This window comes from Hyla sarda, chromosome 6 (genome assembly GCF_029499605.1).
Source record: "Hyla sarda isolate aHylSar1 chromosome 6, aHylSar1.hap1, whole genome shotgun sequence".
NCBI classification, from domain to species: domain Eukaryota; kingdom Metazoa; phylum Chordata; class Amphibia; order Anura; family Hylidae; genus Hyla; species Hyla sarda.
In genome coordinates this window covers 210,945,948-211,018,036 of record NC_079194.1, presented here as the reverse complement: position 1 = coordinate 211,018,036, position 72,089 = coordinate 210,945,948, and the positions used below count along the sequence as shown (strand labels likewise).

General features: G+C 42.4%; 1 long non-coding RNA gene across 1 annotated transcript; it reads right to left on the bottom strand.

The window, feature by feature from the left end:
* Nucleotides 1-28,636: 28,636 nt before the first annotated feature.
* LOC130276680 (uncharacterized) lies at nucleotides 28,637-58,612 on the bottom strand. The gene is made up of 3 exons (XR_008845209.1): nucleotides 58,481-58,612; nucleotides 56,794-56,865; nucleotides 28,637-28,770 (listed from the first exon to the last, which is right to left on the bottom strand). It is a non-coding gene; the product is annotated as an uncharacterized LOC130276680 (long non-coding RNA).
* Between the last annotated feature and the right edge of the window lie 13,477 nt (nucleotides 58,613-72,089).

The window sequence follows — 72,089 nt, the reverse complement described above, 5'->3', positions numbered from 1 at the left end:
TTTTATTTGGCCTTGTGATGCTGGGCAGCACTCCTGATAGAATAACATGGGTGTCACTAATAAGTAATAAGCCAGCATGGTGCACTACACGTTATCATGTAACTGGCACCCTGCATATTGCCTTATTTGTGTGTAACTATAATATTAAGCAGCTACCCCCCTCATGAATGTGAGTGGTTGTCCATTTCAGTGGTGGTCGTATTTTTCACCTGTGTGATCTCCCCAATATAGCATTTTGGCTGATCTACATTTGGAATAGGTGTTTAATCTACCCTTGTACCAGTGACCAGTAGGTATGGTCTTTTTCTATGATTTTTGAGTCATTATAGACTTTATTTTCTGTAATTCAATTCAAACCATGTAACATCAGTCAACACAAGCAGCAATGTATCTTAATCCCTGTCAGGCAAAAGGGTTATATATGTATGGTTTCTGAAGTCCCCATTATTTGTATTGCGGCGATATCTCACACAAGGACCAGTAGATATAAGAAGACTTTTGTTGATACTTTGACATGTAGAATACATTACATAAATATGTTTCATAAAGCATTAATGCTATGCAAATGTAGCTGTGATTTACAGTATAGTTGAAAAGAAATGACATTGAGTATACTTTTGTGTAAAGCCAAAGTCATGTCATGAATAATACAATATAATAGTATATGATCTTTCAGATTCATGCACATGTTTAACATCTGCTACAAAGTTCATACTACAAGTGATAATTATATGTGTGGTGAGTTTGCATGCTTCTGCATTGCTCGGCTCCTTTAATAGGATGAAGAAATGAAACACATTTCTTGTGTAATTGCCTTTCATAATTTCTGACTTGCTTCAGTTATGTTAGTGAAAAACGGACCAAGGCCAATGTCCTCCTCCCTCAATTCCCAGATCCATTCCTAACCTCTTATTTATATTTTGCATAAAGATATTGTACCCAAAGAAGTTAATTTGTATACAGTGAAACCTTGTTGAGCCAACAAGTCAAATTAGCACAAAAAGTGGAGGTGGTCTTCTCAAAAAAAAGTATAAAGAATGCTGAAAAGTGTCTAATGTATTTTCATAATAGAAGTTTATTACATTTTGCAATAAAACATTACAAGAGTAGAGGAAAAAAACAATATCGTAACATTCTTGTCAGTATAAGTTGGTTATCACAATAGGGGAGTCCCCTATTGGGATATAAAAGGCAATGTAACAACAAAACTTAAGTAGTCAAAAAGGGTAATGCGGAACACATCTAGACACCCAGTATAGGGAATTCAACCTTCCATGTTGAAGAGGGGAGAAACATTATGTAGGTAGGATTGTCAAGTATTGCTTCTAATCCACAGTATGTGACAACCAGCTGGAAGGGGGGCAATGGGAAAAGCACATCAGTTGAGAGGGAAAGGATAGAAAAAAGAGAAAGAGGTAAAGAAGAGAAGAGTAGGGGGGAGTATAATGAAAGGGTACAGGAGAAGAAGTAGAAGAGGAAGTGCTTACATTGCGTGCGGGAACGGCCATGGACCTCCACGATCACAGGGCATGGCAGATCAGTGAAATCTAACAAGCCATATCAGGTTCCAAGGGGTGCCTGTAGGAATTAAGTGGTATGGGATGCGATAGGGGTAAGCAAGAGCAAGCAGTAGGCTCAATTTGTAAGGTGTAAACTAAGGTATTCAGGAGAAGAGAGAAAAGAGGTCCAAAGTGACCATGTCATGGTGTACTTAGTGAGTTGATGAGTAGTGTCAGCTGTTAGTTCTTCCATTCTGTGAATGTATGAAGCTTCCCTAAGCCAGGTAGAAATAGATGGCGGTGTAGTAGATTTCCAAAGACCGGGGATCCTAGCCACCAACAGTAAGAAGGAAATCAAGCGTGAGTTGCCTTTAGGTAGGAAATTTGGTAATAAAGAAAACAGCGCTATTTTTGGAGTAGGAGAAAGACTTATAGAAGTAATTTGCCTAATGGTATCAAATACATTATTCCAGAAGTTAGGGAGGGAGGGGCAGGAGAACCAGGTATGTAGCATGGTGCCTTTGTCAGAATTGCTACATCAGCACGTGTCTGGAATCCCAGGATAACAGGTAGCTAGTAGGGCTGGGACCCAATACCATCTCGTAGCTATCTTATAATTTATTTCTTGCACCCTACTAGAAATGGAGGATTTATGATAATGGGTTAATACACGCCACCATTCATTAGCTGATAACCAGCATCCCAGATACCCCTCCCATCCAGCTCTAAAGGGCAACGGACGTGTGGCAGTTACGTCCAATAAGAGAACATGCATATAGAACACTAATTGTACAGGTCGTAGGTTGGAATGTAATGCATAATTTCTCAAATTTAGTCAGCTGACGATGCAGGCGGAGACTAGGACCCATTGAAGCATAAAAGTGGCTCAATTGTGTATATTGGAAGAGCTGCATAGGAGAGGGGTTGGCACCCTGGAGTATATCCGGTAACGTTTTCAACAAAGAGGCAGATAGAAAAGAGCAGAAAGTCACACCGCTTTCCCGTTGGAAAGTGAGGAAGCTTCGACATGTGTTAGGAGGTGGAAAGAGTGAGTTGTCAAACAAAGGTATCAAGGGTCCATCTCGGGGGAAAAAGATTTAGGTGGGACATATAATGTCAAGATTGGTGTATAGAATGTAAAATAGGAGGCAATGGGTGGGTGGGAGAAAGGGAAGGAGATGATTGTGGGCGCCACAAAAAAGCCATGGGCTCGCTCTTTATCATGAGGCCTTCCAGAGTCACCCACTGTTTGTTGTAGTGGTGATGACAGCAGTCCAGTACTCTCGTCAGTACAGCAGCTAGATAGTACGATAAATAATCTGGAAGGGCTAAGCCGCCGCCCCACTTCATTCTAATCAAGATGTGCCTTGCTAGTCTAGAGCAGCCACGAGCCCAGACAAATCAAGACTGGAGCATTGTAAGTTCCCTGAATAATGTTCTAGGGAGATGGAGAGGTATACTGGAAAAGAGGTAGAGAAGGCACGGAAGCATATTCATTTTTAAGATATTCACTCTTCCCAGCCAAGAGAAGTCTTTACGCTCCCACCTGGACAAGTCTGTTCTCAGGGCACTCAAGAGAGGGGGGAAGTTCAGTCTGTAAGTGTCCAATAGGTTCATGGGAACCTGGATACCAAAATATTTTAAAGAGCAAGTCTGCCACTTAAACGAATGAGATGCACGTAGCTGAGTAATAATGGTAGAGGGGAGGGTGATGTTTAGGGCTTTGCATTTAGTAGGGTTCAATTTATAATTGCTGTGGGTTGATAATTGTTGCAAAGTCAGTAATAGTGAGGGAAGGGAGATAAGCGGGGAGGATAGGTAGAGATCATCGGCGAAAGCTGAGCATTTGTAATGGAACGGCAGAGCGAGGAGACCCCTAATATCTGGGTTTTGGCGGATGGCTACTGGTAGATGTTCCATACAGAGAACATAAAGGAGCGGAGATAGGGAGAATCCTTGCCGCGTTCCATTACAAATGTTAAAGGGTTCTGAAAGGCGGCCATTAATTCGGATCTGTGCCTGGGGCTGATACGAGATAGCATGACCTGACCAATGCCAACCTGAGTTAAAGAGGCCGACAAGAAATCCCGGTCAAAGGCTTTCTCTGTGTCTAGGGATAACAGAAAAAGCGGGATATTGCGTTTCTGAGCATAGTGTATGGCAGAGAAAGTACGCAGAGTATTGTCTCTAGCCTCTCTGCCGTGTACAAAGCCTACTTGATCCGGATGAATTAGAGATATCATGTGGGTCATTAGTCTGTTGGCTATCAGTTTAGCAAACAATTTCATAACGGTATTAATGAGGGAGATGGGACGATAGCTGTGGCATAACAGGGGGTCTTTACTTTCTTTGGGGATAACAGTAATAAAGGCTTGTATAAAAGAAGTGGATGGGGGAGGTTACTGAGATGTCGTTAAAAGTGTCAAGCAAAGGAGCAGAAAGTTCCCCGACGTAAGGATTTGTAAAATTTGGACGTGCAGCCATCGGGCCAGGGCTCTTACCAGCAGGCAGCTAGGAGATAGCTATCTCCAGTTCTTAAGCTGTGAACAGTCGTTCCAATGCTTGAAACGCGGACGCATCAAGACGGGGAAGGCCGTATCTGCAATGTATTGGGCAAAGGAAGGGTTGTCAGGGCCTGACTGTGTAGGGTAAGCAGGTTTGGGGAGATAATATAGATTCATATAATATTGTCGAAAAGCCTCCAGAATATCGGGAGTCAGGGAGCATATTGGGCCCGACTGTGGTTTGATCACAGAGATGAATAGGGAGAACTGTTTTTCTCTAAGGGCATGTGCTAGGAGCCTACACAGTTTGTTGCCCCATTCGTAGAAAAGACATCCAGTCAACTGCTTATAGTAACAGTGTTTTGAGGATATCAAGGCAAGTAAATCACTGCGGACTCGGATAAGTTCGCGAAACACACTGTCCTGTTGGGACCGTTTATGTTGTGTCTCTAAAGAATACAGTTGTCTACGGAGTGCCTCCATTTTTGCTGATGCCTCCCTCTTCAGCCGAGCCCCATGTTTCATAAGGACTCCCCTGAGGACGCACTTCAGGGCCTCCCTTTTAGTCATAGATGAGGAGACATCTGAGGTGTGATCGGAATGAAAATTGGATATTGAGACATTTAGATCCTGTATTTAGAGTGGGTCATGAAGGAGAGACTCATTCAGTTATCACATGGAGTTGGGCTTGGGCAAAGAGGGAAGCAGCAGCGAGCAGTAGACCGTAGCATGATCAGATAGTGTCTTTACACCTATGTCAGCAGAGGTGATAGAGGGCAGAAGGTGATGCGGGCAGAAAATATAGTCAATATGACTATACATTTGTCTCAGGTAGGAGTAGAACGTGTAGTCTCTGTCTTGAGGATGTATTGAACGTCAAATGTCACTAAGCTGCATTGAGTGTAACTTTCTTCTCAGGACTTAAAGTTTCTTATGGGACACTACGGAAGTACCGGTTGACATGTCCACTTGGGGGAAAAGAGGTAAGTTAAGGTCGCCACAAAGGATAATGTGTCCCGTAGCAAAGGTGGAAAGAGCATTCAAGGGCTTGAGAAGGAAGGGTACTTGATTATGATTAAGAGCGTAGATTGCTGCCACAGTGAACCTTCACAGTTTGCAAAGATATATTGTGCCTACGTGTCTATAAGAGATTATAAAATGTGGATTGGTAAAGATTTGTGGAAAGCTAGAGAGACCCCCTTCGATCTAGATTCAGGGTTAGTGCTATGTAACCAGGTTGGGTAGTATTTGGTGGGTATATGTGGTATATGTCCCTCTTTGAAACGTGTTTCCTGAAGCGATAATATATGAACCCTTCGTTTGTGAAATGCAAAAAGTGTTTAGGCATGTTTCTCTGATGTATTGAATCCTTTGACATTGAGAGTGGCTACTTTTATATCAGCTGCCATGATGGGGGGTGGGGGGTATCAGTGTCATCCACCCTTTGTCATCCATATTTGTAATGGATGAGAAATGGGCAGAGGAGACTGAAAAAAAAGGATAGACAATGCAGGAAAATACAGAACCATATTACAACACATTATTGGGCATGGCGTCTTGCGGGAGGCTAGATGTCGTCAGAATCATGCTAAGTGGATGTCATAGCAAGACTGGAACAGTCAGTAGAGACAGGTGGAAATAGGAAGGTAATCTGGAACAAGATCGTCAGTGGGCTACAGCAAGTAAATCAACAGCAAAAGTCCAACTTTAGTAAAGTAAGAGCAGGAAATATAAAGGACATCTCAGGCCTTGTGTTTCTGAGTAGAGAATGATGATGTTGAAGTTGTCTCTTCTTGTCGTCCATTTAGTATGGGACTATGGTAAGGTGTCGTCTGCGGAGGAGGTGAAGCTGGGCTGAACAAGCGGTCCCACTCTGGTAGTGGTATGCATGGGAGTTTGAAAATGTCCAGAAATTCAGGGAGATCCTCAGGGCGTCTAATTGTAGCAGTGATAGTGCCATATCTCGCCATGAGCGAGGAGGGGAATCCCCATCTCTAGGTGATCTGAGCATTTTGCAGAACTTGGAGGAGAGGCTTGAGTGTCACTCTCAGTTTCAACATGCGTAGAGAGAGATCAAGGTACAAGTGCACCAGGATTCCGTTGTAAGTAAGAGGTTTCAGAGTTCTCACCTTATGCAGAATTTCATCCTTCTGAAGGAAGTGATGGACTCTACAGATGACATCTCTTGGTTTGGCAGGGTCAGGGTTTTTAGCTTTGAGGACACAGTGCGCCCTATTCAGTTCCAAGGGAGAATCAGGTGGTTTCTGAAGAACTTCATTAAATAATCTTTGCAGGGTATTAGCAAGTTCCTGTGGGGGGGAGAGATTCAGGAAGACCTTTGACCCTAATGTTATTCCTCCTATTTCTGTTATCAAGGTCATCAAGGTGTTCCACTTCAGCCATTTTCTGTAGAGAGATATCCTTAGTGGTGTTTTGTAAGGTACGCAGTTGTGATGTCACAGAGGTGCGGAACACTTCTAGGTCCTGGACTCGATATTTCAGCTTTTCCTGGCTTGAGGTCTTGATTCCAGGCCTATCTGAGATCAGAGGCCAGGGTTTGCATCTCCGATTTGGTTGGCAGAAGGGCCAGCAGAGCTTGTAGTTCAGGGAAATTTTTCAGAGTTGTAGCCGCAGCTTCAGGGGTCGGCAAATTGGTTCCCTGATGAGAAGAGTTTGAGGTACGGGGATGGTCAGGAGAATGGAATCGGTGAGGAGGACATCTTGTTTCAGTTATGGTGTCATCAGACGAAGAGCAATCAGATCTCGAGGCATAGGATGGCGGTGTTTTAATCAGGCTTTGAAGAGAGTTTTTTTTAGCAGGAGGGCTGGCACCAGTAAAGTAATTTGGCTCTCAATCTGAGTTAGAGTCCATTGCTGTCGCCCAGTCAATAACATCTTGAGCTGGAGGGCTAGGCACTGGGTTCTGGAGAGTAGAATGGGTCCCATGGATAGAGGTAATCATTTGCTGGGGCTCGGTGGCAGGTGGGGGGCAAGTGCGGGAGGTTCGATCTCGCTGCCTTTTTTCCTGAGGGGGGAGAGAAGCGGTGCCTGCATAAATGGATGCCTTCGGTAGTGGAGAAGTACTGTCCAGAGAAATTGTATGTGAAGTAGGAGATTTAGGGGAGGTATGAGTTGTTGCGGACAATGGCTGCAATGCAGGTCTGGAGACAAGCTGACCTTGTATTGTCAGCTGAGAGGTCTGAGGAGATTGGCAGGGAACAGCCATGGTAGATGAGGGGTGCTGCAGGACTGGCTGCGAGAGAGGTAGGGGGTTATTAGGCTTGGGAGCAGAGGGGCCTCTACTCCCTGTCATAAATGATGAAGACAGGGAGGAGGCTGCACTCTTCTGTACCTGACTGTACCTTTCAATGTCCTCTGCTCGTTCCTAGTCTGCCATCTCTGAGGTCTGGGGTGATGGCAGGCTTCTCTGCATGGGAGTCCCTGCAGCAGGCAGGATGGATGGATGGAGCGGAGCTGAAAAGGCAGATGAGACACTCAGTGTGTTTCCCTTAGCCAGCACGAGGGGATCGGGGCACGGACCAGCCTTAACGCTTGCAGTAGCTGCAGACTGTAGTGGCGGCGGGAGCTGGGGAGGCCGCGCTTCAGGGCCAGAGGTTTGTTGTGGACGAAAATATGCGGCAATGGTGCCGGGAGGTGCTCCGGGTGCTGAGGGGGCCGATTTCTTATGTTTGCCCCTGTTCCTGCCTCCCATAGCAGGTTTTAGTGCACTGAAATCGGTGGCCCTGTTGAAGCTTCTACAATGTACTGCTCATCCTCAGCGCACCAAGCCACGCCCTTTATTTTATCATGTATGGAATTTGTCATCCCCAGCATGGTATGCTCCTATACTCCTTGTTCCCTGCATTGTTGCCCATCTAAATAATAGACTCCAGCAAACCTGTCTATCTTATCTTATCTTTGGTTTCAAACCTGGCTCCTCATCTTATTCCTAGTTCCAGCACTGCTTCCCATTTAATTTCTTATTCACAACATGGCTTTCCATCTCATCCCTAGTCCACAGCACAGCCCTTCATCTAAATCTTTTCCCTAGCATTGGGTTTCTCTTATCCCTGGCTCCCACCATGGCTTACTGTCTCATTCCTAGTCCACAGCATGTTTTCCCATGTTGTTACTCTTCTCCAGGGGTTGGGACCAAAGCTGTGCTGTTTGCCATTAGTAAATACATGGACTTCCTCTCCCTTACTTCTATTGCCAGTCAAAATACAGCAAAATGCATCCCTTACTCCTCACTGCTATGCCATTACATAGTGCTGGAGAAAGTGTACTGGACTGAAAAGGCTTGCACTGTGTTGTGAGATGATTTTCACAGCATAATACTATAGATAGCATGAGGAGGAAAAAGGGGTTACTCATGCATTGGGTTGCAGGGTGCTATGTGAGCAGAAAGAAAAGAATCATCAGCAAGATTACAGGAAGAAAAAGGGTTATACTAAGCTCTGAACTGTTACTGTTGCTCCTGTTAAGAGGCTAATGGGGGAGGGAGATTAAACTACAGCACTGTGGATATACAGAAGTAGGTACACTTTACACAAGGGACAGCTGCCCTATGCTTTGTAGGTACACAGCCCAGACTCTCTAAGGTTCTCTCTCTCCAGCACCTAGCACCTGCTAAGCTTTGCCTTTCTATTTGTCCTTCTCTAGCTGTTAGTAGAGACAGATCTTTCATGACAACAGGCAGTGGACAGCAGATTGCAGATTGCCAAGTGGACAAGGTTTTAGAAATTTTTTTGGGAGTAAGGTGTTATTTTTGGTGAGTAAGAAATAAGGAAATCACATTTGAAATGACAGTGACTACTTAAATTACCCAGCCTACAATTATAACAAAACATGGATATACTTTGTGGTAATTCTTATCACTGAGAGATATTTAGGAGCTGTCTTCTCAGATTGATGGGTACCACTTTTGGCACCCCTGTCAACCAGCTAAGTGAAAGGACTGAGCTGTTCTGAGCTTTAATACCAGCAGTAGAAGAAGTAGTAGAACACATTTCATGTCCAATTTTACCATAAAAAGTTACAAAAAATGCAGTGGAAGTGCTGTAACAACGCTACATGTTAATACACTCTTATTATGTCCTATTGTGTATGAAAAAGAGTAAATAAGTAGATATAAAAAAGAGAAATAGCCTTTTGGGATATAGTTGCCATATTTATAAAAAAAAAAAAAAAAAAGTGTAGGTAATGTGATGCACACCCATGGCTAAATTTATCCCATATTCTCTGATGTTTTTCACACATCAGGACCCTTGTGCTTGTATATTTATAATTGTTATTTTCATATATCATATACTGTAAGATAAATGTAGGAAATATTTTATTTATTTATGGACCAACTCCAAAACAACCTATAATACTATGAATAATATCCAACTCCAGAACAACCTATAAATTATGTATAGTATCAAACTCCAGAACAACCTATAATACTATGTATAATATCCAACTCCAGAACAACCTATAATACTATGTATAATATTCAACTCCAGAAAAACCTATAATACTATGTATAATATCCAACTCCAGAACAACCTATAATACTATGTATAATATCCAGCTCCAGAACAACCTATAATACTATGTATAATATCCAACTCCAGAACAACCTATAATACTATGTATAATATCCGAGTTTCTTTGTTTCTGTATATAACTGTATCCATATTGTAGCATAGTGCAGTTTCTGACAACTCTCCAAATAAGCAATGTTATCGCCTGCGGCAAAGCTTTATCTAACTCTGAACAGAAAATTTGATTTCTGCAGATTTACATAGATTTATCATTGGAGATATCTTAAAATCCTGAAGGGCATCTCAGTCCTCCCAGGTTCAGAAAGGTCAGGACATCAGAGTAAGTAAATGTTTGCTTACTCTAAAGACATGACCTTGTGCAGATAATGAGTTGAGTTGCAAGTTCCAGGCTTTGTTTATGATCCAAAAAGGAACAATAAAATACATCCTACACATAGTATTTTTCTTTATTAAAAAAATTTTTTTTAAATGTTTAATGAAGACAGCAAGTATACAAAATATAATGAAGGGATTTTTGACTATCATACTAGAACCAATATCATATAGCTTAGCAGTAGAACATAAAATTCAATCCACAATTCGTCCTGTAAACATTCGGTTCTTTAGAAAATAATAAGAAAGGTTCCAAACAGGAGAACATATTTAGTGTCTCAGATCATAAAAAGGTAAATAGTTAATGTTTATGATAATTCATTAGTATATTCTGTGATTTATTGTCAGCTAGGCACCTATAAGAAAATAAACTTCTAAACTCATTTTTGGTCATAAATAAATAAAACATAAATAAATAAAAATATATGTGATAGGTTGACTTGCTTATTACTCATTTTATGTATTAATAATCATTTTTACAGTTTCTAACTGCTTATTTTATTTAAAAGTAACTGTCATTTATTTTTCTAATTTGCTTATGAGCAATTTGAAAATGTTAAGATATTTCATTTCCTCCTACACCCAATTAAAACTACATTTCCTAGCACCCCTTACTGCCGAGACTGGTGAAAGGGGGCATGGCTCACCATTGTGTTGACAGAATGGGGTGCGGCTTGATGAGCTATGATAGAGAGGGAGTGGCTTGGATGCTAGGAAGAAAATAAGGCTTGTTTGTATGATGTCAGAAATGGTGTGGATTACAAGTGTCACATGATCTCCATATCTTATTCTAAGTATCGAGACTACTTTATTTAGAATGATAAGGCTACTGATATATATAGATATGTAAAAGATTTCTTTTTATATATACATGCTATATATATTTTTTTTATTTTTACTATGGTTCATTATTTATTATTATTATTATTATTATTATCTACTGTTCTAAAGACTATTTACATAGACCTATATGGTTTACTCAGTCCCCTATCAAATTCTGATGTGTTGCTGGACCACAGTGATGTGGAATCTGTATGGCTTCTATTGCTATGAGCCGCTCAATTCACTACCTTTGTCCATTGATTCTATCCTTGAGTTCCACCTCGATCACATGACTTGGGAACGTCAGGTGATCTGGACTGCATCATGTGACCGGATCAACATCACGTCCGGTCTTGGAGCAAACGGGATGCGGAGACGGCGGCAGCCACAACTACAGTCATTGTAAGTACTTATCCATGAAGTGGTCTTATGTTTTATGTTCTAAGAATTATTTAATGGTATAAAATAGGCAGAGCCTGGGAAGACAGAGGAGGCGAGCACCCATCCCCCATATCTATGTATTTAATGGTTTGTGAACATGATGTCAGTTGTAGTCCGTCTATCTAAAGAAGGGAATGGTCAGTTCCCGAAAGCGCTCATAATTGGACAATAAAGTTTTATAGTATACATCTATACACATTACTTTCAACATTGGAGTGCCTGCACAAATGGATGCCAAGTTTTTTGCTGTGTCCTTCTATTTTATCCTGGTTGGCTTGGGGCCTCTGCCAGTATTGTACATTTACACCTCTTGTGAATATTCTCCCTGGAGTGGGATATACCTGCCTTGCTTAGTGTTGTGGCTGTTTTCACAACATCCTCAGGTGAGCACTAGTGATGAGCGGCATTGGCCATATTCAAATTCACGATATTTTGTGAATATCCGGACGAATATTCGTCCTATATTCTCAAAATTTGCATATCATATATATTTGCGGTTATTTTCGCATGTGTGTGTGCGCATGTGGATAACTATCTACCCATCTATCTATATTATCTATATTATCTATCTATTTATCCATCTATCCATCTATCTATCTGTCATATTTGCGAAAATTCGCTCTCCAGTCTAATACAGTAAATAGTATAGGAGCCTTCTTTAGACAACAAGCTGGAAGCCGGGAGGGATGAGATCACTGTGATGTGTTCTGTGGGGGGGAAAAAATTATGAATATTCATAATTGCGAATATATAGTGCTATATTTTTCATATTCGCAAATATGCGAAATTCGCAATAAATATTAAAATTGTGAATATTCGCACTCAACACTAGTGAGCACCCCATTTGTATTTAATATTGGATTATATTCCTATTGTTGGATGATATCACCCTATGTGGCGCTCCATGCTTTTTTTCTTTTTCTTCTTTCACATCTGTTGGGGAGGGGGGGGGGAGGAGACAGTGGATAGAGGATGGCATGTTTTTCTTCACTTTCTGCCTGTCACAGCATATTCCAACAGGGAAAATGGCTCAGAACAGGTAATAAGTGTATATTATACTACAGTTGGTCTGGCCATGAGGAGACAATACAGTATATGAATAATTTTTGCAATCCGGAGCACCCCTAAAGGTCCTTTCCTCTCTTACATTGTAGTAGTAGTTACATTGATTGTAGTAGATGACAGTTGTCATTTAAAACTTGTATTCACTGAAACTGCTATCTAAAGATGGCTACTGGATGTAAATAATATCTCTTCTACGGTATGCCAATTCAATGCTCCATGTCCCAAGGGATCAGATATTTTTGTAAAGCATTGGACAGGTTGCACTGCTGCATTCACTCCTCCTGTGTTCTGATTGGTCTAGCAGCAAATGTGTGATCCCATTTCAGTCAATCTACATTGTCAAGAGTATGGAAGGGCTGTATGCTAATATAAAGCTTGCAGAAGTCACTAAAAGCAGGTTCTGCCCCTTATGCAGCATTCCTGCTCCAGTTGAATGGACTCTCCAATGCCGATCCTGCTGCTCAGAGCTTCCTGTTTTCTATCCTGACCTGCTTAGGTAATCACTGGCTGAGATAGGTTATAGCTGCAGCCAGCGATTGGCTCAAAAGACATTTCCTTTATAACAGAATGAAGAACAGAGAGTTTTGAGCAGTTGCACTGGCACCAATGGAAGGGAACTGGTATCGCCAGTGAATGTGACAGTTTTTTGTTTTCCCTTCAACTTGAGCACTGAAAGTTAAAATATTTCCCTGGATAACCATGTTAGAATTTTATTTGTATCATGCATTCTATATTATGTATTACTATATAAAAGTCCTAGTAACAACGCAGAAACCTTTTGCAGTTAATGAGAATTGATTTAACCTCTGTAACCTGTTTATGAAGAGCAAATATGGTTATATATATGGTTATATCTGTATATTAGAGCAGAAGCATGATGCCCTTTTAAATGGTTTTTAAACGTCCCTATCTTTAAAAAATAAAATAAATTATTCTGTAAAAAAAAAAAAAAAAGTTATGGCTCTTGTAATGCTAAGTGTCATCACACCCTTACTAATGAAATGTGCTATTAATCTGGAAAACAAAAACATTGGAGGAGATTCATCAAGACCTGTGGAGAAAAAAGACTTGACCAGTTGCCCATAGCAAAAAATAAAAAATAACTTGACCAGTTGCCCATAGCAACCAATAAGATTATGTTTCAGAGGCCTTTTCAATATTGAAAGAAGCGATCTGATTGGTTGCTATGGGGAACTGGCCAACTTTTTCTCTCTATATTTTTTAATGGCCAGAGTTAAAACAACCCACAGAATAAAGAGAAAATGTTATTTATGGAACAAAAATGCTAAAAGCAATAGAAAAATTGCTATTTTTTTATTGCCCAAAAAAGTTAATTAAAAAAAGATTGTGCCCTAGAACATAACTCATCCCGAAAAAAAGCAAACTCTCCTGTAAATACATAAACAGCAAAATAATTGCTGGTTCTTAAAGAGGTTTTCTTTCAAAAACAACATCACATCTGTCCTGAGGTTGTGTGTGGCTCCTGCAGTACCACACACAACCTAAGGAGAGGTGTGGCACTGCTTCTAGAAGAAATTAGCTCCGTTTCCTAATCCTGGATAACCCCTTTAAAGGAAATCTGTCCCCAGCGTCACCCACACTTACCTGTTGGTACAGGGGAATAGTGCGGGTGACACTGATTCCAATGCTGTTTACCTTTCATTGTCCAAAGTCGTCCTGAGCTATACAAATATTCAAATAAAGGGCTTTGGTGCACTGGGGGTTTTCCTAGCCTCTTCGTGCAATCTTGTGCCCAACCGGCGCTGCCCTGTCTTAATATTTGTAGCCCTGAGCTCAATTTTATACAGATAACATGTAACCACCATTTAATTCCCACTCCTATCACATGATCATGATCACAGGTCTGTCTCTTCTACGGGGCACTGTTGATCCCTGCCCAACATGTACTGCAATACAGAGCAGGTTGTGGTTGGGCAGAGCTGATGTCACAATCATGTGACCAGTTCAAGTAGGGGCAAAGCTCAGTAGTGCCAGGTACAGGAGAACGAGGCTGAACGACCTGTGATGATCATGTAAAAGAAACTGGACAGGCAGAACAGTACATCAAGATGCTAAAGACCCCCCCCCCACAGTACTTTATTTGCATATCTAGATTTTTGGGCAAAACTGAGGATCGGGGCCTTATAGAAAAAAAATGTGTTAAACATAGGTAAAGAGTGTTGGAATCTACATCTCCTGCACTACCACCCTGTACCGGCAGGTTAGTGTTGGGCAGAGATGATGTCACAATCATGTGACCAGTTCAAGTAGGGTGACGCTGATCATATATTCCTTTTAAGGGTAGGGTCACACGTGCCATATTTTTCTGCATATTTGCTGCTGCGTATTATGCTACTCATTAAAGTCAATAGGTAGCAAAATATACAGTTGATTTTGCTACCCATTGACTTCAATAAGTAGGAAACTATGCAGCAACAAATACACAGCAAACTACGGCACGTGTGACCCTACTCTATGGACTCTACACAGTAAGGGGGTAAGGTGAGTAATAGCAAGTATTAAATGATAATAAAATTAAAACAAAGCAGCACATAGCTAAGCAGTGATGTACATATTATATTAATATGATATGATACACATTGTTGATACACAATGGGAATAAACATTGTCTTATCATAGATAACTGTGTTACTTGTATACATGCAGAACTGCATTTGGAAAGTCTACAACAATATGCAGGAAGTTCCCAAAATGTCTTATGATTTTTGAGGAAAGGAAAACATTAGTAATCTTTGATGCAAAAGATCTAACAGATCTATGGACACCTGGTTTTAGTTTACAAAATATATTTATTTTACTGCTTAAAGTTAGTGACCTTAGCAGTTGTGAACACATAAATATGTTGTTGGCTTTAATAAATGGACGACCCTGATATTAAAGGCACGTGACATTCTGCATTTGCTGACTTAAGGGTAGCCAAGGAAGCCAAGGAAATGTAAATAAAAAGCAAACATGATCTTGTCTTGTTTCATCAGCTGCAAGAAATACACAGGCCTGGATGTTGTAGAAAAACAAAAGTAACGCATTTCTCCTGTGCCCTAATATGTAAAGAAGGAAAAAGTATTTCATAAAATATTTGCATTGTCAACAGTGCAGCAACTGGAGTGGCATATTTGGGCCATATTTGTTGTAAATGACAATAACTAAGCTGTTTACTAACCTAATTTATTGTGTTGTAGTGATAAATCTTCATGTGCCAACCACCTTACCCCAACGATGGTGATCCAATGTGCTAACTATGGCGCTGTATATATATAACTAGTAGTGACAGAGGATAGGAATTTAGGGTCTTTTATGTCGGAGGGAGGATAATAAGCGTCAATCTCTGTGATTGCCACTTATGCACTTATATACTGAGCCTTTAAATGGCTCCAACAATTTTGCGGCTGGGCTGCACCACTGATTGTTGGGTCATTTGTGCGGCACATCCCTTGTTTGCACAGGATCATGTGTGGCCAATAACAATTCATTTAGTGCCCCCCCCCCTCCAAGATCCAATCAGCTTAAAAACAAGAGTTTGCTAAACATAAGCCCTTCTACACACTTTATATATGTTTATATATGTTCATTAGTTATATGACTAGTTAAATAGAAAAAAAAATATGTATACATATATATATATATATATATATATATGTATATATATATATATATATATATATATATATATATTCGAGTATAAGCCAAAAACCCAGGAAAAGTTATTGACTCGACTATAAGCCTAGGGTGGGAAATACATCATCCCCCCCCCCACCATAGATGGCCCAGAGCAGCTCACCCTTCCTTCCCGCCGAGGGGAGGTGAGTACAAAACAAAAAGGGGGGGGACGACTGATGATGACGAAGGCCACAGTGGTCTTCAACCTGCGGACCTCCATAGGTTTCAAAACTACAACACCCAGCATGCCCGGACAGCCGATGGCTGTCCGGGCATGCTGGAAGTTGTAGTTTTGCAACATCTGGAAGTCCACAGGTTGAAGGCCACTGAAAAGTGATTGACAGGCGGAGAGTTCACTCCAGTATAAGCCGAGGAGGGCGTTTTCAGCACGAAAAACCGTGCTGAAAAACTCGGCTTATACTTGAGTATATACGAGAGATATATATATATATATATATATATATATATATATATATATATATATAAAGTTTTGAGAACTAAAAAAATAAAGACTTCATTTACATGAGGAGAAAATTTTAGAAATACCAGCCGTATTCATTTACTTTATAAATAACTCAATATTAAAAAACTGCTCAAAAAACACCTGAAATACTGTGTGTAAACAGGGCCTAATGTTTAATTTCTCCTAAAGGGGCACTGTAGGGAAATGTAACACTTACTGACCATTTTCTAAACAGATTACAGTCGAACACCCAGCAGAGGATCGATTTGCATTTATCTTATTGTCAAGGGACTCCCCCCCCCCCCCCCCCACCCCCACTAACAAGTTCCTATTAGTCAAAACTGAGATCCCCTTTAACAATCTGTTCGGATATGCATTGCCATCTATGGAGGCTGCATATGTCCCAGTGGTCCTAGCACTCACTATTCTGCTGAAATTCTTATTGACGGACATTCTATAGTATGAATGCACCCTGACTGTATCTTAAACAGTTTCATATACATGGAAAAATAGTTAATAACAAGAGTTCATAATTTTTGTCTTGTTATTTATGTGCTAAAATATATATAGGGATTTTAATATCTGTATGGGATTAAAAAAATTTAGTTAATGAACAGCTTGGGTTGCTTTGACATTTCTTCTGTCTCCAGATAAACTGATAACCAAACATCAATAAACAATGGAATGGCTGAGTTGGTTTCTTGCAATTAAAGTTAAAGGGCTGAATAGGGGCTGGGAATCTTTGAGCTTGATTCCGAAAGAACAAAGGAATTTGGGTTTTACAAGAAAAAGGAAAATTAGAAACACGGGCAATGAAAAATGTAAAATCTAAAAAAAAAATTTGCATTAGCAGTAAGGGTTCAACTTTCTAGCACTTACTATCGAAGCAATATTCAGGCAGATTTTGCAGAAAGAGTTCTAAAAGACCGAGATGTAAATGTTTAAATAATAAAGCAAAATATGAGTCACTTATCATAAATTAATGTTTGAAATGAGAGTTTCCAGTTTAATATTCCTTTTACATGTTTATATTTATTATGTTTAATATACAAATGATGCATTGGATTTGTTATATTTTTTTATCCAGTTCCTAAATTTATAAATATTTCTGTCTTTTTTTTTTTTTTTTCCTTAAACACCTGTTTTATTTTAATTAATTTTAAAGTCTTTGAACTTTCTTGGCTGGAAAGTTTTCCAAAGCAAAAGATTTTTTTTTCTTCACATGTTTTTCTATTATTATTCCAACATTACCAACTTGCTTGCCAATATCTGAGCTTTAAAGGTCTGACATTTGGTTTGACAAATCTTTTCATACACAATAAATATGCACAAACATATAAACCATTGCCAAAACAAATAATACATCAAACTTTAGTATATCAAACTTTACTTGCAGGTAAAAGACTGAATTACTCATGTGAGCGCTGTGCCCATCCGTTCTTGCTCCTCACCACTCAGCTCAACTTTGTTCCTGCTCCTCACCACTCAATTCAACTTTGTTCCTGCTCCTCACCACTCAGCTCAACTTTGTTCCTGCTCCTCACCACTCAGCTCAGCTTTGTTCCTGCTCCTCACCACTCACCTCTGCTTTTTTCCTGTTCCTCACCACTCAGCTCATCTTCAATCTTGCTCCTGACCCCTCAGCTCAGCTTTGTTCCTGCTCCTCACCACTCAGCTCTGCTTCATTCCTGCTCCTCACCATTCAGCTCTGCTTTGTTCCTGCTCCTCACCAGTCAGCTCAGCTTTCTTCCTGCTCCTCTCCACTCAGCTTATCTTCATTCTTGTTCCTCACCACTCAGCTCTGCTTTGTTCCTGCTCCTCACCATTCAGCGCTGCTTTGTTCCTGCTCCTCACCAGTCAGCTCTGCTTTGTTCTTGCTCCTCTCCACTCAGCTTATCTTCATTCTTGTTCCTCACCCCTCAGCTCAGCTTCGTTCTTGCTTCTCACCACTCTGGTCTGATTTGTTCCTGCTCCTCATCCCTCAGCTCAGCTTCATTACTGCTCCTCACCACTCAGCTCTGCTTCATTCCTGCTCCTCACCACTCAGCTCTGCTTTGTTCCTGCTCCTCACCATTCAGCTCTGCTTTGTTCCTGCTCCTCACCAGTCAGCTCTGCTTTGTTCTTGCTCCTCTCCACTCAGCTCATCTTCAATCTTGCTCCTGACCCCTCAGCTCAGCTTTGTTCCTGCTCCTCACCACTCAGCTCTGCTTCATTCCTGCTCCTCACCATTCAGCTCTGCTTTGTTCCTGCTCCTCACCAGTCAGCTCAGCTTTCTTCCTGCTCCTCTCCACTCAGCTTATCTTCATTCTTGTTCCTCACCACTCAGCTCTGCTTCATTCCTGCTCCTCACCACTCAGCTCTGCTTTGTTCCTGCTCCTCACCATTCAGCTCTGCTTTGTTCCTGCTCCTCACCAGTCAGCTCTGCTTTGTTCTTGCTCCTCTCCACTCAGCTTATCTTCATTCTTGTTCCTCACCCCTCAGCTCAGCTTCGTTCCTGCTTCTCACCACTCTGGTCTGATTTGTTCCTGCTCCTCATCCCTCAGCTCAGCTTCGTTGCTGCTCCTCACTACTCAGCTCGGCTTCATTCCTGCTCCTCGCCACTCAGCTCTGCTTTATTTCTGCTCCTCACCATTCATCTCAGCTTTGTTTCTGCTCCTCACCACTCATCTCTGCTTCATTTCTGCTCCTCACCTCTCAACTCGGATTTGTTCCTGCTCCTCACCACTTAGCTCTGCCTTATTTCTGTTCCTCACCTCTCAGCTCTGCTTCGTTTCTGCTCCTCACCACTCACCTCTGCTTCATTCCTGCTCCTCACCACTCAGCTCAGCTTCGTTCCAGCTCCTCAACACTCAGCTCTGCTTTGTTCCCGCTCCTCACCAATCAGCTCTGCTTCATTACTGCTCCTCACCACTCAGCTCTGCTTTGTTCCATGTCAATGTTTACTTTTAAAGAAATAAGTACCCTTTAAATAGGTAGGTTAGTTAGAAAAATCCTCTCAGTAATACACAGTTGTTGTTTTCTTCAAATGGCATGGAGTTGCAGTTTGTCGAATGATACCTTGATTGTACATTATTAGTAATGTCTACCAGGATAATCATTGTTTATTTTCTGTCCTATAACATCAGATAAATGCAAAAACTTTCCATTAAATTGAATTATAGGGCTGATACATAGTATGGTAGTTGATGGTCATTTTATGATATCATAATAAATTACCACAGTATGGTCCTGTACTTGTTTGCGCTGCAACCCTGGGGTGGACTAATACTACACAATCGTAATGATGATAGCTTTCTATTTTTTCTACCAATAAAGAAGATCATACCCTTTTTCATACATCAGTTCCCTCACTGGAATCTGCCCTCAGGCATTCTGTCATAAAAATAGACAAAAAGACAATCTAGTAGACGTTGTGAGATAAACATCTCAGCAGGTGATACTGCATCTAGTAAATGGCACTCCAAAAGAGCAGCAATTGTAGTCAGAAGAGCCTAGCATTATTTGGAATATCTGTAAAGCTGACCAACTGTCCTATAATACAATTTTTTTTCTGAAAAACTCAAACTGCAAAAAAAAAAAAAAAAAAAAAAGAGAGAGAGTTTGATGGCCATATTTGACGGGGCATACCGGTAGTGTGAAAGGGGCCTTATCTGCCTGGATCTGCATCTCATAGAGTTATACAAGTGGCAGTGACTTCCCATCTACAGCAAAAAAAAAGCTGTAGATTACAGAAAGTCAGGGATTAAGTCACATGGGCATTCACCAGGACGAAAATGGGATATAAGCGTGCAAACATGAGTTAGCCTGGCACCTTAGTACTAGGCATACAATGAAGAAACATGAATGTTTCTTTAAGGGGCATGGAGATTGAATCTAGCTCATCTGGTCCAATCCAGTTATGATAGAAAGGTGTCAAAACACACAGTGCATCGCAGCTTGGTAAGTATGGGACTGCATAGCTGCAGACTGGTCAGCGTGCTGATGCTAACCCCTTCCTATCGCCAAAAATGTCCACAATGAGCATCAGGACTGGACCATGACAAAATGCAAGAATTTGGTCTGATCTGATAAATCAGGTTTTATTTATAGTAGGGTGCATAAGTGTAAGTTACCTTAACATGAAACAGGATGTATCATGGGAGGAAGTCAAGTCTGATGTTCTGCCAATATTCTACTGAAAACCTTTATATCGTTCCACACTGAAAAAAAAAAACATTTTTAATATGGTTTGAAGAGCATGACAAAGAGTTCAAGATCATATAAAGATGTCAGCCTAGGGAGCATCTGTGAGGGGCATTCATCCGTGAAAGCCCCATCTCCAACCTATAGCACACGAGGGACCTGCTGCTCTTGTCTTGGTGCCAACTTGTAGAGATCATAGTGGCATGAAAGAGACCTACTTTCTCTGTGCATTTCATCATAAAGTTCTGTTCAAATATTAAAATTCTACAGAACCAGTGACACTTTATAAATAAATATAAGATGAAGATGAGACCATCACAATACTGTATGAAGCCAAGTATACTTAGTGCAATGAGGTTAACTATTTCAACGAGATGAGCAAAACTTAGTGTCTTCATGGCTGTGGCTGTGTTATGCAATATTTCCATCTTCTTTAATTGGTTAAGAGGACTCCAGGCGTCATGGACCGATGACTCATTGGCATAAAGTGTACTTTTTCTGAATATTTGGAAAAAGAAATGATAAGTATAAAATGTTTAGCCCTAATGGATGACATGTCCTGCGGTTAAGTGTGTTTGTGTTGTGTTGATTTTCTCTAACATTTTTATGTCATAAAAGGCCAATAGTAACACAAGTTCAGATGTTACAGTAAAAGAAATGCTGTACAGATGCTAGAATGTATCTGATATATCTATAATCATCTTCTCGTGTGTCTTTCCCTAGCTTCCTGCTGTGAGAGAACAGTCTAGAGAGGGGGTCATATGAGATGCAAAGAGCCAATAGAAGTGCCTGAGGCAAAGGCTTGTCTATAGTGTCCACCTGCCAGTTGTGACAAGCAGCGCTGTTTGTTATGCCACCTGTCTTAATATAGAACAGGTGCATAAGCAATTGGGTAGCCATGAACTCATCTTCCGCTAGGCAATCCCCCAATTTTTTTCTGCTATGATGAGCCACTGCCCAACTGAAATATCCCCCTCCGTTTAGTAAATGATAGCTATGCAAATTCAATGTCTTTTTTTTTTGTTTTTATTTCAAAAATAAATTTTGCTTTACACCAAATATGTTTTCATTCTACAACAAATTGTATGAGTGGATTCTTGGATTCTTCACTCATGCTCCATAACAAGATAGAGTTCTGAGTTGCCCATGTATTCCATAGTTGGAGGAAGAATAACCCTAGCCTTCTCTTAAAGGGGTACTCCTGTGGAAAACATTTGTTTATTTATTTCTTTATTTATTTTTTTTATCAACTGGTGCCAGAAAGTTAAACAGATTTTGTAAATTACTTTTATTAAAAAATCTTAATCCTTACGGTACTTATCAGCTGCTGTATGCTCCAGAGGAAGTTGTGGTGTTCTTTCCAGTTTAACTACAGTGCTCTCTGCTGACACCTCTGTCAGGAACTGTCCAGAGAAGGTGCAAATGCCCATAGCAAACCTCTCCTCCTCTGGACAGTTCCTGACATGGACAGAGGTGTCAGCAGAAAGCACTGTGGTCAGACATAAATGAAATTAAAAAAGAAAAGAATTTCCTGTGGAGCATACAGCAGCTGATAAGTACTGGAAGGATTATGATTTTTAAACAGAAGTAATTTACAAATCTGTAGTGTACGTGTTATAAATACAAAATATATTTATAGATACCAGTCCTCAAAAGTACTGCAGATATAGAGTGGAATATAGTATATAGTGAAGAATGAAGAGATAGGACAGATAGTATAAATGAATGCAAATTTATTTATAGCAATTGGTGTATGTTGTCACCTTTAGCAGGGCCCTTGCGTGGGGTGAACGGCAATACTAATTAATAACAAAAATAAGTATTAAAATATAATTAAATATAATTAAAAAGAAAAAAGTATTAATAAAATATCGCTTTGGATAGATATGCTTTATAAAGAAATTATTCTCACTCGCTAATTGCACTTAGTCCATTTGGTGTATTAGATCCATATGATATAGTTTGTGAAATTGTATACTTGTGTATACCTCCTATGTGTTAAGTGGATGCAGTTCAGTGGATACAGTTCATAGGTATAGTTCATTAGTGATATAGTGCCGATTATGACGGTAACTTGGAAGCGTACTAATCGTGTATCGCTTGTAATAATTAACGGTGCACAGCACCACTCACCCACTGCAGGATAGGTTACTGCTTCGGCTGGCACGGCTGGTACGGTTATCACGACTGCGTCCTGTGTGAGCCCGTCTGTGTGATGGGTGAGTGGTTCTCCGGTGGTTCGTGGGACCCGGGCTGGCACGGCAGGCGTCCGGCCTGTGGATGAGATGTCCGGGACTCACGTAGGTAAACCGGGGCTGTGAGGATGGATTGAAGAGAGCGTTCCACGTGTGTGAACGCTGCACTATGTGCGCGCGGGCTGCAGTGGTCTCCAAATAAAGGGCATCCAGCAGTTCAAAATGATGATGAATCAAATGATGGCAATAATGATAGTCTTTGTAGTTATTGTGCAATAGCGTTTATGCTGTGGCAAGCTAGACGCGTTTCGATGTCACGGACATTTTCTTCAGTAGCTATATGGTATACCATATAGCTACTGAAGAAAATGTCCGTGACATCGAAACCCCAGCACAGGACGCAGTCGTGATAACCGTACCAGCCGTGCCAGCCGAAGCAGTAACCTATCCTACAGTGGGTGAGTGGTGCTGTGCACCGTTAATTATTACAAGCGATACACAATTAGTACGCTTCCAAGTTACCGTCATAATCGGCACTATATCACTAATGAACTATACCTATGAACTGTATCCACTGAACTGCATCCACTTAACACATAGGAGGTATACACAAGTATACAATTTCACAAACTATATCATATGGATCTAATACACCAAATGGACTAAGTGCAATTAGCGAGTGAGAATAATTTCTTTATATAGCATATCTATCCAAAGCGATATTTTATTAATACTTTTTACTTTTTAATTATATTTTATTATATTTTAATACTTATTTTTGTTATTAATTAGTATTGCCGTTCACCCCACGCAAGGGCCCTGCTAAAGGTGACAACATACACCAATTGCTATAAATAAATTTGCATTCATTTATACTATCTGTCCTATCTCTTCATTCTTCACTATACACTATATTCCACTCTATATCTGCAGTACTTTTGAGGACTGGTATCTATAAATATATTTTATATTTATAACACGTACACTACATAGTTATAGGCCTTTTTGGGTGAAGGTAACACCGTTAACCTCAAGTACTATCTCTATCCTAGGTGAGCTACACACACCACATATTCTATAATTTACAAATCTGTTTAACTTTCTGGCACCAGTTGATTTAAAAAAATAGTTTCCACTGGAATACCCCTTTAAGGGGTATTCCCATTCCTAAATTGTAGATTTAGAAATGCTTGTAATTACCCTATTTTTTTTGTTTCTAAATGTTATTGTGTTGCCAAATTCATGTAGTGATGCTGTGATTGTGCAGATGGGCCTCTTTTGCCCATAGTCTCTGCAATACAAGTGGGTATGACAGTGCCAAGGTATGTGCACTAGCTAATTACAGATTACAACGGAAAAGCACTTACCATGGTTTTCACACTTTGGTGCCCTCTCTATAGTCCACCCTGATGGTTCTAAATTTACATTTCATATTTTAAACCATATTACCATTGACTTATAGCAGTCACATGATGCAGGGCCAACAGTCGCTTGTGTTAGTATATTTGCTTTCTTTACAAGCAGGACTGTCCGAAAGTCAGATTATTAACTATTGCCCAATAATGTCCAGTGTCTGCTACTGGGCTGACAGGGAAGCTGCTGTACTGTACGCGTATAGTAAAGTATTGCTATTTGACTTGTCTCCATTTTCCTTCAAAAAATCACAGTTTCGTCATCTCTTGTAAGTTGCTAAAGCATTTTTGCCACATAGCTGGAAATCCTCTAACCCTTTCTACTCTGGAGCAATGGTAAAGGAGATGACTATGGCACAGCATATGGAGGAACTCCTTGCATAAACCCTGACATATGTAATCTGCTATACTCATTTATCATCTCCCTGGATGTTTCATTAATTCTTCCCTTAAAGGGGTTCTTCACCCCTAGACATCTTATCCCCTATCCAAGGATAGGGGATAAAATGTCTGATAAGATGTCTGATCTCCCTGCTGCACCCCACGTTCGTTTATAGTGTCGGGTGCAGCGGTGGAGGCTCTTGATGTCACGGCCACGCCCCGTCAATGCAAGTCTATGGGAGGGGGCGTGTCACGCCCCCTCCGATAGACTTGCATTGAGCGAGCGTGGCCATGATGTCACGAGCGGGCGTGACCATTACGTCACGAGCTGTCACCCTGCATCGCCAGTCATCGAAGTACGCTCTGTGCATCGGATGTCTGGGGTGCCACAACCGAGATTGCAGGGGTCCGCAGCAGCGGGACCCACAGGATCAGACATCTTATCCCCTATCCTTTGGTTAGGGGATAAGATGTCTAGGGGTGGAGTACCCCTTTAGGGCACATCTGTATTGTTCTCCAGCCTTTTGGTACCTTAGTGCCCTCCCTTTTGTTCTGCCTCCCGCATAACGCAGGGTGGGTCTCTCTTCTTCTTTATGGCTTTCACAGACCTGTATCTTCTTTTTTAAGAGTCTCCTCTGTCCTCCATTTCTTACTTGTATTGATGGCACCACCCTAGTGGTGGTGAAAGCCCTGGGCTCACTCGCCAGTAGAGTGGTCCCATGTGCCACTGGTTCAGTATTGCTGCTCTATGATACTTTGTTAGTATACCTAGACTGGTGTGGGAATACTAGTCTCTCTCAGGGCTACACCAAATTTGGCCCTGATGGTTGTATATGATGTTCAAATGCACTTGAAGCAGGCATGACATAGTTCTGGGGGAGAGTAGTGTCCTCACAATAAGCAAACTATAAGTATATGGAGTATATCATGAAGTAGATAGAGCATATGCTTTGATCAGGCACTGGCATACATAATGGAGATAGTAAAACTGTTCTGTTTTTACATACCATATTTGTAGACCATTACTGGAGACGTCTGTGGTAGATGCCATCTGGGAATTGTATCCTGTGGTTTGGTATTGAGTATTGAGTATGTGGTGTTTACAAGGAGGATAGGAGTAGTAGTACAGGACCAGCCAGAGATAAGCTCCATGATACTATTCGGCTATGTCCACACTTCGGAATGTCCACACAGAAAATCTGTGTGGACATTTCGGAGACTGCGGGACCGCATGGGAATGTGCCATCTCATAGACAGCAATACAGACACAGAAATAGGAACTTCCGTGCAAAAAAACACCTGGCACGGAAATTCCGCCATGTGCACATCGCAGCAGAATCCCGTTGAATTCATTGGGACCCTGGTGCAGTGGAATCTCAGTGCAAAATTCAGAGCAGAAATCCGCACCAAAATTCCTGACTTCTGATCATAGCCTTCTGTCCATATCTATAGTTTTCCGGGTGTGCATTATTCTGTGCTGCCATGACCTGGACCATAGTTCTCTGATTACATGCCTTTAATATCATACAATGCAACTTAAGGACCATATACTGCATATGCAACTGCTGTGGTAATGCATGCAGGTGGGACTGCCCAGTATATAAAAAAAAGCCAAGGGAGAATCAGGGTTTCAAAAATGGAGGGGGTGGGGGCAGGGAAAAACAAACAGTGCGGAGGGGTTGACCCTGTGTATTTTGAATAGATAATTAGATTTAGGAAAGAAAATTGAAAAGAGGTAGTATTACCTTTTTAGGGTGGTCAAACAGGTATTCCTCTCTGCTCCACTCCATGTACATGCATGCTTGACTTAACCATGTGTTCTTAGTAGGGGCAGGAGATTTAGCCACTACGAAAGACTACTGTAGTGGCTAATTCACCTTGAAAAAAAAAGTATCTGGCATGCTGAAATTCATAGTTAGCCAATTCCACTGGAATCTGTGGCCAAAATGTGTCTATTATGCACGGCCACCTTTATTCCAGGTACCTCTGCTGTCTGAACATCAAGTGAAAATGTATCCAGAGTTACTACATGCATCTACAGTACTAGTCTTTATTCAGTCTCCAATTCATTAATTTATTTTGTCTACCACTTTCCTAAAATTAATAGAATACTCAATATGCACAGTTTACTATAGAATCATAGGCTTTAAAGGGGTACTCCGGCCCTAAGACATCTTTTCCTTTATCCAAAGGATAGGGGATAAGATGTCTGACCGTGGGGGTCCCGCCGCTGGGGACCCCCGCAATCTTGCATTCGGCACCCACCTCTTTGAGCTGCACACCGCGCTGCCAGCTCACAAACTGCCAAGTGCCGACCACAAGGCCGGAGGTATGGTGACGTCACGACTCCGCCCCCGCGTGACGTCATGCCCTGCCCCGCTATGCAAGTCTATCCTTTGGATAGGGGATAAGATGTCTTAGGGCCGGAGTACCCCTTTAAGACATTTTGGGTGGCCATGAGTAGGTAGAGATTTTATTGACAACGACAGTCAATAAGTAGAACCTAAGATCTAAAGATCTTGTCAGTGTATATACAGTGTTCTGTTTTCTATGGAAAAGTCTCACATATTTTTTTTTTGCCTGTCATATTCTATAGGACAAAAGAAATCTATTGTTACTATATGAAATCAGGGACAACTGTTGTTAACTGTTATGAAATTCTGGAAGCATTCAAGCATGTTACCTTTGATAACTAGAGAGACAGAGTTATTGTTTACCAAACCTTTACACGTTATTGTTGTTATATTTATCTGAAACGCCAGTAAAGAGATTCTATTCACACTTTTGTGAGACTATTATTGAAATATAAAGACCCCGCACCATACACTATGCCCCATAGGCTACTCTGTCTGCTGTACTATGACTTTGTACAGCACAGAGGTTAATACCGTAACATGTCTGTGAGTCTGGACTAAATAGTTAAAGTTGTTATCCACAATAAGGTGTTTTAAGTAGGTACCTGCCAGACAGTAATGGACATTCTTAGGAGGGGGTCTGTGCTTGTCTTGGGGCTAAATGGCCATGTTGTGTAATTACTAAAAAGCTGTGGCTATCTTTTTGTGAACTGGGTATTTCTTGTTGGAGTTGGTTCTTTTAAGCTACATATCCCATAGATCTTTGTTTATATGCGTGAGGTCACTTTCCTCCCTCCCACACATCAGCCACCAACCCATTGAAACACAAATGAATTGCATTCTATTAAAAAAGGCCAGTGTTTTCTTACCAGGGTGCCTACAGCTGTTTCAAAATGATCTTTCTCCCACCCAGTGAAGTGGGACAGGCTTTCTTTGCACATCTGGCTAGTGATGTCATGTCTCGGCCCGAACTGCAACCTGGGAAAACCCACACCTGAGTAATTTTGTATGTTGTTAAAAATAAATATTGGGGTGGAAATCACAGAATTGTGAGACAACCGTCACACACAGGTACATACACTGTATTATGAACTACAATAACTGTACAGCTCGTGTAGCATTGTCAAATAAAAAAATCCTGGAATACCCCTTTAATTTCATAAATGTGCATAAAATACCCATTTCCATATGTAATACCAAAAATGTTCAACTATTGGAAATGCCCCTATCTTATTATTAGCTGTTTCTTTCTTATTTTCTTTGCTGCTGTGAAAAAAATTAACAGTAATAGGTTAAATATACATAGAAATCTCTTAGTGACAAAAAGTCCATTATTTGGTTTCTATATCTTCCAAAAGACACAAAAAGTGTATTAGTAATCTGGAAATGATGGTGACTAACTGTGTGGTCTCCTAGACACATGCAGGTTTAAGTACTGGAATAAAACCATCTCTGTGTAACCAGAGACAATTCAAGCAAAGGTCATCTACTCATTGCTTTGGCCAATTGGGCTTATTCTATGTTTTTCTAGGACTACGTTGTTGAATATCACTAGGCTTCAGGAGAAAAATGAGAACTCTAATGTTTGCCTTTTTATCCTATGGTTAAGTAAACCGTTATAGTTTATACTGGATCTCTGGACATACAAGTATATAGATAAATTATGCAGCCACATCTGAAGCAGATGCAAAATGTATTGAGTGTCATCTGTCATTGTCATAGCGGAGAGTTTACAACTGTTTGATTTTTCTTTTCAACATGTCATCTCTTCTGCCAGCTGTGGCACTTCACAGATAGGAAGCGTGATAGAACCTTGTGTTTCCTGTTCCCGACTTTTCTGGTTGAAGAATCTCCTGCAGGGGCAAAAGGACAAGAAAAGGTAATCTAATGATCAGTTATACCACTTTGTAGTCAAGGCTAAATGACCATGAATTGCTTTGTAGGGAGAAATAGACAAGCCAAGGTAATGCTTATTAGGTAAGAAACATCGGGACTCTTACTAAGTGTGTCAATAAAAAACTGTACAAAGGATTATAATCTAATGTTCATATCATAATTAATCTTAACAATAAATATCTATAATATAAAAGGATATGTATTATAGATGTTATATATATTTCTTGTTATGATATATTTTGAGCAAACTGATATTCCTACTAAAACAACATATTAAAAGGGGTACTCCGCCGCTAGACATGTTATCCCCTATACAAAGGATAGGGAATAACATGTCTGATCATAGGGGTCTGACCACTGGGGACCCCCATGATTTCTGCCACAGCACCCCAGTCATCCGGTGCACAGAGCGAACTCTGCTCCGTGCAAGATGACTGGCAATAACAGCCACCACGACTCCTCCATTTATGTCTATGGGAGGCGGCGTGACATGAATTGATGGGGCGTGGTGTGACATCATGATTACGGAAGCCCCAGGCTTCCGTGACTGTAACGCTGCAGTGCCGGCACAGAGATCACAGGGGGTCGCAGTGGCCGATTCCCCCAAAGCATGAACTCTGTTCCATTCAAGATGACTGGCGATCACAGCCGCCACGGCCCCTCCATTCATGTCTATGGGAGGAGGCGTGACGGCTGCATACTAGCTTTCACGCCCCTTCCCATAGACATGAATTGAGGGGGCGTGGTGTGACATCACGATCATGGAAGCCCCAGGTTTCAGTGACCGAAATGCCTGGAGATTGGGGGGGGGGGTCCCAGTGGACTATAGGATATAGGATAAGGGAGAACATGTCTAGGGGTGGAGTACCCCTTTAAGTGTGTCAATAAAAAAAAACACAAAGAAATTAAATCTAATGTTCACATTGTGATATATCTTAACAATAAATATCTATTATATAAACAGATATTTTATGAATATTTATGTTTATGATATATTTTGAGTATTATAATGGTATATTTATAATTGTACACTATTTTATTCCTTTGTATATTTTTTGATTGACACACTTTTAGTATGTTGTTTTACTAGGAATATCTGTTTGTTCAAATTACCTGGTGTCAGGTTATTACTCCTTGGGTTGATTGCCCCTCCCCTATAAAAAATAATTAATTTGTATGTCATGTCTTTGTATGACTAAGGTTGGACATTCTGACGAAAAACGCGTCACCTGTATCTTCACATATGTATATGTCCGATTCACTCAAATAAAGAGAAGCTTTTAACCTGAAAAACTGCGTTGCACATTTTCCTTTGTTTTTTATATTCCATGAGGCGGATGTCCACACCATCCCGTGCTGCAGTGGACATATATGGGGTGAGCTGGTTGAACTGTGTGTATATTTAGGGATGAATACTATTATAGTAAGATTATAGGAGAATCTACATAGTGTCTCTTCTTAACAGTGATTATATTTAAATCAACAAGGTTACAATTTTCTACTACGACTTCTCAAAGTCACAGCTCTCTTTTCATGTCATTGGCCCTATGTCAGTCAAAGTGCCGGAAGTGTTTGTCATTAAATCATGTTACGATCTTGTCCCATCTTTTGTGTTTTAAAGTAATCTGGGAGAAAAAGATATTGAACCCATATCACTAGCCTCCTCCAGAAAATCCTGAGGATCCACAGTGATCAATTTAAGTCCCAATCAAAGTCCTGCAGACAAGCAAGGAGCTAATGTAACGGTGGTATATTTTTCATCACTTTTTTCTCTCTTTCGAGCTTTCAACATTCGCATTAATTAAAGTGTAAACATTAAATATTGATTAATGCATTATCAGCAGAGCACAGTTGCCTCCTCTCAGATTGATTTCACCAGTGATTTATTGTCATATTTGAAGAGTCTTTTCGCTTGATAACAAAGAGGAATAGCTTGCTGCCTCTCCCTCCCCCTCATGCAATGTAGCAATGGACGGTTTTTTCCATTCTCCACAGAAATCTGCATACAAGTCCACATATCAGTAAAAGGAAGTCAATTTATAGTCCAAAAAGCCTTAAGACACAAAAGAAGAAACAATCTCAACTTTCACTTTATTTTTCTTCAATATTGTATCGGTGACATGTTTATATAATGACACAGGATAATAGGAGAGTTTGTATGGTTTTTTAGTTGAGAACTAGTTAGTTTGTGGTTATGGAGTTAAAGATAAGGATTCAGAATATAACATATTGCCAAGGGAATTTTGGAAGGGAACATCATACTATAAATCTTTAATATACTTATATTAATATTCTATAATATTTAAAATTTTACAGGTACTGTATGTATTAGGATCAATATAAAGAATCAAACCATCTTTGAATTTCTATAGATGTATTTATTATGCAATCATATTATGAATATTGTTTCCCCTTAAATATATATTGTTAAATTGATTGATAAATTTTTTTTTTAAGGGGTTGTCACAGGAAAGTAAGCAGGATCATTGGGCATCTTGCTTCCCTAACCCCTGGCCATCAGTTGTGGTTGTTAGGGAAAGCGATTTGTGGCCAGACATTTCCCCTGCAGTGGATGTTGCAGGACATGCAGGAGATATGTAACGTTACCTAGTGACCATACAAATAAGTAGCTGTCCAAGCAATACAGAAATGGGTCCTGTTTGCAAAAGCAGAAACTGCTGTTATAGAGCATGTTTCCTAGAATATTCCCTACAGAACATTTTTTACCTTGTGGCTATGACCCTTTATGACCTAACAGGGCATATGGAGAAGGGTTTTAGTCACATTCATTTTAAGCCTTCATTTACATATATTTACTTTAAATGGTCACTGATATTTGGGTCTAATTTGGTAATTCTAATAGTACAGCTGAAAATAAACCAATTTGTAATGCAGTATTTTTTTTAGTTGAAGATAATAGACCCAGGGGTCTCTCTTATACTAAACACTGCCCACCCATTGTTATCAATGATATTCCATCTTTACCAACAGCTAGAGAGTAGGGCTGGGCAGTGTGGCCAAATATGTGTATCGCAGTATTTTTGTAACTTATGACGGTTCCACGGTATATAACGGTATTCCCCCTCCCCCCCCAAAAAAAAATTTAATTATTAGCCCAGCGCTGCGCTGTCCCCATCAGAGTACTACTCACGTCACCCGCAAGCGCTGCCCTCCTCGTCCTCCTGTTTGTTGCGGCCACCGGTGCCGACACTCTACACTGTATCCCTATGCCCGGGATGAAAAAAGGTAAACTAAAATAAAATTCCTGGGGACGTAAATGTCGGATAGCCGTCAGCCTATCACCGGCCGCAGCGATGTTCCGCCTCGGCCAGTGATAGGCTGAGCCCACTGTCATGTAAGAAGCTGGCTTCTTACATGACAGTGGGCTCAACCTATCACTAGCGGAGGTGGAACATCGCTGCGACCGGTGATAGGCTGATGGCTGTCTGACGTTCCATTCCCTAGGAAACTGGTCCAAACCAACGGGGAAGGTGAGTTAAAGTTTATTTTGTTTACCTTTTGAAGCCCGGCATAGGGATACAGTATAGAGCAGTGGTCTTCAATCTGCGGACCTCCAGATGTAGCAAAACTACAACTCCCAGCATGTCCGGACAGCCGTTGGAGGTTGAAGACCACTGGTATAGAGTGTCAGCGCTGGCGGCCGCAACAAACAGGAGGACGAGGAGGGCAGCGCTTGCGGGTGACATATGATTAGTTCCCCGATGTGGGGACAACGCAGCGCTGGGCCGATAATTTATTCATTCCCGAGAGGGAGGGGCCAAACCAGTATTGCGGTATGGGTTAAAATTCATATCGTGCAGCACAAAAATTTCGGTATTCGGTATGAACCAGTATACCGCCCAGCCCTAATAGAGAGGCTAGAATACGGGAAGTGGAGAAGGGACATTCATTACTTGGTGCTCACTCCTGTTTTTTGCTGTGACATTATAGAGAGAGTGGCAGAAGGGGACCTGATGGAAAGAGCAGGAAACTCTTGAAACACGTTGTCCCTTTATGATAAAAATAACAAATTGTTGTTTGCTATTTTAATCTTCTATCTACAACTGGTCTTCATTTCTGGTAGTTAGTGCCTCACAGCATCCATTCTCTCCCGATTCTTCTGGATCATTTTCTTCAACTTTGATAGCAAGAGAAAGGAGCAATGAGCTGTCATGCCTGATGTATATCTTTATATATACACATATCTCCTCTGTATACAAGCATAACATAAAGGAGGGACATGAAAACCAAACTGCAGAGGATTGGGCAATGTGTGTGCAAGCCTCTGGTAGCCTGGAGGAAGTAAGGGAATAGAAGTTCCCTGCTGTGTGCTGGTAAGTGTCACACTTGCCAGGCACTGTCCCCCATGCTAGAGACAATGATCAGAAGTCATGTATGGTAAACAATCCCCTTGGCACCAGAACAGTCTGTTAGTGAAAAAATATAAAAAAGACAGAGAAGACACACAGACAATGGCCAACAAGCCTACAGCCTCCTTTTTTTTTTAACCTAGTGACAGGTATATTATAAAAGTTAGTCCTGTCTATGCTTATGCCATAAAGCCAAGCAAATAAAAATAACTATATAACTAAAAGCTAGATGACTAGTGAAAGAAAACGGCATGGACAAAGATCCAAATGAAATTTTAATTTGCAGTATGTTTTAGTTGTTGTGTTCCTTTTTTTAATTGCTGTTTACTCATAAAGAGACAAGATTTTCCACATCGTTGGACAGAACGTATTGCATTTTCATGATGATTAAACATTGACATCATTTTGCAGGACTTTGTCTTGCCTGTTTAGCCAAATGTGTCTTATGGTGGCCATAGTCATAGGACAGTTGTTCTGTAATGTCATTACTAGTCTGTTCAACTTGATCAAATGCGCATACTATTTCTATCGAGTGACGGAGATACACAGCTGCCAGACATGTCTGGCACCACATGGAAAAGTAGAAACAAAAGGAAAGGTTAATTTGCAGTCTTTCCAGTTACTGTTTCCCACCTAAGGAGACATCCAAGGCTAGTCAGACATGACATTTGAACACATCTACAGTATGCTTTAGTCACTTATTTAGCAAATCAATACAGTGACTAAGCAGGTGACATAAGTTCCCATCAGGTATGTGCAGCCTCCCATAGTTATATGCTGCTTTTGAAAGAAAAGGGACAGGAAGTTTAATTTAAAAAAAAACTTTGCGGAAACTATTTTTTTTCTGTAAACAGATTCCAAATTTAAATATGTAAATATAAATGAGTATAGCTATAGGTTCATGTTGCTGTTTACGATTCTTGGAACAATTGTTTTGTTGTTTTGATTTGCTTCAGATTTTTAGCATGACAATTTGTGACATCATTGCTGTTTCATATCCTTATAAATGAAGAAAGAAAAGTTATATTCAGTGACCAATGAGTTTATTCCCTTACTATCAGTATGATCTACAGATTTATCCATATTTCTGCAATGTTGCGTGCAGTTGGAATAAATATATGTATGCACATTTTCATATATCCTGTGTTTATTATACATCCATATTTAACAAACTCCCATTTCGAACCACACACATCTACTGGACAGAATTTACAGTAATGTAGAGTGTATGTTATTTATGGAATGTTGACATTAAATGGCTACTCCAGTGAAAAAAAAATTTTTTTAATCAACTGGTGCCAGAAAGTTAAACAGATTTGTAAATTACTTCTATTAAAATAGCTTAATCCTTCCAGTACTTATGAGTTGCTGTATACTACAGAGTAACTTCTTTAGTTTTTACATTTCTTTTCTGTTTGGCCACAGTGCTCTCTGCTGACACCTCTGTCTGTCTCAGGAACTGTCAAGAGCAGGAGCAAATCCCCATAGCAAACCTTTCCTGCTCTGGACAGTTCCTGACATGGACAGAGGTGTCAGCAGAGAGCACTGTGGTCAGACAGAAAATAAATTTAAAAAGAAAAGCAAAAGAAAAGCTGTGGAGCATACAGCAGCTGATAAGTACTGGAAGGGTTAAGATTTTTAAATGGAAGTAATTTACAAATCTGCTTACTGTTCTGGCACGTGGATTAAAAAAAAAATGTTTTTTTACCGGAGTACCCCTTTAAACACAGGTAATATATATCTGTCTCTGCCAAGATGACCATGAATGTTTATAATGTTGATAACAGTTTCTATTGTTAAAGAAAATGTAAAGTGTAACTGTCACCTACAATGGGTTTCTGAAGCTGCACACATATAGAGGGAGATTTCTCAAAACCTGTGCAGAGGAAAAGTTAACCAGTGGCCCATAGTAACCAATCAGATTGCCTGTTTAAGTTTTTAAAAAGGCCTCTGAAAAATAAAAGAAGCAATCTGTTTGGTTGCTATGGGCAATTAGTTGACTTTTTCTCTGCACAAGTTTGGATAAATCTTCCCCATAGTGCACTAGGGCTTTACAAGCTTATTGTACTCATATCTATATTGATAAAACGGGCTACTTTATATGTACAAATAATGCCTTTATAATTCCCCTGGGAGTCGAGCCAACAATCGGATTGGCGGTGCCCGGAGTCCGTGTTACCTCTCTCAAGCTATGTGGCACTGGTAATTGTCAGCTGGCGCATGCACAGGAGAAGCACACGGGGCCGCGGCGGCAGGTGAGCCCTATGTGTCAATCTCCAGTTTAACGTATCCAAAGAAAAGAGGTGCATCCCTAAAGAATAGCAGATCACAAGCCCTGACTCTAGGAGGAATTACAAAGGCATTATGTGTAAGTATAAAGCAGTCGGATTTATAAATACAGGTATGCTTAGAATTGGTTTGTGAAGCCCTATTGCACAGTGTATGCAGCTTCACAAGCCTATTCTAAGTGACGGTTGCACTTTAAGGAAATTTATGGCATAGCACTAAGATAATCCATGAATCCACACAAGTGGGGAAGCCAACTACCTCCCAGTTCTGCAGAGCCATAATATTGCATTTATCTTGCTGTTTTTTACAGTACTGTATGAAAGCACCACATGGCAGCACACATAATGCCTTTAGTTCCTTAGCAGCCTTAGGGTCTATTCACACGTACAGTATTCTGTGCAGATTTGATGCGCAAGATTTTCTGCTGCAGATCTCAATGTAAACTGAATGACTGAACACAGCTTGAAATCCTGTGCATCAAATCTGCGCAGAATACTGTACATGTGAATTGACCCTTAAACAACATTTTACCATAGATGTGAATGAGACCATTAAACTGAAAATCCCTGTATTTTAGCATTAAGACCAATCTGCAGTCTTTTCAAGCCTGGTTTCTTCATGGAATAGTAGGGGTAGAAGTAACTAAGAGCTTTGATAAAGATTTTGATTAAATACAGATTCAAACTGTTACATTTTAATAGGCTGTTAAAACTCTACAAAAAGGTTGGCTTTAAATAACATAACGCGGTTGAGGTGGGTTTTATAGCTAAATTATCCAATTAACGGATCTGAAAAGGAAACCGCGGCATAATCACAAATCAATTATGAATCCCACATTTTATTCTTCAATTCTGCAAAAGGGAAATAAAAAGTAACTATTAAAAATAGAATTGCATGCAAATTGATTTTCTTTGGAATCACCAGCTTTCCATACATAAGTCTTAATCAATAATGCATTGACACAAGGGCAATACCTCAAGAAATGGATGTGCACTTTCTCTAAATGAGATGATGCAACTGTGATATTACATGGCAAGTGTTACGCCGAGCGCTCCGGGTCCCCGCTCCTCCCCGGAGCGCTCGCTACACTTCCCTCACTGCAGCGCCCCGGTCGGTTCCACGGACCCGGGGCGCTGCGTTACCACCTCCGGCCGGGATGCGATTCGCGATGCGGGTAGCGCCCGCTCGCGATGCGCACCCCGGCTCCCGTACCTGACTCGCTCCCCGTCAGTTCTGTCCCGGCGCGCGCGGCCCCGCTCCCTAGGGCGCGCGCGCGCCGGGTCTTTGCGATTTAAAGGGCCACTGCACCGCTGATTGGTGCAGTGGTTCCAATTAGTGTTTACACCTGTGCACTTCCCTATATCACCTCACTTCCCCTTCACTCCCTCGCCGGATCTTGTTGCCCTAGTGCCAGTGAAAGCGTTCCTTGTGTGTTCCTTGCCTGTGATTCCAGACCTTCTGCCGTTGCCCCTGACTACGATCCTTGCTGCCTGCCCCGACCTTCTGCTACGTCCGACCTTGCTTCTGTCTACTCCCTTGTACCGCGCCTATCTTCAGCAGCCAGAGAGGTTGAGCCGTTGCTAGGGGATACGACCTGGTCACTACCGCCGCAGCAAGACCATCCCGCTTTGCGGCGGGCTCTGGTGAAAACCAGTAGTGACTTAGAACCGATCCTCTAGCACGGTCCACGCCAATCCCTCTCTGGCACAGAGGATCCACCACCTGCCAGCCGGCACCGTGACAGTAGATCCGGCCATGGATCCCGCTGAAGTTCCTCTGCCAGTTGTCGCTGACCTCACCACGGTGGTCGCCCAGCAGTCACAACAGATTGCGCAACAAGGCCAACAGCTGTCTCAACTGACTGTTATGCTACAACAGTTACTACCACAGCTCCAGCAATCATCTCCTCCGCCAGCTCCTGTACCTCCTCCGCAGCGAGTGGCCGCTTCTGGAATACGACTATCCTTGCCGGATAAATTTGATGGGGACTCTAAGTTTTGCCGTGGCTTTCTTTCCCAATGTTCATTACACTTGGAGATGATGTCGGACCAGTTCCCCACTGAAAGGTCTAAGGTGGCTTTCGTAGTCAGCCTGCTGTCTGGAAAAGCCCTGGCTTGGGCCACACCGCTCTGGGACCGCAATGACCCCGTCACTGCCTCTGTACACTCCTTCTTCTCGGAAATTCGAAGTGTCTTTGAGGAACCTGCCCGAGCCTCTTCTGCTGAGACTGCCCTGTTGAACCTGGTCCAGGGTAATTCTTCCGTTGGCGAGTATGCCGTACAGTTCCGTACCCTTGCTTCAGAATTATCCTGGAATAATGAGGCACTCTGCGCGACCTTTAAAAAAGGCCTATCCAGCAACATTAAAGATGTTCTGGCCGCACGAGAAATCCCTGCTAACCTACATGAACTCATCCATCTTGCCACTCGCATTGACATGCGTTTTTCCGAACGGCGTCAGGAGCTCCGCCAGGATATGGACTCTGTTCGCACGAGGCGTTTCTTCTCCCCGGCTCCTCTCTCCTCTGGTCCCCTGCAACCTGTTCCTGTGCCTCCCGCCGTGGAGGCTATGCAGGTCGACCGGTCTCGCCTGACACCCCAAGAGAGGACACGACGCCGCATGGAGAATCTCTGCCTGTACTGTGCTAGTACCGAACACTTTCTGAAGGATTGTCCTATCCGTCCTCCCCGCCTGGAAAGACGTCCGCTGACTCCGCACAAAGGTGAGACAGTCCTTGATGTCTACTCTGCTTCTCCACGTCTTACTGTGCCTGTGCGGATGTCTGCCTCTGCCTTCTCCTTCTCTGCTGTGGCCTTCTTGGACTCTGGATCTGCAGGAAATTTTATCTTGGCCTCTCTCGTCAACAGGTTCAACATCCCGGTGACCAGTCTCGCCAGACCCCTCTACATCAATTGTGTAAACAATGAAAGATTGGACTGTACTATACGTTTCCGCACGGAGCCCCTTCTAATGTGCATCGGATCTCATCACGAGAGGATTGAACTGTTGGTCCTCCCCAATTGCACTTCTGAAATCCTTCTTGGACTTCCCTGGCTTCAACTCCATTCCCCAATCCTGGATTGGTCCACTGGGGAGATCAAGAGTTGGGGGCCCTCTTGTTCCAAGGACTGCTTAAAACCGGTTCCCAGTAAACCTTGCCGTGTCCCTGTGCTTCCTCATGTAACCGGTCTCCCTAAGGCCTATATGGACTTTGCGGACGTTTTTTGCAAAAAACAAGCTGAGACTCTACCTCCTCACAGGCCTTATGATTGTCCCATTGACCTCCTCCCGGGCACTACTCCACCCCGGGGCAGAATCTATCCTCTGTCCGTCCCAGAGACTCTTGCCATGTCTGAATACGTCCAAGAAAATTTAAAAAAGGGCTTTATCCGTAAATCCTCCTCTCCTGCCGGAGCCGGATTTTTCTTTGTGTCCAAAAAAGATGGCTCTCTACGTCCTTGCATTGACTACCGCGGTCTTAATAAAATCACGGTTAAGAACCGCTACCCCCTACCCCTCATCTCTGAACTCTTTGATCGTCTCCAAGGTGCCCATATTTTTACCAAACTGGACTTAAGAGGTGCTTATAATCTCATCCGCATCAGAGAGGGGGATGAATGGAAAACGGCATTTAACACCAGAGATGGACACTTTGAGTATCTGGTCATGCCCTTTGGTCTATGCAACGCCCCTGCCGTCTTCCAAGACTTTGTTAATGAAATTTTTCGTGATCTCCTATACTCCTGTGTTGTTGTATATCTGGACGATATCCTGATTTTTTCTGCCAATCTTGAAGAACACCGCCAGCATGTCCGTATGGTTCTTCAGAGACTTCGTGATAATCAACTCTATGCCAAAATAGAGAAATGTCTGTTTGAATGCCAATCTCTTCCTTTTCTAGGATACTTGGTCTCTGGCCAGGGACTACAAATGGACCCAGATAAACTCTCTGCCGTCTTAGATTGGCCACGCCCCTCCGGACTCCGTGCCATCCAACGTTTTTTGGGGTTCGCCAATTATTACAGGCAATTTATTCCACATTTTTCTACCATTGTGGCTCCTATTGTGGCTTTAACAAAAAAAAATGCCGATCCCAAGTCTTGGCCTCCTCAAGCGGAAGACGCCTTTAAACGACTCAAGTCTGCCTTTTCTTCGGCTCCCGTGCTCTCCAGACCTGACCCATCTAAACCCTTCCTATTGGAGGTTGATGCCTCCTCAGTGGGAGCTGGAGCTGTCCTTCTACAAAAAAACTCTTCCGGGCATGCTGTTACTTGTGGTTTTTTTTTCCAGGACCTTCTCTCCGGCGGAGAGGAACTACTCCATCGGGGATCGAGAGCTTCTAGCCATTAAATTAGCACTTGAGGAATGGAGGCATCTGCTGGAGGGATCAAGATTTCCAGTTATTATTTACACCGATCACAAGAACCTCTCCTACCTCCAGTCTGCCCAACGGCTGAATCCTCGTCAGGCCAGGTGGTCTCTGTTCTTTGCCCGATTTAATTTTGAAATTCACTTTCGGCCTGCTGATAAGAACATTAGGGCCGATGCTCTCTCTCGTTCCTCAGATGCCTCTGAAATTGAACTCTCTCCTCAACACATCATTCCTCCTGACTGCCTGATTTCCACTTCTCCAGCCTCCATCAGGCAAACTCCTCCAGGAAAGACCTTTGTTTCTCCACGCCAACGCCTTGGGATCCTCAAATGGGGTCACTCCTCCCATCTCGCAGGTCATGCGGGCATTAAGAAATCTGTGCAACTCATCTCTCGCTTCTATTGGTGGCCGACTCTAGAGACTGATGTGGTGGACTTTGTGCGAGCCTGCACTATCTGTGCCCGGGATAAGACTCCTCGCCAGAAGCCCGCTGGTTTTCTTCATCCTCTACCTGTCCCCGAACAACCTTGGTCTCTGATTGGTATGGATTTTATTACTGACTTACCCCCATCCCATGGCAACACTGTTATTTGGGTGGTCGTTGATCGATTCTCCAAAATGGCACATTTCATCCCTCTTCCTGGTCTTCCTTCAGCGCCTCAGTTGGCTAAACAATTTTTTGTACACATTTTTCGTCTTCACGGGTTGCCTACACAGATCGTCTCGGATAGAGGCGTCCAATTTGTGTCTAAATTCTGGAGGGCTCTCTGTAAACAACTCAAGATTAAATTAAATTTTTCTTCTGCATACCATCCTCAATCCAATGGACAAGTAGAGAGAATTAACCAGATCTTGGGTGACTATTTACGACATTTTGTTTCCTCCCGCCAGGATGACTGGGCAGATCTTCTACCTTGGGCCGAATTCTCGTATAATTTCAGAATCTCTGAATCTTCCTCCAAATCTCCGTTTTTCGTGGTGTACGGCCGTCACCCTCTTCCCCCCCTCCCTACCCCCTTGCCCTCTGGTCTGCCCGCTGTGGATGAAATTTCTCGTGATCTTTCCACCATATGGAAAGAGACCCAAAATTCTCTCTTACAGGCTTCTTCTCGCATGAAGAGATTCGCAGATAAGAAAAGAAGAGCTCCTCCCATTTTTTCCCCTGGAGACAAGGTATGGCTCTCCGCTAAATATGTCCGTTTCCGTGTCCCGAGCTATAAGTTGGGACCACGCTATCTTGGTCCTTTTAAAGTTTTGTGTCAAATTAATCCTGTCTCTTACAAACTTCTTCTTCCTCCTTCTCTTCGTATCCCTAATGCCTTTCACGTCTCTCTTCTTAAACCTCTCATCCTCAACCGTTTTTCTCCTAGATCTGTTCCTCCCACTCCTGTTTCCGGCTCCTCGGACATCTTCTCTGTCAAAGAGATCTTGGCCTCTAAGAAGGTCAGAGGAAAAACTTTTTTTTTAGTGGATTGGGAGGGTTGTGGTCCAGAAGAGAGGTCCTGGGAACCTGAGGACAATATCCTGGACAAAAGTCTGATCCTCAGGTTCTCAGGCCCCAAGAAGAGGGGGAGACCCAAGGGGGGGGGTACTGTTACGCCGAGCGCTCCGGGTCCCCGCTCCTCCCCGGAGCGCTCGCTACACTTCCCTCACTGCAGCGCCCCGGTCGGTTCCACGGACCCGGGGCGCTGCGTTACCACCTCCGGCCGGGATGCGATTCGCGATGCGGGTAGCGCCCGCTCGCGATGCGCACCCCGGCTCCCGTACCTGACTCGCTCCCCGTCAGTTCTGTCCCGGCGCGCGCGGCCCCGCTCCCTAGGGCGCGCGCGCGCCGGGTCTTTGCGATTTAAAGGGCCACTGCACCGCTGATTGGTGCAGTGGTTCCAATTAGTGTTTACACCTGTGCACTTCCCTATATCACCTCACTTCCCCTTCACTCCCTCGCCGGATCTTGTTGCCCTAGTGCCAGTGAAAGCGTTCCTTGTGTGTTCCTTGCCTGTGATTCCAGACCTTCTGCCGTTGCCCCTGACTACGATCCTTGCTGCCTGCCCCGACCTTCTGCTACGTCCGACCTTGCTTCTGTCTACTCCCTTGTACCGCGCCTATCTTCAGCAGCCAGAGAGGTTGAGCCGTTGCTAGGGGATACGACCTGGTCACTACCGCCGCAGCAAGACCATCCCGCTTTGCGGCGGGCTCTGGTGAAAACCAGTAGTGACTTAGAACCGATCCTCTAGCACGGTCCACGCCAATCCCTCTCTGGCACAGAGGATCCACCACCTGCCAGCCGGCACCGTGACAGCAAGCATGTGTCACGACATACAAGGGTTAAGAGGATGGGGTTCTGGGAGGAACTGTTGTATTAAAACCCAAACCAGTCTGAAGTACGTATGCATTTTTTTCTATTTTCCAAAGAAAGTAAAAGCGGGTGCATGACCAATTGTTTCACCCTGAAAAAGGACTAGTTAAAGGGAACCAATCATCAGATTTTACCCTATATAACGCTTGGCAAAGCCTTATATAGGGTAAAATCTTTATTTTCACCATTCCCGGGGGATGCTCCTGCCCCCAGGGATGGTGAAGATATGAAGTTATAAACTAGTCACCGCCGCCGCCGTAAGTAGTCACCTGGGCGGGGAGCTCTTCTCACCAACTCCCGTTCTTCGGCCGGGAGCGACGCCCCCTCCGCTTGATTGGCGGGCAGCGTCATCGCTCTGCTCCGTCTGTTCAGTGAGCGGAACAATGAAGCCCATCAATCAAGCGAAGGGGGCGCCGCTCCTGGCCGAAGAACGGGAGTTGATGAGACGAGCTCCCCGCCCAGGTGACTACTTACGGCGGTGGCGGTGACTAGTTTATAACTTCATATCTTCACCATCCCTGGGGGCAGGAGCGTCCCCCGGGAATGGTGAAAATAAAGATTTTACCCTATATAACGCTTTGCCAAGCATTATATAAGGTAAAATCTGATGATTGGTTCCCTTTAAAGGGGTACTCCAGTCGAAACCATTTTTAAATCAACTGGTGCCAGAAAGTTAAACAGATTTGTAGATTACCTCTATTAAAAAATATTTGTTCTTCCAGTACTTATTAGCAGCTTTATGCTACAGAGGAAATTCTTTTCTTTTTGAATGTCCTTTTTGTCTTGTCCACAGTGCTCTCTGCTGACACCTGATGCCCGTGTCAGGAACTGTCCAGATCAGGAGAAAGAACTGTGGACAAGACAAAAAAAGAAATTCAAAAATAAAAGAACTTCTTCTGTAGCATACAGCTGCTAATAAGTACTGGAAGGATTAAGATTTTTAGATAGAAGTAATTTACAAATCTGTTTAACTTTCTGGCACCAGTTCATTAAAAAAAAAAGTTTTCCACTGGAGTACCCCTTTTAAGTTTTGGACCTGGTTGGTCCTGTAGACCTTTTGTACTGTATTTGAAAAAATAAAAGTAAAAACACAGTAATATATGAGGGTGCTGCCAGACACGCTGTTTTTTTTTTTTTTTTTTTTTTTCCCTGTATTTTATGAAGTTAGTGTTAGAAATGAAGGGAGGAGACGGTATATAGGAAACATTTTATTTTTTTCTATATATTTTTTTTGCCTCAAAAACAGAATAAATAAGGGCATCAAAATGGTGTGTTCTCATGTTCAAGCTTTAAGATATAGTTTTTGAATCCAAAATTCGAAATTTATGGTCCCAGCTTTTTGAGTCCAAAATATAAAATGTATGGTCCCAGCTTTTTCTTCAAAAATTGCATTAAAAAAAGTGTACGAGGAGCACACAATTTTGTATAAATTGTATACATTTTTAAATATTCAGCTGTCAAGTCAGGAAGTCAGAAAATTTGTCAGCCTGGGACTTGGGTTCATGATCCAGATGTAAAGATGTGCATGTAACGTGCTCCTAACTGGCCGATATCCCTGTTATGTTACATCTATCTGGATCTGCTCTAAGCTGTGCCTTTTCTGAGGAAAGTCAGGTTGTCATGAAAATGTACTTTTGCCTCCCATGGCTGGCTTCACTCTAGTGTATTATTGCCATATTTCTTTCCATATCTTATCCACAGCTGTCAGTTTGGATCTTCAGAGTTGGGCTGGGACTTGCAGTGCCAATACAAATTCGGGGGGGGGGCTAATTATCAACATTGGTGTCTCACACACCGGTCTAAATAAAACTGCTGCCAGCACACAGACACACTGGATTTTTGTAGGACACCTGTACACGGATCCAGTGTGCCTGTGTGCCCCCACAGCAATCTCCACCGGCTCTCAAGTATAAACAGCAGTAAATTTGGCATGCAGGGCAACCATGCCTCCTTCACTCTAAACCATACCCCTTCATTGCAAGCCCCACTAGTTGGTGAGCATGGAGCTTTTCCGCCAGGCATGTGTATGGGAGCAGACTAATAGTCCCTTAATGGCAGTTGTTGGATTTCATGGCTATGTTCACGCAGCAGAATTTCAGAGCAGAATCCAATAAAAATTCAGGACAGAAATTCTGTTGCAGCAGAGTCACATTGTTCAATGGGGTTCTTCTGCACAGGGGAATTTTTATGTCAGAATGACCTGCAGAAGAAACTCTGATTCCAGCCTCCGCAGAAATCCGCTTAGAAATGCAAGGCATTTCCTGCCCGCTGTCTGTACAGTGTACACCCAGAAATTTTCTGGCTGCACATTTGGTTGTGTGAACATAGCCCAACTTACCCAATCATTTAATCCCTAAGAGATCATGTGAAAGGTGTCTGGCATCACCTGATTTTCCCCTCCCATTACAATAAATAGATACACTTGACTGAAACTAGGGCAAAAAAAAAAAGACAAAAATCTATAAATTAAATTTTAGCTGCAAATAGACTGGCCAGAATGGTCGCTCATCTCTAAATAGGAATGTAAATCCACTAAAATGAAAGTGAGTGTGCAGGAAGTCTGTCTGGCTAGAGCCACAATCTTTATATGTAAACTCGGCCAAAGAGGTTAAAATGACATAGAAAGTGTTAATAATTTGTATACTGAGTAATAAAGCAGCAGTTTCCTCCCCTTTCATTTATCCTGGTCACCCCCGCTATGTAAATAATGTTTGTATGCCGATGGATTACCAGCTCCTCACGCAGCTTGCAAAATTCCAGCAGGAGATTTCAGTTTAAGAAAACAAGAGCCAACTCAAAGGTATACGGGAGGTCCATACCACAGGGAATAATAGATTAAATATTACAATATTAAAGTAGCAACTTCACACTTTTCTTTTTTTGATAGCGCTGGGTGTTCACAGCATCTGTCTAAAATGTGGTTATGATTCTTTGTGTTTCTAACAGGTTGAATTTTTTTAAGTATCACTGGGGTGAGAAGAATGTTTTAAAGTCTGTGAAGAAAATGGCCCAAATAGTTTCATTATGCTTAAGGTATTGCATTGATGATTGAGCTTTTATTGCTCTTCTGTTTAAATTTTTTTTCCTGTGTATGGTATTTTATATATAGATAAATAAAAATACATCATTACATTTTCAACATGATTTATTCTTACTGTAATCTACTGCATTGACATGATGGTAAGTGTTACTTTCATAGCATTTACTTCAGGGTGTAATGTTCATATATTTATATTTTAGGAGAAGAAGTTATTTATCCATAGAAAAGAGTTGAACCACTGAGACCCACACTGGCTGTAAGGGTATGTTTACTGCCACGACCAACTCAGCTGACAGGGAGAGTGAGCCTTAAACTGACCCTAAAAACACTCCCTACTTGCCCATCGATCCTAAGCAATGGATCGACAACTTGGAGCCGGTCCCTCCCTGCGCTATGGTACAGTGACGTAAAAACAAATAAACTTAATCGGTCATAGGCCAGAAACAGAAAACTACCAGACAACCAGACAGGATACAAATACTAGCAGGGCAGAATATAAACAGGCAAACTGATCAGGAACATAGGACACCATGCACACTGGGACACAGAACAAACTAAGGGGACACTCCACTCCACAAAAGGAGTAGCCATAATAAAGCCAAATAGACTACTGGCCAGCAGGCACACTCCACCGTGTGATCAGGATGCTGACCCAGTAGGAAACAGAAATATACATGAAACTTCATCAACAAGGATACAAGTTGTTACGCCGAGCGCTCCGGGTCCCCGCTCCTCCCCGGAGCGCTCGCTACACTTCCCTCACTGCAGCGCCCCGGTCGGTTCCACGGACCCGGGGCGCTGCGTTACCACCTCCGGCCGGGATGCGATTCGCGATGCGGGTAGCGCCCGCTCGCGATGCGCACCCCGGCTCCCGTACCTTACTCGCTCCCCGTCAGTTCTGTCCCGGCGCGCGCGGCCCCGCTCCCTAGGGCGCGCGCGCGCCGGGTCTTTGCGATTTAAAGGGCCACTGCACCGCTGATTGGTGCAGTGGTTCCAATTAGTGTTTACACCTGTGCACTTCCCTATATCACCTCACTTCCCCTTCACTCCCTTGCCGGATCTTGTTGCCCTAGTGCCAGTGAAAGCGTTCCTTGTGTGTTCCTTGCCTGTGATTCCAGACCTTCTGCCGTTGCCCCTGACTACGATCCTTGCTGCCTGCCCCGACCTTCTGCTACGTCCGACCTTGCTTCTGTCTACTCCCTTGTACCGCGCCTATCTTCAGCAGCCAGAGAGGTTGAGCCGTTGCTAGGGGATACGACCTGGTCACTACCGCCGCAGCAAGACCATCCCGCTTTGCGGCGGGCTCTGGTGAAAACCAGTAGTGACTTAGAACCGATCCTCTAGCACGGTCCACGCCAATCCCTCTCTGGCACAGAGGATCCACTACCTGCCAGCCGGCATCGTGACAGTAGATCCGGCCATGGATCCCGCTGAAGTTCCTCTGCCAGTTGTCGCTGACCTCACCACGGTGGTCGCCCAGCAGTCACAACAGATTGCGCAACAAGGCCAACAGCTGTCTCAACTGACTGTTATGCTACAACAGTTACTACCACAGCTCCAGCAATCATCTCCTCCGCCAGCTCCTGTACCTCCTCCGCAGCGAGTGGCCGCTTCTGGAATACGACTATCCTTGCCGGATAAATTTGATGGGGACTCTAAGTTTTGCCGTGGCTTTCTTTCCCAATGTTCATTACACTTGGAGATGATGTCGGACCAGTTCCCCACTGAAAGGTCTAAGGTGGCTTTCGTAGTCAGCCTGCTGTCTGGAAAAGCCCTGGCTTGGGCCACACCGCTCTGGGACCGCAATGACCCCGTCACTGCCTCTGTACACTCCTTCTTCTCGGAAATTCGAAGTGTCTTTGAGGAACCTGCCCGAGCCTCTTCTGCTGAGACTGCCCTGTTGAACCTGGTCCAGGGTAATTCTTCCGTTGGCGAGTATGCCGTACAGTTCCGTACCCTTGCTTCAGAATTATCCTGGAATAATGAGGCACTCTGCGCGACCTTTAAAAAAGGCCTATCCAGCAACATTAAAGATGTTCTGGCCGCACGAGAAATCCCTGCTAACCTACATGAACTCATCCATCTTGCCACTCGCATTGACATGCGTTTTTCCGAACGGCGTCAGGAGCTCCGCCAGGATATGGACTCTGTTCGCACGAGGCGTTTCTTCTCCCCGGCTCCTCTCTCCTCTGGTCCCCTGCAATCTGTTCCTGTGCCTCCCGCCGTGGAGGCTATGCAGGTCGACCGGTCTCGCCTGACACCCCAAGAGAGGACACGACGCCGCATGGAGAATCTCTGCCTGTACTGTGCTAGTACCGAACACTTCCTGAAGGATTGTCCTATCCGTCCTCCCCGCCTGGAAAGACGTCCGCTGACTCCGCACAAAGGTGAGACAGTCCTTGATGTCTACTCTGCTTCTCCACGTCTTACTGTGCCTGTGCGGATGTCTGCCTCTGCCTTCTCCTTCTCTGCTGTGGCCTTCCTGGACTCTGGATCTGCAGGAAATTTCATCTTAGCCTCTCTCGTCAACAGGTTCAACATCCCGGTGACCAGTCTCGCCAGACCCCTCTACATCAATTGTGTAAACAATGAAAGATTGGACTGTACTATACGTTTCCGCACGGAGCCCCTTCTAATGTGCATCGGATCTCATCACGAGAGGATTGAACTGTTGGTCCTCCCCAATTGCACTTCTGAAATCCTTCTTGGACTTCCCTGGCTTCAACTCCATTCCCCAATCCTGGATTGGTCCACTGGGGAGATCAAGAGTTGGGGGCCCTCTTGTTCCAAGGACTGCTTAAAACCGGTTCCCAGTAAACCTTGCCGTGTCCCTGTGCTTCCTCATGTAACCGGTCTCCCTAAGGCCTATATGGACTTTGCGGACGTTTTTTGCAAAAAACAAGCTGAGACTCTACCTCCTCACAGGCCTTATGATTGTCCCATTGACCTCCTCCCGGGCACTACTCCACCCCGGGGCAGAATCTATCCTCTGTCCGTCCCAGAGACTCTTGCCATGTCTGAATACGTCCAAGAAAATTTAAAAAAGGGCTTTATCCGTAAATCCTCCTCTCCTGCCGGAGCCGGATTTTTCTTTGTGTCCAAAAAAGATGGCTCTCTACGTCCTTGCATTGACTACCGCGGTCTTAATAAAATCACGGTTAAGAACCGCTACCCCCTACCCCTCATCTCTGAACTCTTTGATCGTCTCCAAGGTGCCCATATTTTTACCAAACTGGACTTAAGAGGTGCTTATAATCTCATCCGCATCAGAGAGGGGGATGAATGGAAAACGGCATTTAACACCAGAGATGGACACTTTGAGTATCTGGTCATGCCCTTTGGTCTATGCAACGCCCCTGCCGTCTTCCAAGACTTTGTTAATGAAATTTTTCGTGATCTACTATACTCCTGTGTTGTTGTATATCTGGACGATATCCTGATTTTTTCTGCCAATCTTGAAGAACACCGCCAGCATGTCCGTATGGTTCTTCAGAGACTTCGTGATAATCAACTCTATGCCAAAATAGAGAAATGTCTGTTTGAATGCCAATCTCTTCCTTTTCTAGGATACTTGGTCTCTGGCCAGGGACTACAAATGGACCCAGATAAACTCTCTGCCGTCTTAGATTGGCCACGCCCCTCCGGACTCCGTGCCATCCAACGTTTTTTGGGGTTCGCCAATTATTACAGGCAATTTATTCCACATTTTTCTACCATTGTGGCTCCTATTGTGGCTTTAACAAAAAAAAATGCCGATCCCAAGTCTTGGCCTCCTCAAGCGGAAGACGCCTTTAAACGACTCAAGTCTGCCTTTTCTTCGGCTCCCGTGCTCTCCAGACCTGACCCATCTAAACCCTTCCTATTGGAGGTTGATGCCTCCTCAGTGGGAGCTGGAGCTGTCCTTCTACAAAAAAACTCTTCCGGGCATGCTGTTACTTGTGGTTTTTTTTCCAGGACCTTCTCTCCGGCGGAGAGGAACTACTCCATCGGGGATCGAGAGCTTCTAGCCATTAAATTAGCACTTGAGGAATGGAGGCATCTGCTGGAGGGATCAAGATTTCCAGTTATTATTTACACCGATCACAAGAACCTCTCCTACCTCCAGTCTGCCCAACGGCTGAATCCTCGTCAGGCCAGGTGGTCTCTGTTCTTTGCCCGATTTAATTTTGAAATTCACTTTCGGCCTGCTGATAAAAACATTAGGGCCGATGCTCTCTCTCGTTCCTCAGATGCCTCTGAAATTGAACTCTCTCCTCAACACATCATTCCTCCTGACTGCCTGATTTCCACTTCTCCAGCCTCCATCAGGCAAACTCCTCCAGGAAAGACCTTTGTTTCTCCACGCCAACGCCTTGGGATCCTCAAATGGGGTCACTCCTCCCATCTCGCAGGTCATGCGGGCATCAAGAAATCTGTGCAACTCATCTCTCGCTTCTATTGGTGGCCGACTCTAGAGACTGATGTGGTGGACTTTGTGCGAGCCTGCACTATCTGTGCCCGGGATAAGACTCCTCGCCAGAAGCCCGCTGGTTTTCTTCATCCTCTACCTGTCCCCGAACAGCCTTGGTCTCTGATTGGTATGGATTTTATTACTGACTTACCCCCATCCCATGGCAACACTGTTATTTGGGTGGTCGTTGATCGATTCTCCAAAATGGCACATTTCATCCCTCTTCCTGGTCTTCCTTCAGCGCCTCAGTTGGCTAAACAATTTTTTGTACACATTTTTCGTCTTCACGGGTTGCCTACACAGATCGTCTCGGATAGAGGCGTCCAATTTGTGTCTAAATTCTGGAGGGCTCTCTGTAAACAACTCAAGATTAAATTAAATTTTTCTTCTGCATACCATCCTCAATCCAATGGACAAGTAGAGAGAATTAACCAGATCTTGGGTGACTATTTACGACATTTTGTTTCCTCCCGCCAGGATGACTGGGCAGATCTTCTACCTTGGGCCGAATTCTCGTATAATTTCAGAATCTCTGAATCTTCCTCCAAATCTCCGTTTTTCGTGGTGTACGGCCGTCACCCTCTTCCCCCCCTCCCTACCCCCTTGCCCTCTGGTCTGCCCGCTGTGGATGAAATTTCTCGTGATCTTTCCACCATATGGAAAGAGACCCAAAATTCTCTCTTACAGGCTTCTTCTCGCATGAAGAGATTCGCAGATAAGAAAAGAAGAGCTCCTCCCATTTTTTCCCCTGGAGACAAGGTATGGCTCTCCGCTAAATATGTCCGTTTCCGTGTCCCGAGCTATAAGTTGGGACCACGCTATCTTGGTCCTTTTAAAGTTTTGTGTCAAATTAATCCTGTCTCTTACAAACTTCTTCTTCCTCCTTCTCTTCGTATCCCTAATGCCTTTCACGTCTCTCTTCTTAAACCTCTCATCCTCAACCGTTTTTCTCCTAAATCTGTTCCTCCCACTCCTGTTTCCGGCTCCTCGGACATCTTCTCTGTCAAAGAGATTTTGGCCTCTAAAAAGGTCAGGGGAAGAACTTTTTTTTTAGTGGATTGGGAGGGTTGTGGTCCAGAAGAGAGGTCCTGGGAACCTGAGGACAATATCCTGGACAAAAGTCTGATCCTCAGGTTCTCAGGCCCCAAGAAGAGGGGGAGACCCAAGGGGGGGGGTACTGTTACGCCGAGCGCTCCGGGTCCCCGCTCCTCCCCGGAGCGCTCGCTACACTTCCCTCACTGCAGCGCCCCGGTCGGTTCCACGGACCCGGGGCGCTGCGTTACCACCTCCGGCCGGGATGCGATTCGCGATGCGGGTAGCGCCCGCTCGCGATGCGCACCCCGGCTCCCGTACCTTACTCGCTCCCCGTCAGTTCTGTCCCGGCGCGCGCGGCCCCGCTCCCTAGGGCGCGCGCGCGCCGGGTCTTTGCGATTTAAAGGGCCACTGCACCGCTGATTGGTGCAGTGGTTCCAATTAGTGTTTACACCTGTGCACTTCCCTATATCACCTCACTTCCCCTTCACTCCCTTGCCGGATCTTGTTGCCCTAGTGCCAGTGAAAGCGTTCCTTGTGTGTTCCTTGCCTGTGATTCCAGACCTTCTGCCGTTGCCCCTGACTACGATCCTTGCTGCCTGCCCCGACCTTCTGCTACGTCCGACCTTGCTTCTGTCTACTCCCTTGTACCGCGCCTATCTTCAGCAGCCAGAGAGGTTGAGCCGTTGCTAGGGGATACGACCTGGTCACTACCGCCGCAGCAAGACCATCCCGCTTTGCGGCGGGCTCTGGTGAAAACCAGTAGTGACTTAGAACCGATCCTCTAGCACGGTCCACGCCAATCCCTCTCTGGCACAGAGGATCCACTACCTGCCAGCCGGCATCGTGACACAAGTAAACCAAACTCTACAAAGTAGATGAACTTAGGTCAGGATTCTCACAGTGTGAACACTGACAAAGCAGAACAGACGTACATCCTAAAACCGACAAATGTAACAGACTAAAAATCTACAATAAAAGACTATTTAACCATGGCTGAAAACTCTGATAAAATATCACAGAATACAAACAAGGTGCATACTCAAGCAGACCTAGAAGTATAATGCACAGACATCATAGCAGCATTATTGCACAAGCAGACAAAGTGTATTGCACTAAATAACCAGCAACTAGAATGCAGATTGAGCTGGAGTTATATAGACATACCCACATTGTAATTGGATGAAAAGCTTAACTCTTCCACGCCTGGAAGAAAAGCACAGAAACAGAAATTGCATGAAAAACAAGGTCTGAACAGGGTCTAAAACGGAAAAATGCTAAAACAAGTAAACGGACATTACATTTACATGGTGGAATTCCGCATTGAAGTTCCTCTGCAGCAGAGTCCTGTTGATTTCAATGGGATTCTGCTGCACTGTGCGCATGGCAAAATTTCCACACCAGATGTTTCTGCCACAGAAATTCTGATTCCGGCATCCACAGAATGAATTAACATGTCTATACTTTCTGCGAATTCTACAACAAAATGTATTGCCCTCTATGAGACGGCACATTTCTGGGGGGACCTAGCGACCACCAGATTAGTCAAATGTGCGTAATGTCCATACGTGTTTTCCGTGCACATTTTACGCCATGTAAACCCGGCCTAAGAATGGAGACAGCATTTTCCCCAGAATGAATAGGGAGCACCACCTGTTTCTCTAGAAGGCTGCCTGTTTTTGCAATTTTTGGCAGCCCCAAAGAAAATATTTGGTGCCCTGGCGAGGCACATGCCATTCATTCTAGGGGCCAATTTTGTCCCTGTTCTCACAGTCAGTGGGGGTTTAAGTGGATATTGAATAACGTTTTAAGATGGGAATAACCCATTAAAAGGAACCTGTCACACAGAACATGCAGTCCAATCTGCAGGCATCATGTAATAGGGCAGGAGGAGCTGAGCAGACTGATGTAGAGTTTTGTGGGGAAAGCAATAGGGAAACTTGTCATTTAGTCATGTAAATCTTTGCTCTTTCTGGACTAAGTGGTCATATGGGCGGTCCTACTCAATGATTGACTGATACAGTAGATGTGTGTAAAAGTGGGCATGTACTGAGAGCTGTCAATCACTGAACAGGACTAGTGTTGCTCATGAATATTCGCAATGCTAATTTTATTCGCGAATATCGCATATTCGCGAATTCACGAATATAGCACTATATATTCGTAATTACGAATATTTGTTTTTTTTTTTGTTTTTTTTTATCACAGTACACATCACAGAGATCACCCCTCTCTGCTTCCAGCTTGTGTGGTGTAAAGAAGGCTGTAATACTACTGTGTGAGACTGGCGTGCGAATTTTCGCATATGCGAAAATTTGCATATGCTGCTTTTTGCATATGCGAATTTTAGCTTATGCTAATTTTTGTATATGTTAATTTTCGCATATGCAAATTTTCGTATATGCGAAAATAAAACGTCAATATTACAAATATGCGAATTTAGCGAATATATGACGAATATTCGTCCATACATTTGCGAATATTCGCGAATTCGAATATGGCCTATGCCACTCAACACTAAACAGGACCATACAGTTGGCTACTAAACCCAGAATGAGCAGAGTTTTACATAAATAAATGGAATGTTATCCTGAAACTTTTTCTGCACAGAATTGAATGCCATTTACAACCCCTTTATTCTAGTAACTGGCACAGTGACATCCATATCCATGAGACTATACTGTATATGCCGGTGTACTTCAGCCTGTTTTATTGATGGGATGCACAAATGTGAAAATCCAATTCTCCTTTAGGCTAAGTTTTAACTTATTTTTTTTTTTTTTGGGAGGGGGGAACGCAGAGAAAAAAGTCAAATCTGCCACATGGATTTTTTTCCGCCAAAAAAACGTTGCGGCCAGATGTTAGCTGTAAATCAATGAGAAATCGCAAAGTTCTTTTTCCACTTGGCGTTTTTCATTTTGGCATTTTTTTTTATCCGTTTACAAATTTTTTCTCTTTTTTTTTTGCGTTTTTCAGCTCCTTGGCAGTTTTCCAAAGTTGCAGCATGTTGAGACACTAGCGTTTTGTTTTTTTTTCAAAATCATGGCGTTTTTCTCCCATAGAAGTCTATGGGAGTGAAAAAATGCATTTGGCGTTATTCACCTGTGAAAAAAAGGGCCTGTTCCCGGGAAGAGGAACAGCAGCCATTTTCTCTGGAGTCTGCCAAAAATGTCTAAAAATTCTACTTGGAGAGGCTGGAAAAACTGCCAAGGTGCCAAAAATGCTATTTCCACACAAATGAAAAAACGCCTGAAAAAAACGCCTGAAAAAATGACAGATGCAGGGAATTGCGCTGACATTTTTTGCAGGCGTTTTTCCAGGCATTTATTTTATTTTTTTAAACAAAAAAGCAAGTAGAAACTTAGCCTTAGGAAAAAACGGCAGTGCAATTTCCTGTGTGTGGCATTTTTTCTGGTGTTTTTTCTGGCATTTTTTCATTTGTGTGGAAATTGCATTTTTGGCACCTTTGGCGTTTTTTTTATTTTTGGTACCCAAAATTTGTTAGATGCAGTAGTGATGGAAAAATAATTATTTAACGAAATATAAGTTTTTTATAACAAAATTTGAATACATTTTTAATAAAGTGTGTGTGTTTCACTTTGTTTTCTCAATTTTAAAATTTTTTAAGGTAGTACTACTACTCCCATCATGGAAAAGACTGTTCCATGAAGGGAGTAGTAATACCTGTACTATAGACATATCCCCCGGGTGTCAGTCGTGACACCCGATGCGATCATCCATAATATAGCAGAGATGCAGAGTGGCTCTATACAGCGCTCACATCTCTGCTCTGTACTCCGGCCGGTGATGTAAATAGAACATCACTCATTCATGTTTCCCTCCCAGAATGGTGATTGGCCGGATGGTTGCAGCCAATCACCGCTCTCAGAGAGAAATATGAATGAGTGGCCGGCCGGAGTATAGTGCAGAGATGAGAGCGCTGTATAGAGCAGCTCCACATCTCTGCTATAGACAGGACGATCGCAGCGGGTGTCAGTAGTGATACCCGCTGTGATATTTTCTTACATGCAGGTACTACTACTCCCAACATGGAGCACACTCTGCTCCATGATGGGAGCTATAGTACCTGCATTAATAGACAGATCGCAGCGAGTGTAACTTCTGACACCTGTTGCGATCTATCTATTAATGCAGGTACTACAGCTCCCAGCATGAAGCAGAGTGTGCACCATGTTGGGAGTAGTAGTACCTGCAGTTAAGGAAAGATCACAGTGAATGTCACTCCTGACACCTGCTGTGATCATCCTGTATAATTTATAGGTGCGGGCGGCCGCTCTTCTATGGTCTCCTTCACTGACATATATATATACACATATTCATATTTTCCACAGAGAGCTGTGATTGGCTGGAACTATCTGGCCAATCACAGCTCTCTGCGGGAAATATTAATAGGTGTATATATACGGCAGTGCAGGGGACCATAGAAGAGCGGCCGCTGCACCTATACATTATACAGGAGGAGCGCAACAGGCGATCTGTCAATTAGTACAGGTACTACTACTCCCATCATGGAACAGTGTGTTTCATCCTGGGAGTAGTAGTACTACCTTAAAAAATGCAAAAAAAATAAAGAAAAAAAAGTGAAAAACATACACACTACATTTTTATTATTGCTGGCTACATTTTTAGTGCCCTGTCCGCCCACATAAATTGATCCCTGTTAAAAAAAATTAATACAAATTTTGTAATAAAAAAGCTACATTTCGTTAGATACAATTTTTTTTAATGGTACCCTACGAAATTTTATTAAAAAAGGTATCTCCATCACTTTTTTGGATCGCTAAAGTCCAAAAAAGAATAAAAACTGCCTGCAAAAATGCCAAAGTTAAAACCCACATATCATTTTTCTTGGCGTTTTTTCACTCCCATAAACTTCTATGGGAGAAAAATGCCATGATTTTGACAAAAAAAATCACCAGTGGCACAACATGCTGCGATCTTGGAAAACCGCCAAGGAGCTGAAAAACGCCAAAAAAAGAGTGAAAAATGCCAAAAGGATAAAAAAAAAACGCCAAGTGAAATAAGAATTTAGCAATTTCTCATTGATTTACAGCTAACATCTGGCCGCAGCGTTTTTTGGCCAAAAAAAACACCATGCGGCAGCATTGGGGTTTTTCTTGGCGTTTTTCCCCAAAAAAAACAAAAAAAAAAACAAGTAGAAACTTAGCCTTAGAGAGGTTTACATTTCTCCAGAGTTTTATTTGGCTAAATGCTGTTATTTCTATGAGAAGACCATCCTTTATCCAGACCAGATTTTATGTGACCGATATGTGTCCTAGTGTTAATTTTTTTTTTAAACCACTCCCATAAAAGACCATTTATTTATGTAATTTTGAGTGGTCTTCTTAAATAGGTTTCACTTTATTTCTGTAACTTTATTAGAATTACCATTCAGCTCTACCTCTTCTCACACATCATTGTCTAATTTTATACATCTGAGAAGAGAGAAAAGGAGAAGGTGCTCTCATGTGCGGGACTCCAAGTAAACCCGCAGTGGGGGAGGGGAGGAGGAAGGCAGCCACTAACCAAAATACACAACAATGTGAAGCGGGTGTCAATTAAAGGGGTTATCCAGGAAAAAAAACTTTTTTTTATAAAACAACTGGCTCCAGAAAATTACTTCTATTAAAAAACCTTAATCCTTTCAGTACTTAAGAGCTGCTGAAGTTGAGTTGTTCCTTTCTGTCTAAGTTCTCTCTGATGAAACGTGTCTCTGGAACTGTCCAGAGTTGAAGCAAATCCCCATAGCAAACCTCTTCTACTCTGTGCAGTTCCCGAAACAAGCAGAGATGTCAGCAGAGAGCACTGTTGCCAGTCAGAAAAGAACAACTCAACTTCAGCAGCTGATAATTATTGGAAGGATTAAGATTTTTTAATAGAAGTAATTTACAAATCTGTTTAAATTTCTGGAGCCAGTTGATATAAAAAAAAAAAAAGTTTTTTCCTGGAATACCCCTTTAAGTTCCATCTGCAGCCATACTGTAGAGATATATGTGTAACAAGCATGCACAGCGAAACGTGATACATGCTGGACCAACAAAGAATCTCACCTGAACCCTCCATTGTTCTGCTCCTCATGTTCCGATCAGCGCCGGGTGATCCTGTATAACTTCGAAGTCCTCCTGATTTTAGACATGGAACATAAAATGAATGAAGACCAGAAAAAAATGTTGGTGTTCTTTATTAACCCCTTAACGACCACGGACTTAAATGTACATCCTGGTGCTGCAGTACTTAGCGCACCAGGACCTACATTTATGTCCTGTGTATGACCGCGAGCATCGGAGCAGTGCTCGCGTCATACACTGCAGGTCCCGGCTGCTATCAGCAGCTGGGGACCCGCCGGTGAAGGCGGAAATCCGCGATTGCACGAATGTCTGCCATTAACCCCTCAGATGCCGTGATCAATACAGATCACGGCATCTGCGGCAATGCGCATGTTAAAATAGATGATCGGATCACCCGCAGCGCTGCTGCAGGGATCCGATCATCTGTAATGACGGCCGGAGGTCCCCTCACATGCCTCCAGCCATCTCCTGGCATCTTCTGCTCTGGTCTGTGATCGAGCAGACCAGAGCAGAAGATCACCGATAATACTGATCCGTGCTATGCCCTATGCATAGCACGGAACAGTATTAGCAAGCAACTGATTGCTATTGATGGTCCCCTATGGGGACATAAAAAGTGTAAAATAAGTGTAAAAAGTGTAAAATAACAACATTTGACAAATGTAAAAATAAAAAGTGAAAAAAGTGAAAAATCCCTTCCCCCAATAAAAACGAAAATTGTCCCTTTTTCACATTTTACCCCCAAAAAGCATTTTTTTTATAAACATATTTGGTATTGCCGCGTGCATAAATGTCCAAACTATCAAAATATATTGATCATGATCCCGTATGGTGAATGGCGTAAACGTTAAAAAAAAATGAAAAAATGCTGCTTTTATGTCACATAATATTCAATAAAAATTAATAAAAAGTGATCTAAAAGTTTTATTTGTGGTATCAATGAAAAGTACAGATGACAGCGCAAAAAAATTAGCCCTGATGGAAAAATGAAAAAGTTATAGGTGGTCAAAATAGGATGATTTTATATTATTGATTTTGTACAAAAAGTTTTAGATTTTTTTAAGCGGTACAAAAAAATTGAAAAGTATCTAGCCATGGGTATCATTTTAATCATATTGACCCAGAGAATAAAGAACACATCATTTTTACCGTAAAGTGTACAATGTGAAAACGAAACCCTCGAAAGTGTGCAAAATTGTGGTTTTCATTTAAATTTCCTCCGTAAAAAAAATATTCTTTGGGTTCACCATAAAGTTTTTGGTAAAATGAGAGGTTTCATTACAAAGTACAATTGGTCAAGCAAAAAACAAGGCCTTATATGGGTCTGTAGATGGAAATATAAAAGAGTTATGGATTTAGAATGCGAGGAGGAAAAAAGGAAAACGCAAAAAAAAAATTGGCCTGGTCCTTAAGGTCAAAATGGTCTTGGTCCTTAAGGGGTTAAACACAACTGTACCTTACTAATTCTGACAAATTAAATTATTCACTTGCAAGCGGCTTCATATTTCTTGCGATGCACATATGTAACACTACATCCATAAACCTAAAATCTTCATCACACAAAGCATTTGTTTGCTTATAGATTGTATTATTGCAGTGACATGGCTGAGGGCATTTAGACATTTATGTTATTTTCACATTATTTAATCATAACTGACACAAGTAATACCTCAGATAGTAAATAATGGAAACTAAAAAATGTATCTGTCAAGCCAACCCACTAATATCCACTAGTTTTGGAGGTGCTATGTCAGACCCTTCCAGGGGTTACAAGTCTCTAGGGTCGGTGTTAAAGTCTTTTGATGCATCTGGTAATTCCAACCTTCACCATTAAAGCTGAGTTTTCTAACTGTCCCTTGGTGACTGTTTGTGAAGGGCTGAGACAAGTAATACTATCCACAGGCATCGCTAAGGTCAAACCCTGGCAGAAAGCAGTTTGATGTTATCCTCGAGATTGATGTTTGTATCACCTTTATTTTGATGTCTTAGCCAGCGTTATAAAATGTGCCTCAGTCTCTGATAACACTGTCTTACAGGACGGTTTATATGTCTCCGATCATCCAAGTATAAATCACAATTCAGATCTTTGGTGCTGCTTGAAAAATGTTAAATGTAAGGGAGACGGGGAAAAATATTGATGGGATCATTTCTGTACAGGAATAAGTTGTATACATTATATTACACAATACACTATAGTACTCAATCATATGTAATTGTCCAAATAAATTGTAGGGGGCATTGGTAGAGGTTTGGAGCTTTTATCTGTGAAGGTGCCTATTGTTTTAAAATATAGCAATGTGGTTATTGTAGATGATGGCTAAACAACTCTATCTCCAATTACTTGTTATAACATATTTGGCAGCATATGGACAGTTATTGTCATAAAGGGGTACTCCATTGCCCCAGCATTCTGAACATTTTGTTCCGAAGGCTGGGTGCGGGCCGTGGGTGCCGTGACTTCATGTCACAGCCCCCTTAATGCAAGTCTATGGCAGGGGCGTGGCGGCTGCTATGCCCCCTCCCATAAACATGCATTCAGGGGCATGGCGTGACATCACGAGGGGCGTGGCCATGATGTCACGACCCCCACAGCCCACACCCAGCGTTTGGAACAAAATGTTCTGAAGGCTGGGGCAGTGGAGTACCCTTTTAATAATTATTTTCTGTTTTATAGATCACTCAATTTTCCAGGAGGGGCATAGATCTTGGTATAGTACTTTCCATTTGAAAAGGTTGTTGGTATTTAACCTGTTAAAGAACAAGGGCGTGCCTTTACGCCCTGAGTCCGCTCCCTTTCTATAACAAGGGCCCATGGCGTGGCTTCGTGTCATGGCGGATCAGGACCCGTGGCTAATAGCGCATGGCACTGATCGCAGTGCCACGCACTATTAACCCTTTAGACACAGCGTTCAAAGTTGATCACCGCGTCTAAAGTGAAACTAAACTACACCCGGCTAGCTCAGTGGGCTGTTCGAGACCGGCGTGGTGAAATTGTGGCATCCAGAACAGCTGTAGGAAATGAGGAGGGTCCCCTTACCTTCCTCCTGTTGTCCGATTGCTGAATGACTGCTCAGTGCCTGAGATCCAGGCATGAGCAGTCAATTGGCAGAATCATTGATCAATGGTTTCCTATGAGAAACCGTTGATCAATGTAAAAGATCAGTGTGTGCAATGTTGTAGCCCCATACGGGAGCTATAGCATTGCAAAAAAAAAAAGTGGAAAAAAAAAGTTAATAAAGATCATTTACTCCCTTCCCTAATAAAAGTTTGAATCACCCCCCTTTTCCCATTAAAAAAAAACACAGTGTAAATAAAAATAAACATCTGTGGTATCACTGCGTGTGGAAGTGTCCTAATAAAAATATATCATTAATTAAAACACACAGTCAATAGCATATGCGCAAAAAAATCCAAAGTCCAAAATAGCGTATTTTTGGTCACTTTTTAAATCATGAAAACATTTATAAAAGCGATCAATAAGTCCTATCAATACAAAAATGGTACCGCTAAAAACTTCAGATCACGGCACAAAAAATTATCCCTCATACCGCCCCATAAGCGGAAAAATTAAAAAGTTATAGGGGTCAGAAGATGACCATTTTAGACATATACATTTTCCTGCACGTAGTTATGATTTTTTCGGAAAGTACGACAAAATCCAACCTATATAAGTAGGTTTTAGTTGTTTGGACCTACAGAATAAAGAGAAGGTGTTATTTTTAACAAAAAATTTACTGCGTAGAAACGAAAGCCCCCAAAAGTTACAAAATGACGTTTTTTCTTCAATTTTGTCGCACAATGATTTTTTTTTCCATTTTGTCATTGATTTTTAGGTAAAATGACTAATGTCATTACAAAGTAGAATTGGTGGCACAAAAAATAAGCCATCGTATGGATTTTTAGGTGCAAATTGAAAGAGTTATGATTTTTTTAAAGGTAAGGAGGAAAAAATTTAAGTGCAAAAATGGAAAAACTCCTGGTCCTTAATGCGTCAAAGGATGATTATGATTTCGAAAAAAAAAAAAAAAGTACATGTTGTCCAGACATGTAAAAAAGAAAAATACATCTCAGCAGGTCTTACCTGCTGTGATCACTAGTTTTATTCTGTGTGGTTTACCAGTCTGTGTGAAAACCAGTCTTTTTGCTATAGAAGTCTATGCAATGAAAAGTTTTGATCTGGTGGCCATCCGGGGAGTGAAGCACAATACCACACACTTCCCTAGCTTAAAACTAGTGATCTCAGCAGGTCTCAGAAGTATGACCCGGTGCGATCCAAACTTTTTAGGTTTTTTTATGCCCATATCATATACATTAGTCATAAAGCAGCCTTTGTTGCATTCCATCACAGCAAAACTTCAAAACTTCTTTTTTGCACATATGATACACATTAGTAATAAAGCAGCCTTTTTGGCATTTCAGCACAGTTGCATTTATGCATTCCTAATACTGCATTTCTATTACTAGAACTTGGTCATGTGATTACCAGTCTGACTCAAAAATGTTACTGTGCCTAATTTGAGTGACAAGATATCAGACCTGGGTTTTGACTTCCTGTGGACTACAGGATGGCATCATATCACCTATCAAATACCATCCTACTAGCTTCAAGACCCCTGCCCTCCACAACCAGATCTGTATACCTTCTTATTCTATGGGATTAGGATACATAGTATTTGTACACATCCACAAAGCTTTTTATGTGGTTTTCCCAAAATTAGACAGCAATCGTGCAAAATATGGTAAAAAAACTAAGTGTAATTTTAACCACAATTTTGGAGAAATGCTGCAAAAAACAGCTAATTCGCATGAAAACTCTATTTAGTGTGAATTGGCTCAACCCACTTTTAAATCTAATGATTTCACCTGGGATCCATGGGAAATATGGGCAGCTTTATCAAGTAATTTCAGATATACTGTGTGCATCCAACATGGAGCCTATCCCATGCCTGCCACATAAGCTATCACAGGTAAGGAGAAGGCATACACAAGAACCTCTACATTGTTCTGTAATAAAAATTCCCAAAATGGGCCAGACTGGGTTTAAAAATAAATAACCTATTTCTGCTTTTTCCCTACTGTTTACTACTTGATACACAGGAAATACCCACCCAGCCAATCACTGGACACAGTGCTTGCCTGAGTCAGCACTTCCTGCATGTTGAGACCGGGACCAGGAAGGACTGAGACCTGTTTTTTTTTTTTAACTCAGTCTTGCCTATTAAAAAAAAAATGCACCCTTAAGGGTCTATTCACACGTACAGTATTCTGCACAGATTTGATGTGCAGATTTGATGTGCAGGATTTCAAGCTGTGTTCAGTCATTCAGTTTACATTGAAATCTGCAGCAGAAAATGCTGCGCATCAAATCTGCGCAGAATACTGTACGTGTGAATAGACCCTTAAAATATAAATGCAACAATGTCCCACCTCTACTTAAAGTTATCTAAGATCTGAAAGCTGTAAACTGCAGTCACAATTCCTTCTTAACTCTTCCATCTTGAGAATATTCTTAAAGCAGTTTATACACATAGAATACTTTTTTTTAACCTACGGTATATTTGGTGGTTTTATTGCACACAGTAAGCATCTAACACCCAGTCAATAAAACTTATATTTCACAAATCATTACTGCAATAAAATCTGCTTCTTGGGTGGTGAAATGTCCCCTATTTATTCATTTTTATTTCATAGATGTTACATGGCACAAAGCTAGATGTAAGTTAAAAGAAACCCAGTGTGAGCTCTTATATGTCTGATGCTGAAATGTAACTAGTGGTAAAATATACTGCTTATTCGGGAGACCGGTTCAGACGCCTGATTTGCACAGAAGCAGGAACTGTCAATATATTAGCAGAAAAGTGTTCTTCATACCCAGAGATGCAGATTCTAGGAAATAAGAACATGTGCTTGCTGAAAAAGTAACTTCTGGAACATTAATATTTCCTACTTTCGACAACTTTTTTTAAATTTTTTTTTAGTTGGTGAGGTTCTCTGTGCTGAGACCCCAAACAATTGTTAAAATAAAAGGGTAGCAATGCTCAGCGCATCTTCACTCAAGTAATAATGAACATAAATTAATAGGCACAGGGTTCCCATCTATTACAACTTCTCACATGTTGCTATGGATACGTACCCTTCTTTACATTTTATATTGAACATAATTATATTAACCAGGCAAAATTATGTCACAATATCCTCCCCTTACTTTATCACGTCTAATATTATATAATATATACATTTTACCCTTACTACAGCATCACAATAAACACTACGAACAAAGGTCTCCTTTTTTCTAGCAGGCCTCCTGCCTTTAGGTGGTTTGTAAGGTCTCTTAACCCCTTAAAGAGGTTCTTCCCCCCTAGACATGTAATCGCTTATCCAAAGAATAGGGAATAACATGTCTAATCGCGGGGGTACAGCCGCAGGGACCCCCCGCAATCTCCGGGTTGGTGCTGCGGCATTACATCAAAGAAGCCTGGCGCTTCCGTGATTGTGATGTCATGCCACACCTCCTCCACCCATGTCTACGGGAGGGGGCATGACGGCTAGTACACAACCGTCATGCCTCCTCCCAGAGACGTGAATGGAGGGGGCATGGTGGATGTATTCACTAGTCATTCGGTATGGAGCGGAGTTCTCTCTGCACTGCAGACAAGGGTGCCGCTGCAAAGATCGCAGGGGTCCCCAGTGGCCAGACCCCCACTATCAGACATGTTATCCCCTATCCATTGTATTAGGGCTTATTTTCTGTGTGACGAGTTAGAATTTCAAATGATTTGTTTTTTTCATACAATGTATTACAAAGCCAGAAAAAAAATGATATGCAGGACAAAATTGAAAAAAATATGGAATTGCACAATTTTGTAGGGCAATAATTTTTTTCAGAGTTCAAAATATGGTAAATCTGACATTCCATTTTTATTCTATGGGTCAGTACAATTCCAATGATACAAAACTTGAAAAATTTTTGTTTCGTTTTATTGTAAAAAAAAAATTTAAACCTTGAAATATAAAAAAAACTTTGTTCATTACCAGGTTCTCACCCCTATAACTTTTTTATTTTTCCACCTATAGAGTTGTTTTAGTGTTTGATTTTTGCGCCATGATCTGTAGTTTTTACCACTTTTGTGTAGTTCTGGATTTTTTAGCACTTTTCATTACATTTTTGGGGATGTTTGGCATTTGGGGTTTCTTGTGTTTACGCCGTTCACAGTGCAGGATCAGAAACATAATAATTTAATAGTTTGGACAATTATGCACGTATCGATACCAAATATGTTTATTTATTTTTTTTGTACAGTGTTTTATAAAAAAAATTGTAAAAGTGGGGTGATTAGAATTTTTATTAAGGGAGGGATTTTTTTATATTTTTAAAAACACTTTTTTTCATATACATTTTTTACCCCCCTAGGAGCCTATCATAAGCCATCATCAGATGGCTTACATAGATCAATGTAATGCTATTGCATTACATTGATCTATGAAAGCTGTGCTTGATTGCTAAGGGCTGCCTAAGTGAGTCCTAAGCAATCACAGAGCCAGGGAAGATGCTGAAGAGCAGGTAAGCAGGTAAGACTTCGGGCTTACCTAGCAACCCATAGCCCCCCCCCCCCCCCCCCCCCCCCGCAATTACATCTATGGAACCACTAGTCTCCAGACTCCACCAACCCGTGGGCCCCCTCATGTCCGCCCACCTGACCCATGATGTACATGTATGTCAAGGGTCAGGAAGAGGTTAATAATGTAGTGATTTGCATTTTCATTTTTTCCTCCTTGCCTTTTAAAATCCATAACTTCCAATTTTTCATGCATTTTTCCATCTATAGGGCTTGTTCTTTGTAATCGCATCACTCATTTTACCACAAAATGTATGGTGAAGTAAAAAACTAAAATTATTTGTGCGGCAACATAAAAAAAACACCATCATGCAACTTTTAGGGGGTTGCATTTCTACGCAGTGCATTTTTCGGTAAAAATAACGCTATCTTTATTCTGTCAATTTACATAGGTTTTATTTAGCTAGTGAAAAACAAAATTTACATTTAAGAAAATTAGTAGGCCTAAAATTGTCCTCTTCTGAAACCTGGATACAGGGATGTATTTTTTACACCTTGATCTGTAGTTTTTAAGGGTAACATTTTTGTTTTTAATGGACTTTTTTTAAATCACTTTTTATTAAATTTTTCTGCTATATGAAGTGACCAAAAATGCCCTATTCAGGACTTTGGTATTTTTTCCTGTTTATTCCATTTACCGTCATTTAAGGTGATCGGGACCGCGCAATTGCCCCACGGTGGTCCTGATTACCCATAGCAACCAGCTATAGGTCCCACAACTAGCTTTGATTGTGGGATCTAAAGAGTTAATAGATAGCCTCGCAGTGATGATAAACTATTAGCTGCAGCCCCTGGCTGTTGATTCCAGCTGGTGCCACGTGGTATGGAGTTGGATGATGTCACAATCCCGCTCAGTAGCTGCTCCCCCCTTGCCAGGACATACGTATACATCCTGGGGAGAGAAGGGGTTAAAAGATCCCAAAGCTCTCTCTTGCAAAGTACCCATGTGCAGAAATGTTTCTTGTATTCATAAAATATATTATACCGACATATATCTATGCAAAATGCACCCATGTTGTAGAAAACAGTGCCTCATTTGAGATGATCAAGCCAAGCCGGTGAACCTGTTCTCACTCGGAATTTAAGGGTAAATCTATCTCATAGAACTTTAAAACTTTGCCAGGCCTTGGCGCATTTATTAGCAGTAGGGATAAGGAACACATGGCATTTTGGAGCCTGAATGAATGAAGAAAGTACTGAATACAGGGTAGCCCATGATACCTTGTAGCTAGCGGCAAGATCACATGACTCCAGGGGCGTACCTAGAGCATTTGGCACCCGGGGCGGACCCTTTGTTTGGCACCCCCCCCCCCCCACACACACACACACACGCACCCCCCCCCCCTTAATTACACCCCCTCCCCTCCCCCCAGGGGCGGACTGACAACACTCGGGGCCCCTCGGACCAAAAAAAAGGCAAGGGCCCCTGCTAGGCTCTGCAGTTCATCAATCTTCTGCCACGCTCCTATTCCACCCAAATTCCATACACAATAAATTTAAATTTATATACCGTATTTATCGGCGTTTAACATGCACTGGCGTATAACACGCACCCCCATTTTAAAAGGGAAATTTAAGTTAAAAAATAAAATGTAAAATAAATGACTTGGACTAAATGCCACATCATCCCCGCAACTTCGTTTTCTTCTGCACCTGTTTGGTCCTGTCCCCTCCAGTGCCACATCATTCCTTCCCTTTTATTAGTCCCTGTGCCACATTTAACCCCTCTCATCACCACCACCCCCATGTCTCATCATCCCCCCATGTCTCATCATTTCCCCCTGTCATAAACCACCACTAGCCATACAAACATTAAGCATTTAGTGCCTCCCCCACCATCATTTCCCCCTGTCTCATCATGTCCCCCATCATTCCCCCCTCATCATCCCCCCACCCTGTCTCATCATCCCCCACCCTGTCTCATCATGTCCCCCATCATTCCCCCCTCATCATCCCCCCACCCTGTCTCATCATGTCCCTCATCATTCCCCCCTCATCACCCCCCCCACCCTGTCTCATCGTCCCCCACCTTGTCTCATCATGTCCCTCATCATTCCCCATCATCATCCCCCCACCCTGTCTCATCATCCCCCCACCCTGTCTCATCATGTCCCTCATTATTCCCCCCTCATCATCCCCCCACCCTGCCTCATCATGTCCCCCATCATTCCCCCTCATCATCCCCCCACCCTGTCTCATGATGTCCCTCATCATTTCCCCCTCATCATCGACCCACCCTGCCTCATCATCCCCCCTCATCATTTCCCCCTGTCTCATCCCCCCATGATCCCCCCCCTCATAATTTCCCTGTCTCATCATCCCCCCATCATGTTGCTCCTATGGCATCTAGTGGTCTTCAACCTGCGGACCTCCAGATGCTGCAAAACTACAACTCCCAGCATGCCCGGACAGCCAACTGCTGTCCGGGCATGCTGGGAGTTGTAGTTTTGCAACATCTGGAGGTCCGCAGGTTGAAGACCACTCTTCCCCTTTCCTCACTTGTCTGCGCTTCGGCTGTCTTGCGGGCAGCGGGGTCAATGAAGCAAATGAGTTACGTCATCTCCCGGCTTCATCACGGATGTCACTTTTCGGCGGCGACTACAGGAAATGAAAAGGGACGTCCGTGATGCCGCACAGAGAAGCCGGCAGAGGATGTAACTCATCTGCTTCACTGACCCCGCAAGACCCTCCGCCTGACCTGACCTGCCGAAGCGCAGCCAGGTAAGGAAAATAAACAAAACTATAAAAAGCAGGAAAAGGGGGAATGATGACGGAGGGGGGAGGTTCTCCCGCACTATACACAGGTACTGTTGGATAGTGCGGGAGACGCTGATTAAAATGTAGGGCAGATCCAGACAAGGTAGGGCTCATTTTAATCAGCGTCTCCCGCACTATCCACCACACCAGTACCTGTGGATAATGTGGGAGAAAACAAGTGACAGAGCGGGGAGGAGACGCCGCTGGTCACTGATTTAAAGTGGCCGTGGCCGTGCTGTTAATAATTGACGTGACTAGAAGATTTATCGGTGTATAACACGCAGGCAGACTTTTTGCCTTAAATTTAAGTTTTAAAAGTGTGTGTTATACACCGATAAATAGGGTATGTAAGAAACACTTTAAAGTATTTAAATTTCAATGACCAATAATACTGGTATACAAGGAGCAAATATATACCACCACACAATAACTGAATAATACCGCCATACTGTACTGAATAAAACTACTATACACAGACCAGTATACTATAAAGAATCTGTATACAATATAAGTGATTATATACAGGACCATATGGCGGTAGATATCAGCTATACACAGGATGTGTACACCATATAAGCGATTACAGTTACATTTTGGGACTCACAATTATGTCTTTTCTGATCAGCGGCGTCCTCTTTCCTTTTCTTCTCCGTCCAGATAAGACCGCCATGTGGATCTCTTAACATATGCAGGAAAAACATGTCAGACTCTGCATTTTTTAGTGCCCTCCCCTCCTATACACAATCTGCCCCATCTATAGGCCCACAAACTGTAATAATGCCCTCCTTGGTGTCCTGCACAGTAAAAGGGCAGGTAGGTAGGTAGCCAGGTAACCCCCTCTTTCTCATAGGTATATGCAGAGTTACGCCCCCCTCTTTCCCATAGGTATATGCAGAGTTACACCCCCCTCTTTCCCATAGGTATATTCAGAGCTACATCCCCCCCTCTTCCCCATAGGTATATGCAGAGCTACATCCCCCCTCTTCCCCATAGGTACATGCAGAGCTACACCCCCCCTTCCCCATAGGTATATGCAGAGCTACACCCCCCCCTCTTCCCCATAGGTATATGCAGAGTTACACCCCCCCTCTCTCTCCCTTTCCCATAGGTATATGCAGAGCACCCCCCCTCTCCCTCCCTTTCCCATAGGTATATACAGAGCACCCCCCTCTTCCTCCCTTTCCCATAGGTATATACAGAGCACCCTCCCCTCTCCCTCCCTTTCCCATAGGTATATACAGAGCACCCCCTCTCCCTCCCTTTCCCATAGATATTTATAGAGCACCCCCCCTCTCCCACAGGTATATACAGAGCACCCCCTCTCTCCCATAGGTATATACAGAGCACCCCCCCCCACTCCCTCCCTTTCCCATAGGTATATACAGAGCACCCCCCTCTCCCTCCCTTTCCCATAGGTATATACAGAGCACCCCCCTCTCCCTCCCTTTCCCATAGGTATATACAGAGCACCCCCCCACTCCCTCCCTTCCCCATAGGTATATACAGAGCACCCCCCCCCCTTCCCTATAGGTATAGGCAGGGGTAAAAAATAAATAAAAAGGATGCTCACCTGATTTCCCACGCAGCGATCTCCTCAGCTGCAGGGCCCGCGTCTTCTCCCCTCCACAGTACAGGCGTCGATGAATTACGTCACCGGTGCCTGTACTGCATGCTGGGTGGGGGCGGAGGTCACATCTCCTCTGTGTAGCTGCAGATGCGGCTCACACAGAGGGGACGCCTTCTCCTGTATGTGCGTGTATCGCGCATACAGGAGAATGTAGCGCTGTCTGCTGGGGATCTGGGACCAGTGTCCCAGATCCTCAGTAGTGGTGGTGGGTCAGTCCGCCCCTGGCACCCCCCTTGAGAGTGGCACCCGGGGCGGGCCGCCCAAACCCCCCCCCCCCCCCCCCTTGGTACGCCACTGCATGACTCCAGGTTATTCAATCATTTCTTACATATTTGTGACATACAGGTCCCAGGTCAATCAATAGACAACATAGGGTGGGTTTGAGAGGCTGATTAAACTCTATGCACTGCACTGCATCTGCTATCTTGGAGAGAAATCTGAGCATTGAGCAGACAGTGCAGAGCAACTACTGATCCCAGAATCCTTATCCCTGCTACTTTATATTTCTATAGAACCACAAAAGCATAAATAACATTATGGATCAGTTTTGATCAGTATAAACTGTGAAGCACTAGGGTGAGGTTTAAATTGGTGAACTCACCCCTCGCCTCTCCTTCTTCCCCCTCCCCTCTCCTTAGATGTCTATGGGTAGCATGTAGCCTGATCCATCTGTGAGGTGCCTGTCCATCTTCTAAAGACAAGACAGACTTTTTTTCTATTGAAAATATGACAATATTTTTAAGACTGTATTGATGTATGTCATCTGCAGTGACATGTGTTAATCTTTTAATTGAGACAAAATTAGATTTTTCTTTTATAGTATATTGCCCTAAAACTCACACAGAGAAAAACTGAGAGAAAAGAAAATTACTTTTTTTGTTCTACTAATTTATTACAGGAAATAATAGACTCCTTAATGGATAACTTTTGGCCACAAGATGTAGTCCATGAATCCTAAGAGCATGGACCCACATGTTCTTACGGCACCATCAGTACCTTAACTGACAAGTACAAGAGAAGGTAGGTTCTGTCCCATCACAAAATGCTGGGTATTTGTTCACATTTTGACTGTGAAATGTAACAAGTCCATACACTTTTAATAAATGTTTCTCCGACAGCTATCTCTCCTGACCTCTCCATGTACATGAACATTGTCATGGCCAAACGTTCATGTTTCCTCTACAAGGAGAAGCATAAGCCATAACCAATAACAGCCAAGAGAATAAATTCAAACGTAGCACTCACCCTTTTTTGAGTCGTAGAAGCTTTAGCAAGAAGACTGCACTACTGTACACAGATCCAGGGGGCTGTTTCTCTGTTCTCTATCCGTGATGAAGATCTGTATGCAGTAATGCAGCCTTCTTAATAAAGCTTCTACGACTCAGGAAAAGGGTGAGTGCTACATTTGAATGTATTTTCTTGGCTATTCTTGCATATTACCTCATTTCATACCACGAGTGCACCGTCCTGCAGTCACCCAAGTTGTCGACCCACCCCCGCTGCACGAGGAGTACAGTACACAACCAGTGCCGAGTGTGCTATGTATACTTTATTTCTACATAAGCCATAACCAGACAGCTCTTGTGCCAACCTATCTCCTATAACAATAGGATATAGTGATAAAATTCCAACAGGCCCAACCCTTCCCTCCACTGACATCATCTGATGGCCACCATACATTTAAGTCAAACAAACCCACCGATGTTGGTTTGTATATTGTGTATGAGCATCTTTAGTATATATAAGGTTTGTAATTTCCAATTCTGAACAACAACCCCTGTGGGAACTGTAAAGGCAGACATATGGATCGTCTTCCAGCAGTCACAGATAAAATTTCAATTTAAAGGAATGCTCTGTCTGAGATTTTGTCTTTTTGATGTTCTTGAAATCTTTTTGCTATGTACCTCCCCCCAGGCTGTATACTAGATATAACATCTTGACTTAAGGTGAAAACTCAAACAGGTGATACAAAAAATTGCACCAGATTTCATTGCTCATACAAGTTGGATTTTAGCTCAGTACTGTGTATAGTGTACATGTCAGTCCATTTACCCTTGGTCTTACCATTTATCACACTTTTTATATCTAAATAATTTTCTACCTTCTAAAACCAAGTGTCGTTGTTTGATAGTGATGAACTAGTCTTTACCACGATCAGAAACTGTAGGCTTCGATTGGACAGGGGATTAATAGGGTCTTTTTATGTAGGTTCTATCTCATTAAAGGTTTACGACCCCTGTTTATTAACATTTTAGCTCTGTTTAATTTTCCAAGACTATTATCTAATGCCAAAATATATTCGTTTTTCTTTCTTTTTTTAGATAACCTTGAAAAAAATGTGGTTCATAATGTAGCAATAGTATAGGTTATAATTAACAATTGTATGACAAAAGGAAAATACATGAAAAACAATATTTAACAGCCAGCAGGTTTCCATTAGTAGAACATCTATAATATGAAATACTTATTTTGTTAAGTGAAGTCACTTAAAGGTTAGTAGGTTAGTTACCATAATTCATAAGCAGAACTGGTTTGCATATACAATCTATAAATGCCCATTTTACTGACTAAGGGATGTTTGTTTATTTATTTATTTTTTTACTTGAATATTTTTTTAGACACAAAAACTTTAAGAAAACTCGAGTTTTGCCGTAGGCTTTTGTAATGAAATTTATGATGGAATTTGCAATAAACCTCCAAGGATTTATGATGTATCCATATTATATGAGTGCATGACTTTCTGCTGTAAAAAGATTTCATTTTAGTCACTGTTTTCCATACATTTTTTTTTGTTCCTCTATCCTTCACACAATAAAATAGAATATAATGAACAAAAGAATCTTTTGTTTATTTATATATATATTTTTTTTGCTCATAAAAAGGAAAACAAGTAGAAGAAGACACGCTCTGTTGCTAGGTTTCGGAAAATATTGTCTTCAAATAAATAAGACACCATTGAATCCTAAAGACATCATTTTGCTGTCAACTGTGTTATTTCAGCTTCTGGTACGAAAAACATAGAAATTATTAAAAAATGTTGTTAAATACAGTATGTTCGATACAGAATATATGTGACTTTGTATGAAAATACTTTGAGTGGCTGGACCTGAGGATGGGATTAGGGGGGTTTCTTATGTTTACCATTATTTGAATTATGTTTTCAGGATGCAAGTAAGAAAAGGAGGTAGAAATGCTGCAGATAATTGTTAACAGTACAGAACAACCGGTGTGTTAGGTCATTTACACATCACTTTCTGGAGAGCTGATCTCTAGAATGT